This window comes from Alnus glutinosa, chromosome 1 (genome assembly GCF_958979055.1).
Source record: "Alnus glutinosa chromosome 1, dhAlnGlut1.1, whole genome shotgun sequence".
In the NCBI taxonomy this organism is placed as follows: domain Eukaryota; kingdom Viridiplantae; phylum Streptophyta; class Magnoliopsida; order Fagales; family Betulaceae; genus Alnus; species Alnus glutinosa.
In genome coordinates, this window is record NC_084886.1 from 20,612,808 (window position 1) to 20,684,896 (window position 72,089).

General features: G+C 36.8%; 4 protein-coding genes across 12 annotated transcripts; 2 read left to right on the forward strand and 2 right to left on the reverse strand.

The window, feature by feature from the left end:
• The first annotated feature begins 14,139 nt into the window (after positions 1 to 14,139).
• On the forward strand, positions 14,140 to 19,250 carry LOC133876610 (U-box domain-containing protein 11-like). 4 transcript variants are annotated; one of them, XR_009901604.1, is made up of 6 exons: positions 14,141 to 14,625; positions 15,571 to 15,687; positions 15,758 to 16,207; positions 16,334 to 17,416; positions 18,856 to 18,922; positions 19,015 to 19,250. XR_009901604.1 is itself a non-coding variant. In XM_062314879.1 (5 exons), exons 1-5 carry the CDS (start codon positions 14,305 to 14,307, stop codon positions 19,111 to 19,113), a joined length of 2,070 nt encoding a protein of 689 aa, XP_062170863.1. In that variant the 5' UTR covers positions 14,140 to 14,304; the 3' UTR covers positions 19,114 to 19,250. The 4 variants fall into 4 exon arrangements, 3 of the variants coding, with proteins under 3 accessions (XP_062170863.1, XP_062170866.1, XP_062170864.1); XM_062314879.1 differs by lacking the exon at positions 18,856 to 18,922 and having other exon boundaries at positions 14,140 to 14,625; XM_062314882.1 differs by lacking the exons at positions 18,856 to 18,922; positions 19,015 to 19,250 and adding an exon at positions 18,567 to 18,717.
• An 8,004-nt stretch (positions 19,251 to 27,254) lies between these two features.
• On the forward strand, positions 27,255 to 29,365 carry LOC133876644 (uncharacterized protein At1g66480). Its single transcript, XM_062314897.1, has 2 exons — positions 27,255 to 27,983; positions 28,853 to 29,365. Exons 1-2 carry the CDS (start codon positions 27,399 to 27,401, stop codon positions 28,913 to 28,915), a joined length of 648 nt encoding a protein of 215 aa, XP_062170881.1. The 5' UTR covers positions 27,255 to 27,398; the 3' UTR covers positions 28,916 to 29,365.
• Positions 29,366 to 40,398: 11,033 nt separating this feature from the next.
• LOC133876652 (putative 1-phosphatidylinositol-3-phosphate 5-kinase FAB1C) lies at positions 40,399 to 48,825 on the reverse strand. Its single transcript, XM_062314907.1, has 11 exons — positions 47,382 to 48,825; positions 45,967 to 46,764; positions 45,708 to 45,861; positions 45,275 to 45,619; positions 44,321 to 45,079; positions 43,859 to 44,190; positions 43,638 to 43,764; positions 43,342 to 43,506; positions 41,664 to 43,202; positions 41,265 to 41,531; positions 40,399 to 40,723 (listed from the first exon to the last, which is right to left on the reverse strand). The coding sequence occupies exons 1-11, from the start codon at positions 47,963 to 47,965 to the stop codon at positions 40,469 to 40,471; spliced, it is 5,325 nt and encodes a 1,774-aa protein (XP_062170891.1). The 5' UTR covers positions 47,966 to 48,825; the 3' UTR covers positions 40,399 to 40,468.
• A 12,662-nt stretch (positions 48,826 to 61,487) lies between these two features.
• On the reverse strand, positions 61,488 to 69,398 carry LOC133876661 (quinolinate phosphoribosyltransferase [decarboxylating] 1a). 6 transcript variants are annotated; one of them, XR_009901614.1, is made up of 12 exons: positions 69,270 to 69,398; positions 69,016 to 69,127; positions 68,790 to 68,929; positions 68,343 to 68,476; positions 68,199 to 68,262; positions 68,033 to 68,115; positions 67,308 to 67,391; positions 67,058 to 67,210; positions 66,619 to 66,795; positions 65,552 to 65,619; positions 62,341 to 62,490; positions 61,488 to 61,634 (listed from the first exon to the last, which is right to left on the reverse strand). XR_009901614.1 is itself a non-coding variant. In XM_062314920.1 (11 exons), exons 2-11 carry the CDS (start codon positions 69,063 to 69,065, stop codon positions 62,394 to 62,396), a joined length of 1,050 nt encoding a protein of 349 aa, XP_062170904.1. In that variant the 5' UTR covers positions 69,066 to 69,127; positions 69,270 to 69,398; the 3' UTR covers positions 62,196 to 62,393. The 6 variants fall into 6 exon arrangements, 3 of the variants coding, with proteins under 3 accessions (XP_062170904.1, XP_062170914.1, XP_062170927.1); XR_009901613.1 differs by having other exon boundaries at positions 61,488 to 61,677; XR_009901609.1 differs by having other exon boundaries at positions 61,488 to 61,684.
• Positions 69,399 to 72,089: the final 2,691 nt, after the last annotated feature.

Consider the following 72,089-nt stretch of genomic DNA (forward strand, 5'->3'; position numbering starts at 1 on the left):
CACCTAAAATTTTCCAACATTTTGTCAATTCCCACTTTCATCTAACTCACAGATTAAAGAACACAAAATACACATTATAGATTTTGTATCAATCTAAAATACTCAATCCACATTGTCCAAACTATGGACACATAACAAACAACAATTTCCCTTTAATTCTCTTACAAAGGTGTTAACATCAAACACAGCCCGCACAAGTTGTTCCTAGAAAACACAAGAAATCAAGCTACAAATCTCACACCACAGCTCCTCTCAGCAACACCCATAAGAAGCACCTCCCAATCGGTCACCACAAGCATCAAGCACCCAAGTTTCAACCAAAATTTTGAAATTAAGATTAGCCATAAATCCTAGCAACAGATTTCACTACCCAATGAAAAAATCCAGCAACCCAATGAGTCAATGACCCATGTCACCCATCTAGCCTTGTCAGTTGCAACATCAATCTTCAATCTTCACTTCACTAATCCTTCTCAAGCAAAATATTGATGTTCTTCAAAGTTATTTCTACAAAGATTGAAAAATAATAATAATAATAATAATAATAATAATTACATTCTCAATTGAAACCGATAATTAGAATATTTAAATAGCAAAATAAATTAAGAAGTGAATAATAGAAAGCTAAAAGCTTACCTGACTCGAGCCTATAACTTTCAAGATCATCAACTATATCTGTGTCATAATCATTTATGGGTTTTGATCTTAACCAGTTTTGTGCACACACCAATGCTTCAAACATTGTTGGGGCCAATGAACTTCAAAAATGATCCAACACGCGCCCTCCGGTGCTAAATTCTGACTCTGAAGCAACTGTAGTAATGAGAATGGCCAACACAATACGTGCTATTTGGGCAAGTACGGGGAATTCGGTTGAGTTCACCTTCCACTAATTTAAAATATCGAAGATCACATTCAATTTTTCAACCTCCTCCATCAAATACCGATCTAACTCCGATTTGTGTTGAACATCACTTTTAGAAGCTAGGTACTTATAAAACCTATTCATCAAGTGATATGGACATTTCTCAGTTTCTTCTGCTATTGAGGAACCTTAAGGAAACGCACCATTATGTTCATCTTGAGATGAACTCTCTCCAGTGTTGAAGTAATCATATAATTTCTGAAGGTGGTTCTTCAATTTTATTATCATATTAGTGCATTGCTCAACCCTAAGAACATCATTGAACCAATATTCCAATGACCCCAACTTGGTTTGTGGATCAAGTATAACATCAACAAATAACAACACATTAACCTTATCAAGATCCCTCCAATAATTATTATACTTCGACATCATTTTCTCCGCCATAGAACTTAATATATAATCATCACTATCACAATATTCTTGTAAATGCAGTTGAATGGCAGAAACTTCTTCAATATACATATTACATGTCATATACAAAGACCTCGAAAGTCACATTGTGGCTTCATAAAAAAGTCTGAGAAACTTGAGAAAAATCTTAATACGAGCCCAATCTTCATAATTAGGAGGTCCCAAACCTTTTTTACCATCCCACAATGCATAAACATAATATCCATCCATCTCTTCCATAAGGTCAAAAGCACTTTGACATTTTTCTGCACCTTCCAATATCTTAAATGTAGAGTTCCATCTAGTTGGAACATCCAAACACAACAACCCTTTGAAATTAATTTTTTCTCTTTCCATACAAGTCTTAAAACTCTCAAATCTTGCAGGAGAAGACTTCACATATTTAACCGCACTTCTAACCTTCATAATGGATTCATCAACCTCTTTCAACCCCTTAGACACAATAAAATTTAAGATGTGTGCACAACACCTCACATGCATAAACTGATTATCTAATATGGCGCCAGGCTTATGAGCACTTCTCTTCCTCAAGTACTCAAAAGCCGTATCATTGGAATAAGCATTATCAACTGTGATAGTGAAAATGCTATCAATGCCCCACTCATGCCTACACGACTCAATCTTTCCCCTAATGGTCTCACCTTTATGATTAGGAATTAAACAAAAGTTTAAAATTCTTTTTGTGTAAGTTCCATTCACTATCAATAAAATGAGCAGTGATACACATGTAATTAAGGTTCTGTATTGAAGTTCAATAATTAGTGGTAAAATAAACCCGAACACCAGATGTCAAGAAAATAGCCCTCAACTTTTATTTTTCAAACATAAAGAGCCTAACACAATCCCTCATCACAGTAAAATGGGAAGGAATTGAAAACCTAGGTTCAACTGTTTTCATGAAGTCCTGAAACCCTTCACCTTCCACAAACCTAAATAGCAACTCATCCACTATGATCATCTTAAAAACTGCTGCCCTTATTTTTGAAGCATTAAATTTAGCAATCACAAGGCTACCACTAGATCCTTCACCCACTACCGCTTGTCCTTCCCTCTTAGCATCAAAGCTCAACTTCGACTGTGTCTTATCAAACATACCAGAATATTTTTTTACAGTTTTTCTTGATATATTGTAGCATAAATGAAGTACCATGGCTTCTAGGATGACAATTAAACTCCCTCTTACAAGAATTGCACTGTGATTTACGATCATTGGAGTCACTCGCCTCTAACTTCGTAAAATATTCCCAAACCATTGATATTCCCTCAATTTTTTTAGATTTTGGTGGGAGAGCTAAACTAGGATTTTGAGCGCCAATAGTTGAAGAACTAGAACTAATATTAGTATCCAAAAAACTAGGCTTAAATGAAGCAGAACTAGAACCAATAGTACCACTAGTTGAATCATCCATGACTTGATTCTACAATTTAAGTGGGGAAAAAAAAAATCAATAGCAGATAGAGCATACAATGATAAACATAAAATTAAAGAGCAGTTAGGGCATACAATGATAATCATAAATTGCAATTTTTTTACTAATATAATGACAAAAGTGAGTGATTAATATAATATTGTATGTTATAGGTCAAAATTCATAAACTCAAACTTGTAGATAATGTGTTGTCCTAACATATTCTATTAAGACCTCACATGCCCCTTGAACCACAAATTCAAATCTAAATTATAGGCACACATGTATCATCATTCATAAACCAATTAAATTAAATTAAACCTAAGATGATTATTCCAATTGTTGCTAGGGAAATATATTCCTGATTATACAGCAATTATAAAGGGCATTAATTGTCTTCAACTTATTTTGCTATACAATCATATCATATCTCCAATGGTGTACAAAGCAAAAAGAAAGCACTTGGGCCACAAAAGCTACCAAAGCATCACTGGTTCTTTTTTTATTACATATGCTTAGAATATTCTCCCAAACATGTTTTTATATTTCTTAAGCTTCAATCTCACTCTCCCATTTTTGGGTGTTATTATCTCTTTGAAATCTCCATTTTGAAACTCAATTGTTTTTCTCTTCAATTTTTCCTTGTTGTCCCCACTTCTCATCATGACCATATACTGCGGTTACTACCCATCCTAATCATATTCAAAGAACTTTCGGCCTCACAGAGTCACAGGTACACAATCACAGATTCACAAATACAAGAACTTCAATCAATGCTTTTTCACTTACCAAAATTGATACCAATGGTCCAACACAGAGAGAAAACCCTTAGAAAATTCAGTAGGAAGACAAAGAACAAACAATTCCTGCAAAGCCGAAATCCCTTAGAAATTAGAACGAGACCCGCGAACCATGAACGTGATTCCTCCGAAAATACTTGCAAACCCAAACAATAAACACAATGAACCACCAGCAAACAATAAATTACAAGAAATACAAGTATACAACGAATAGTGAAGGGACTGATTTCAATAAGTGAGGATTTTTTTTTACCTAAATGAAGAAAGAAGAAAGAAGGGACTGAGGAGGGAATCCGAACTCAGGGGTTCTCAGGGTGTTGAAGAAGATGAAGATCAGCTGTCGGCGAAGGCTAGTTTGTGGTGATGAAGATCGGCGCTTCCAGGGAGCTGCAGGTGCGTGCAGGTCGTGCGGCGTTGTGCTGAACTGTTGTGCGTCAAAAAGCAACTAGGGTTAGAAACTTAGAAGTTATAACTTAGTTTTAAGTTTTTTTTTTATTATTATTTTAATGATGCGGTGCGGGTCAGGGACCCGAGAATTTTCAAGAGGTCCACCCCGCAGCCCGTACCACACCGTGCGGGGGTGCCAAATACAGGCCCGTGGCCCGCACCAAGGGTGCGGTTTTACTGTTAGATGGGGTGGGGTGGGTACTTCAGGTCGGGGTGGGTATCTACGGGTATTGCTCACTCCTAAACATGATTATTTTATTACAACATATATTAGAGCTATATTGCATTATTATGATATTTTCAAATGATAAACTCTAACATTGCATTTTTGTATGTGATTTATAAATAACTAAGTTCATTGCATGGTAACCTGTCACCATGTGTATTATTACTTACTAAGTCGTGGACTTACACTTATATCTTTTTTACCTATGAAACATATGTTGTTTTATAGTTGGACTACTTTTAGATGTTAGATTTGAGATGGACCTCGAGGCTAATGCGGTCGTTTGGCGTAGTGATATTGATCTAGTTATGCTTGAGGATTGATTGAAGGATTTTCAAGATCATTCATAGTAATTAGTACTTTTGAGTGATGTTGTAAGCTTAGCGTTTGAGGTTTGATTGTATATTAAGGCTTAGTTTTGTTCCTTTGTATCGATGATATGTACAAAGTTACTTCAATTAATATCATGACTCTTGGTAGATGCTCTGCTTATAATTAATACTGATAGAATATCTTATGTGTCTGCTGCGTGTAGTATTCATCTTTTGAGGAGTAGAGATCACTGAGTCTTACTCCTTGTGGAATAAGACTGTAAGACGAACCGTGAAGTTAATTACCAATTAATTAATTTCTCAGAGCGTTACAAAAACATATATTCAAAACACTATAACTTAAGCTAAATAATCAATTAACCACATCTAAATCTCAAGCATAACATTAAGTCCCAAAAGTGGCCGAATGACTATATTATCCCATTTTTTCTCAAATATTTTGTTACTTTAGTATTACACATTTCCATTCTAGTTTTTCCTAAATGCATTTTGCATTCTTCCCATTTTTTATGCTCAAATCCATTTTCTACTCCCTCCCCCTCACTCGGCTTTCATTTTCCCTTACTATCCACATCAGCACTTTTCATTTGTCAACTCAATTTTCCCATTCTTTCTTCCACCCCTTTTCACACGCCTATCCAAGCTCCTCCTTCTATTCTTTTCTTTTTTCTTTTTTTCTTCCCTCGTGTATTGTTTTGCCTTTCTTTGCTTTTACTGTTGTAACGTCCCACATTGCTTGGTTATACGAATGAAGATGTGTTTATATGTATATTCGCATTACACACACACTCTCAACTCTCCAAACCACACTCTAACCAATGCACACTCACATTTTCACGTCACACACACTCATCAAAATCACATTCACAATACACTTATTTAACTTAACCAATATCAATCCCATAACAATTAAGCCTCACCGAAACTAACAATTTCAAAACTAAACTTACAGCCACTAATTCTTAATCGCAGCATCATAATCCAAGCATTTAACTATCCTCTCAATCTTACACCAACACCATTCATGTTCCATATCCAAACATTGCACGTCATTTTTTCAACCCAAAATAGAAACTAAAATTCATCGATAACTTAAAAATTCATCAATCAAAGCTAGCTTCAAGAGCTATCTACAACTAAATAACAAAAATACCTCAATCACTGACCTATCTTATGCATGAATGCTTTATCACACAATTTCTAAAAATCTTATTTTCTTCCTCTTTGGGATGTGTGACTAATCCAACTCTACTATAAACACTTCAGTTGCAATGTATTACATTTCTACATTTTTTTTCTTAGTTCCTCTCTCTTTTTCCTCCCTATTCTCTCTTTCATTTTTGTTCGCCACCATACCTATTGCCTCTTCCCTCGACCACCACCACTAGCCTCCCCTATACCCCTTTAGTCCCTCCACCCTGTGTGTAGTCCTAGGCGTGACTAAGGCTTTGAGCATATGTTCCCCCCCGCCCCAACCCCCCCCCCCCCCCCCCCCTTCAAGCCCATCAAACCTCTTGGCATTTTCCTTCTGGATACGCGCCCACCTAAGCCTCTTAACCCTTAGACCCACCCACCCAAAACCCAACCTCCACCCCTTGCCACGCGCCACCACCACCTCTGCCAACCCATCCCTTGGCACCTCTCCTCACCGTGCCATGAAGCAACCACAGAGGCCCATGTACTCTCTCTCTCTCTCTCTCTCTCTCTCTCTCTCTCTCTACAACATGTGCCCTCTTTAACTTACTGCGAGCTTCGATGTTCTTAGCATGTCAACCATTTCACATTACCCTCAATAGACATTGCCATCGTCTCCTCCTTCAGCCATGTCATCCCAACCAACTACAATGCCCCTTCCCTCACAATGGTTTTTTTAAGTCCTTAATTGGTTTCACTGTAGGATCCACCCTCTATGGCTTAGCCCAGAAAACATTTTCTCTCAACCTGCACCATAACCTTTTTCTTTGCCTGTGCAGCAAGAAATTTTTGGAGCGAGCATAAGCCCATTTTCAAAAGTCTCTTTTCATCCGCACCCTATAAATTAGCCTAGGATGATTGTGGGAGGTAATTATAGAATAGGCTTTCTTTTATTTTTCATTATTTTCCTTGTAATTTTTAATTTTATTTTTTGTGAGGATTTAACCCTCCAAACTTATATCTATTTGGTACTTATACCTTCAAAAGTTCAAATTTTAAAAAGTGACACTCAATCCCACTCAACTACAACTTCATTACCGTTACCACCCTCTGTCAGTATTTTTCATCAAATTGGATGAAAATTGTGTAACGTGACCTACAAGTGAATTTTTTGGAAAAAAGATCCCCAAAATGCCCTCCTTGCTGAAGTTACTTCGTTGAAATTGTCCCTAAAATCTATTAATAAAAAATATGAAGGGGTGGCATTTTGAGAAGATTAAGTCAAAAAAAAATAAAAAATACACATGTGGCACACACGACACATTTTTAATCTAATTTGACGAAAAATGCTAATAGATGGTGTTTAACTATAGTTGAATGGTAATTGGAAGAGGTTAAGTGATACTTTAAGTTTGGAGGTATAAGGGTCAAGGAGTTTAAGTTTAGGAAAACTAAGTGTATTTTCCTCGATTCTTTATAATGAAATTTCATCCCGCACAATTTTTTTTTAAAAGAAAAAAAAAAAAAAAAAAAAAGGATTATTTTGAAGAGAGAAAAAATGACCAATTCCATGTAATATTGTAATGCATTTCATGTCCTAATTACGCAAAAACCTTCTACCATGAAAATTGACCAGTCACCTGGGCGGCTCCGCTCTTCTGGAAAGCCGACAAAGTCCTAAGCCAGATCATTAAGGTGATAATCTTATTCATTACTAATCGAAATCGATCAAATCTTCAGATCTATCTCATCTCTTTATATATATATATATATATATATATATATATATATATATATATATTGCATTTATACGCTATCAGGTTGTCCCAATATTGAATGGTTTAACGATCTAGAAAGTTTGATGCATAATTCGCTGACTCTTAGGAAATAAATATATATATATATATATATATATATATATATATATATATATATAGAAAGGAGGTTTGAATAAAAACAATCTCCATATATATATTGAATATGACGTGGTTGAATATTTTGTAATGGATATCCACAAAGAGGAAAAAAATAAATAAATAAATTAAAAAGTGATCTGAGTAACGTAGCCAATAGCTGTCCAGAGAGGAGACAAACAACTGGTTATTGGAAGCACGTCGGGATATATTAGAGACGTACGTAGCTAGTCTCACAAAAATTAACAACTTTGAAATGTAGACAATTAAGACCAAAAACATAAACCCACTGACATATATAGAAAATCATCAACCTTTTCACTATTTATATCCGAATATTAGAAGTTAATACTTAATACCATTACACGTTGTAAAGCCTAACAAATAGAATTAATGGAATATTATTCTCTCCACTTTTTCTTGCTAATGGATTTTAATATATATTAAAATACTTTTTTGAACCCTGAATTTAAATCATTTTTGGATTTCTGATTTACATTAGATAATTTCCCCTTTATTTTTAGTTGTTAATTTTATCATTTATATTTGTCTTTGGCCTGGTGTCTGTACCTTATGGTAAGGTATAGACACGACAGACTTGAGACCGGAGTCTCAAATCTAACCATTTTGTGACAAAATATATGTGGCAACTAGAAAGATTTTTTTTTTTTTTTTGGTTAATTTATGATGATTAAAAAAAAATACATGATACAAATATTAATTAGCTATATAAAGTCATATCTGGTGTAAGAAATCGTATAGTTACTTAACAATATTACATTTTTCTTGGATTTCATGCACATAATGGTGCACACGTTAACCTCAAAATAAAATAAAACAAAATGCAAATTGAATAAGACTAATGCTCCGTTTCTTTCGACGTAAAATAGTTTCCGTCGTAAAATAATTTAAGAAAAGTCATTTTTCAGGAATTTTTTTTTGCCAAAAGCACTTTTCGGTGTTTAGTGCGTACGAAAAATCACAAATATTTTTTATATTTTCATTCAATCATATTAACCAATAAAAATCAATTTTTATTTAAAACATATAGATATTAATATAAAATAATACAAAAATCACCAGTGATGAGATTTCGTCACTGACCGACAATATTCCGGCCACTTTTTCCAGATTCTAGCTACTATATCTAGAATCCGAGATAAATGCCGAAATTCGGACAGATTCGTTGGAATCTGGGTGGCCGAATTCCAAGAAAAGTAGCCGGATTTTAGTGAAAGTTGCCGAATTCCAGCGAAAGTTGCCGAATTCCAGCAAATGTGGCCGGATTCCGGCAAAAGATGTCTGATTTCGGAAAATTGTTGGAATCTGGCACAGAACGACCAGATCCTGGCCAATTGGCCGAAATCTGGCTGGGATGTTCTAGCCAAATCCGTATCTGGCATATCCGACTAGCCAGCCGGAATCCAACCATTCTGGCTAGATTTCGCGGCTAGGATGTTCTGGCCAGATCCCGGCCAATCAAGATCTGGTCGTTCTGGCCGGGATGATCTAGACAAATCCGTCTAGCCAGCGGCCAAAATCCGGCCATTCTAGCCATATCCGACTAGCTGACTGGGATCCGGCCATTCTGGTAGATTCGGCCAGCCCGCCAGAATCCGGCCGTTCTGGCCAGATTCCGGCCAAATGGCTGCAATACTACCAATTTGGTCGCCGGAATCTGGGCTAACCGAATTCCGGTGAAAGTGGCCGGATTCCAGTAATAGTGATCGGACATTGTCGGATTCTGGCACCGGCCAGATTTCGATGGTGGTCGACTGCTTGAACGTAAAGGTCGACTGCATCATTTAAAAGAGAGTCGAATACGTCTGTCATCTTCAAAAAATGATTTACGCTTTTAAGAAGCGTAAATCATTTTCCGAAATTTACTAAGCAATTTTGGTCAAACGAAAATCATTTTCTGATTGACTATTATTTTCGCCCCCACTAAACACCAGAAAATGCCAAAATCATTTTTCATAAATCATTTTACGCCGAAACAAACAAAGCATAAGAAGAAACCTAAATACTTATGGGGTGCAAGTTAGCTCAATCCTAAGATGTGATTTATTTATTTCTTTATTTTATTTTATTTTTGTAAAACCAATCATCTTTTACCTTAAACTGCATTTGTTTAGGATAATTTTCAGAACGACAGCAAATTTGCCACTATACGAGAGAAGTAACTGTTGGGATTTATCCCACATTGGTTGTGGAAAGGGCTGGTGGTCAATTTATAAGTGTGAGGGAAAGCCTCATCTCATGAGCTAGCTTTTGGGGTTGAGAGAGGCCCAAGACCACCCAACAATAACTTATACCTCTCAAGAGGGTAAACTATTTTTCGAAACTTATCTCCTCTTCTTCCCCTCTCCCTCCCCCAACAAGAAGAAAATAATAATAATAATAGTAATAATAATAATAATAATAATTGTTGATCATGGTAATGGACATTGTTTGACAATTTTGAGTGATTTCTATTATTTTTTTTAGTGATAGTAGAAAAATATTTTTTATATCAACCAAAAAAGAGACAATATTTTTGATATTTTTTCCACGTCTCAACCTAAAAATGAAAAAATCAATGATTTTTTTTTAAAATAAATATTTTCCATAAAAAAACACTATTGAGAAGTATTTGGTGTCATTGTCTTGTACATCTCTTAGAACATCTCCATCAATTTGCCAAAGTTGAAGGTTGGTGGCTGATCATGGAGGTTCTTGGGCTTCCTTTATGTTTTGATTGAAGTTAGAGGCGGTGTTTTAATGGGTGATTTTATGTTGGTTTCATTTGGGAGTATGATCAAAGTAGGTTTTATTTTATTTTATTTTTTATTTTTTGTTTTGGTTTTAGCCAAATTTTAAGGTGTACTAGTTGGGTTGATTTTGGGTTGGCTGTGGCCGATTGGTATAGTGGTTGTGTTTTGATGGCCAAACCCTCACATGGCTAGCTTGTAGGTGGCCGAACCACAGTCAAGACGGTCACCCTCATTTGGCTAGGAGGTGATTTCTACAACCCATTTCAGCCGATTTGGAGGTGGCCAAACCACCCCCAAGGCTACTGAGGATAGTTCGAATATCGCCAGATGGCCACCTCTGTCTGCCTTGAGAGTTGTTTCAATCACATCTGTTTGGCCATACCCTAAAAAATGTTTTTTTTTTTTTAAATAAAAAAAAAAAATTGGCATTTTTAGGGTTTGCTAAACCGCTCATGCTAGCCACCCCCAAATAGGCTGAAGGGGTGGTTTCAACCACGCCCTTGTTTGGCCATGGGAGATGGCTCCAACTCCCCGAGCCTTTATGTAGAGATATATAAGTTTTTAAATTTTTTTTTTTTTATTTGTGTATATAATTTGTAACTGTTTTTAGTTTTTTAAAACACAAATTTAGAGATCGTGTTTTTTTGTTTTCGTTATTTTGAAAATACTACTTTAGAGATAGTGTGATCAAAAAAGTTTTTGGAAAAAGTACACATAACTCCCTTAAACTACTACTTCATTGTCAATGTCCCCCCAAACTACCAATTGTATCAATGTGGGGCCCTAAACGACCAAAACATGTCAATGTCCTCCAAATGACAAAAATTACACTTCATAAAATTATTTTTTTAAAAAAAATTTAAAAAAAAAATAATAAATTATTAAAAAAATAGCTAAAATAACAAAAAGTTATAAAAACAAAAAATAAAAACTGGGTTTTCTTCCTTTTTTTTTTTAAAAAAAAAAAAAAAATGTTTTGATTATTTTTAGTTATTTTTAGTTATTTTTTCTCTTTTTTTTTTTAATTTTTAATTTTTTTTCCTTTTTTTTTTAGTTTTTAGTTTAAGTTTTTTTTTTTCCGAATTTATAAGGACATTTTTGTTTTATTGAAAAAAAAATTATGATTATTTTTGTTTTTTGTTGGTCTTAAGGGAACATTGACTTTTTTTATAGTTTGAATTTGAACAGTGACACAATTGATAGTTTGAATGTGAACATTTACCAAATTTGTGCTGTGGTGGGGCAATCGGTTGCTTCAAGTTTTGAAAAGTATTTGGGCCTCCTAGCCTTGGTAGGAAGATCGAGGAAGAAGACATTTGCTAAAATCTAGGGCCGGGTCTGCAAGAAGTTAGAATAGAGGTTTTGCTTAAAGCGGTGGTGCAAGCTATACCAACCTATAGTATGAGTATATTCAGATTGACCAAGACCTTGTGCAACAATCTGAATTCTCTAATGGGTCGGTTCTGGTGGAGTTCCCAACAGAAGGAGAAGAAGATCTCTTGGTTAAGCTGGTCTAAACAATGATGGAGACTTGTGCAAGGGGGAATGGGATTCCGGAACCTTGAACCTTGAAATCTTCTAGCTAAACAAGCTGGTTAAGGGGGAATGGGATTTCGGAACCTTGAAATTTTTAATCTAGCTTTGTTGGCTAAACAATGATGGAGACTTGTGCAAAATCCACACTCCCTGGCTGCAAAGATTCTCAAGGAGAAAGATTTTCCAAATACTAATTTCTTGGAGGCAGGTTTAGGAAGGAGGCCTTCATACGTTTGGCGGAGCATATATCAAGCACTCAACGTGCTGGAATCGGGTTTGACATGGGAGATAGGGAATGATGAGAAAGTCTCCATTTGGAATGACAAATGGGTTCCAAATCTCCCTTCTTTCACTGTACAGTCCCCAGTGTCAGTCCTGCAAGCAGAAGCTCGGGTGTCAGAACTGATCGATCATCTTACTAGGTGGTGGAATTTTCCTTTTATCCACTCAGTTTTCAGACCAGATGAAGCAAATACCATTACAAGCCTAGCCCTTAGTCCCCTTCGTGAGGATAGGAGGATTTGGATGGGTACTAAAAACAGTTTATTCTCAGTGAGATCTGCCTATCATATGGAAAAGAGTTGTCGAGAAAGAGACAAAGGGGAATGCTCTTTGGTTGCAATTACAAAATCAGTGCGGCGGCAAATTTGGAAATTCCCTTCTCCCCCAGTTCTAAAGCACTTCATTTGGAAGGTATGTCATGAAATTTTGCCTACCAAGGTGAATTTATTTAAGAGATGCATTGGTTAAGACCATTTATGCCTTGTGTGTCTAAGGGAGTCGGAGAACGTTTGCAATGTGCTTTGGAATTGCCAAGCGGCAATTGCAGTGTGGCAGGAGTGTCCCAAACGTTTGCAGAAGCTCTCTTTGGCTGCTAGAGATGGCCTTAGTATGGTACAGGAATTGATGAAGAAGCTGGAGGGTGATAACCTGCAATTGGCTTTAACTGTTGCTAGATTCATTTGGTTGAGGCACAATAGATTCATTTTTGAAGATCTCTTTATAGCACCAGGCCAAATAGCTCGACAAGCAATGGACTCGTGTGAAGGTTTTAATGAGGATACAGTCAGTGGATGCAATGCTCCCTAGCCCTGCCAAATGGATGTTGCCTCCTCCAGGGAGACTGAAAGTTAATTGGGATGCTTTGGTTAATCAACACCGACGATGCATGGGAGTGGGTGTGGTAGTGAGGGACTATAATGGCGGACTCAAAGGGGCTTATTCGAATGTAGTACTCGAAATTACTAACCCGGATGTAGCGGAGGCCATGTCAGCGCGGCAAGCGGCTAAGTTCTGTGTTGCTCAAGGTTTCCAGGAAATCATTTTCGAAGGAGACTCGTTGCATACCGTCTCAGCGTTGAAGACTCTAGGCTCCTGCTAGACACGTTCAAGGCAGTTAATTGAAGATACTAGAGAAAGACTTTCCAGCTTGAGATCAGTGGAGATTCAGCATGTTCATAAGACAACAAACCAGGCTGCTCATTATTTGGCTAAATATGTCTTGTCATCAAATTCTGATATTTCCTGGAGTGAGGATTACCCTCCTCTCCATCAAATTATAATTGCTGAACAAGTTTCAGCTTTTTCTTGAGTTATAATAAAAACTCAGCATTTCAGAAAAAAAAAAAATAATAATAATAATAATAATAATAATTAAGTGATAATTTAAGAGAAATACGTATACTTTTCTTTATATATTTTTTTTAGAAACGGTTGGGGATACTAAACTACGTTGCCCTCACTTGAGATTTTGTGTTAAAAACGAAGCGAGGTACATAACCAAAACAGTTGACATGGGTTCCATCCCATATCACAACGTGGCCTGCAAACTTCGTAATCCAACGGTTCCTAACAATGCTTGATCTACAAATTACATTTTGTTATAATATTTTATTAAGATTATTCAATATTGATTATTATTATTTTCTTTTTTTTGAAAAGAATATTGATTATTGAAGAGCCAGCATTGTTGTCAAAGTTGCTGATTGCGTCTACCACGTTTAAAGTGAAACCCATTAGCACTCTTGAGTGTCAATTCCCAATTATTTATCATTTTCTTTTTGTATAACAAATTTATTTATTATCTTTGGATTCCCACATTACATTGTTAATTATTAATAGATATTGAGAAAAACAAAAAAAAAAGAACCGAAGAATGGAGTTCGTTGGAATACAATTCATAAGATTCCAAAGCCAACTGTATTCCCTTGTTTCCTTCCCCTCGTCAGCCCGAGAATTTCGCTTTCATCGCACATATACACGCGCGCGCGCGCGCGCCCTCTCTCTCTCTCTCCCGGAAATCCATGATTTCCTTTTCTTTTTACTTTAAAAGCCCCAGACGCGAGTAACGTGGCCGAACTTTCAGACGCAAAATAACCGCTATCCAATTAGATCGCCTGTGCCGCTCGTGACGGGATGGCCAGTGGCGTGATCGCCGGCGTCGTACTCCTCGACCTCGTGCGGGACGTCGTGAGTGCCGGGCCTGCCGCCTCCGGCATTTCCGCTGGGGACGCGTCGGTGCCGTTGTTCAGGAAGGACTGCACCGATCTGGTCCGTCGGATCGCGCTGCTCGCGCATTTGCTTGAGGAGATCAGGGACTTCGGCGAAGGCCATTCTCGGCCGTTGGATGCGTCGGCTTCTTCTTCTTCTTCGTCGTCCTCCGATCTGGTGGTGGCCCTCCGGGCCGCCAAGCGCCTCTTATTGCACGCCGGAAACTTCCATTCCAATAGCTCTTCCGTGAGTTTCATCTTCTTACTTAAATGTTCTTTTTTTTTTCTTTTCTGTTCCTTTAATCTGTTTGGTTGCTGGGAAAGTTGGTGAAAGGAAAAGAAAAATGAGTTCCGGAAACTATGGAATGCACCTCAACTGAGGATAAGGATGCGTGTGGTTAATGTGGGATCTGACAATCTGGATTTTCGTTTACTTTCTTTTCCTGCATTTTCTCGGGAACCAAACGTAGCAATCGTGTTGATTTTTGTGGAAATTATTTGCTATTTGGGATAATTAGATCTATGGATACTGCAAAAAGTGTAGCTTGTGATAGTGATAATGTGATGGTTTCCGTACAATCTACTGTGCACATAATTTTGATCGGTAACAGGTTGATTGCACTTAATTGAATACTCTGAGCTCTGCTTCTAAATTTGCTTTGCTATTATTTTTGCGGTGCCTATAATGTTTGGATAAGGTGATGGTTTTTTATTTTATTGATTCTCAATCTGATGAACTAAAGAACATTCCAATCATGACTCATGGTTACAGAGAAGTGACATGGACTAAGAAAAATCTCTAACTTGCGTAATGTTGATTGTGCTTGCACTCGATCAAGAAGAAGTCGCAGTACTTAATTCTCTCTGATTTTGGAAAAATTCTATGTGAAAACGTTTGTCCTGGTAGGGTAAATTGGAAAGCAGAAATTTCTAGCCGGCGACTGAGTCGCTGGATTTGAGTCAACCGAGCAAAGCGGGGATGTATTATTTGTGGTTTTTAGATATATGTATGCTAATTCTATGTCAGTGCAATGAAAATTATGAGAAAGCATGCTTTTCGTTTATGAAAAAGGAGTACTTCATTATCATGAAAATTAGCCCTTACTCATGCTAAGACTTTGTTGTTGTCATGTGCACCCTTAAAAAGAATGTCTAGGTACTTCTCTGAAAATTTGGTATATCATGATTTAAGGATGAAGCTGCTTGGAGAATTGCCTCGCAATTCCAATGGGTGACATGGAAGTTGGAGAAAGCACTAGGCGGCATACCCTATGATCATTTTGACATCTCGGAGGAAGTTCAAGAACAGGTAGGAGTTGCGAAATCTATGGTGCTTTCTTATCAACTGGACTTGCACCTCATATTTTTCTGTTTATTAGGTGGAGTTGGTGAGATCACAGCTGAGAAGAGCCTCAGAGAGATATGGGCCTTTCAATTCAAAAATGTTATCTCATGCCTTAGTCCAGCTGCTGGATGAAGAAATTGATCAGGGGCAATCGGACAACAGGGTAATTGGAAGTTTGCGTGTTCAGAACTGTGGTAGTATTGATGGCGAAAATATGTCGAAGCTGGATGCTGTTCCAGAAAGTGATGGCTCAGAAAGCTGTGGTGCAGATCTGATAAGTTATAAATCTGAGAGGCTTGGAAACTCTTCTGATCCTTCTGAGGCCTGTCTAGCAAATGGCATTGATGTTGATGGACAAGACAATTCAGCCACCAACAGTTTAGAGGAAATCAAGAAGTCTGATCCAATTGTAATTCCTGAAGATTTTCTTTGCCCTATATCCTTGGAACTCATGAGGGATCCCGTTATTGTGGCCACAGGACAGGTATGATTCACTGCAAATGCCATTTTAACATATTTTATTGTAGAAGAAATTTCTTGAAACTATAGAACTCAGTTTTTTTTTTTTTCTATTAACGGTCTTCTGATTATCTTTTTCTTGATTCTGCAGACGTACGAGAGATCTTTCATACAGAGATGGATAGATTCTGGAAATGCAACATGTCCAAAAACACAGCAGAAGCTTGAAAATTTAACACTCACTCCAAATTATGTTATCAGAAGTCTAATTACTCAGTGGTGTGCTCAGCACAATATTGAGCAGCCAACAGGACTTATAAATGGAAAAATAAAAAAGAGTGATGGATCATTTCGTGATGTTACTGGTGACTTAGCAGCCATTCAAGCTCTAGTGCGCAAGCTCTCAAGCCGGTCCATTGAGGAGCATAGAGCGGCTGCAGCTGAAATCCGGTCACTATCCAAAAGAAGCACAGATAACAGAGTACTAATAGCAGAATCTGGAGCCATTCCATTTCTGGTCAACCTTTTAACAACAGAAGATGTGTTGACGCAAGAAAATGCGGTTACTTCCATTCTCAACCTCTCAATATATGAAAACAACAAGGGACTCATAGTGCTTGCCGGAGCAATTCCTTCAATTGTCCAAGTCCTCAGAAATGGAAGCACGGAAGCTAGAGAGAATGCAGCAGCAACCCTCTTTAGCTTGTCACTTGGAGATGAGAACAAAATAATTATAGGTGCATCGGGTGCAATCCCAGCTTTGGTGGAATTGCTCCAACACGGAAGTGCTAGAGGGAAGAAGGATGCTGCAACAGCATTGTTTAATTTGTGCATTTATCAGGGGAACAAGGGCAGGGCGGTGAGGGCAGGGATCATCACAGCATTATTGGTGATGCTTACAGATTCAAGCAATTGCATGGTTGATGAAGCCCTAACTATAATGTCGGTTCTTGCCAGCCACCCGGAGGCAAAAGTTGCTATTGTAAAGGCTAGCACTATTCCTGTTTTGATCGATCTTCTTAGAACGGGACTGCCTCGCAATAAAGAAAACGCAGCTGCAATTTTACTTGCCTTGTGCAAGAGAGATACTGACAATCTTGCCTGCATAAGTAGGCTTGGTGCTCTCATACCCTTGACGGAGCTTGCTAAGAGTGGAACAGAGAGGGCCAAACGGAAGGCTACTTCATTGTTGGAGCATCTTCGGAAGTTGCAGAAGCTACAACAGCCAACAGGGGTAATTGTGCCTTAGAATTTTTTTAATTATTTCATTGCTTCCAATTATTTGACAGCGAATGTTTCATACGCTTATCTCTTTTCGGGTGTGAAAATTGAGAATAGGGGCTTGAGATATTAATGACTGTCTCATTGCTTCTGTGTATTTATTATTCCCTTCTGTAAGAGTGAAAAAAAAAAAATTGGTTTGATATGAAATTATGTTTGTCACGAAACACATCACTGGAAATTTCCTAGTTTTGTGTTGGCTCCTTCGTTGTGATTGAATGACTTGCCATTATGATCAAGTTGTTTTACTGGATACCCCTATTCCTCGAAGAATAAAGAAAAAGGAACCCCTCAAAAAAAAAAATATTAAAGAAACAAAGAAAAAGAACAAGAACAAGAAAAAGTTGTCCTTTCTTCCTCTTCTCTCTTCTATGACAGAAACCCTTCTTCTTCTTCTTCTTCTTCTCTCTCTCTCTCTCGTTATGGCCACTGGGCCCATAGACCCTCAATCCCAAAGGCTCCTTCACCCAGCGCGTGACCTTCATGCATGTCTGAGGCCAAGCTCACGCGTGGCCCCATGTGCCGATGCCACCTTCAGCTAACCTTTCCTCCATAGTAGATCCGTGGCCTATGTGTATTCCTCCCAATTTTCTCTCTTCTTCTCTCTCTCTCTCTCCATAGCAAGTGTCCCCTTTTTTCATTTTATGAAGACTGCAAGATCCAGTATTTCCTCCGCGTTAATTCTCAAGTACGTTTCCTCTAAAGACCTTCGTCCGACCAGTACTAATGCGACCTTCCCCGCTGCGTGGGTCAAGACCCCCTTGCTCGCTGCCACAGGACCCGCCTCCAGCAGCTCAACGAAGGCTCCGTCTGAACGGCTTCTGTTATTGACAATTTCACATGTTGTGCCACCAACCTCAGTGGCCCACTGGCCCCTTTCTAGGCCTATATGCCAAGATACTTTTGGATCGGGCCTAGCCCCATTTGTCAACGCCTTTTTCGTTCCCACCAGCATTGTATCAGCTGGGTTGGAACGTTTGTACGAGGCCTTCAACTTCTTGTATTTATCTTTTAAAGTATTGGAAATCTCATCTTGGCCACCAAAAAAAAAATAAAAAAAAAAAGTATCAACTTATGTTTTATTGGTCGTCGCGCTGTAGCAGTGTTTTATTGACGGGCTCCCAAGGACAAGGATCCTCTCCAGTTCAAAAGAACCGGAGGAGATCCAGTGAGTTATATTAGAGGGGTATAATTGTCCATTTTCATTTGAACCGAAAAGGATCCAGATGAGGCTCCCAAAGTTGCATGGTACTATAGAAGAAGCATCATTATCCTCATAAGTCAGTACGCACTCACCAAAACCTTATCTTGTTTCTATTAAAAGATTATCTCTTTTTTATTAGTAAGCATTATATAAAGTATGAACTAAGTGGTGGAAGATGCCATGTGCAGCCCAATTGTGCTTAAGATCAATAGCAAAAAGCAGATTTTGCCAACACTTTGTTAAAGCAAATAAATCGTAAGTATAGTTAATCACGCTTTGTGTTTATCAAGTGTTGGAAGGTTCAATTTTAATGTAAGCTTTGTGTTTATCAATTAATGGTGTTGTAGATGTACACTTGGGATATTATGACCGAAGCTCGCCGCAACAGTTGTAATTGCGGGACCATGGGCGTCCTCTATTTTATGGATTTTGTTTATAACTTGTGACGCCTGTGTCACTTGTTATTGGATATAGTCATTTATGTTATGTATTTAATTTGAGGAAATACTTAAATAAATAGATGTAATGTTGCCTCTTGATTATGATTAATTTATGATAGATATTTAAGATGTGATTTCTGCTATTAAGTTTATGTTTTCCGTTGCATAGTAGATAGATGTTAGACTCTGATTTACCATGTACATATTATGGGGTATATACTATATGTTGGTTTTGCGACATATTGTCATGCCACTGTAAAGATCCGTTTATATTTTAAGAGATTAATGTTTATGCAAATGTTTTGTATATAATTATAAATTAAAAAAAAAAAAAAAAAAAAAAAAAAAAAAAAAAGGGTCGTCACAGCTACTACCAACAAGCTGATCTTGACTATGGAGAAACATTCAGTCTCATTGTGAAACCAACGACTATCTGAACAGTTATGTCCATAGCTTACTCCGCCAGATGGGTTATAAAGCAAATTGATATTCAAAATGCTTTTCTTCATGGTTTTCTTTCTGAAGAGGTTTTTATGCATCAGCCCCTAGGTTTACTCATCCATCTCTGCCACACCACATCTACAAACTCCACAAAGCACTGTATGAATTAAAGCAAGTTCCTAGAGCATGGTTTTCACGGCTCAGCACCAAATTGATTGATCTTGGTTTTGTTGGATCCAAAGCTGATTCTTCCTTATTTACATTTAAATCTCCTTTGGCTATTGTGTTTATTTTGATCTATGTTCATGCATGACATTATTATTATAGCCTTTGTTCCCTCTGCTATTGATGAACTCCATCAGCTCAAGCTAGAATTTGATGTGAAGGTTCTTGGGGATATAAACTACTTTCATGGTGTCGAAGTACTCCACCTACAGTATGAACCACTACTTTCCCAACGACACTATATCCTTGATATGCTGAAAAGAACAAATATGTTGGACGCCAAACCAATCTCTTCCCCCATGTCCACATCCAGCCCACTCTCGGCATTTGTTGGGGATTTGATAGAAGATCCATCATTATTTCATAGCACAGTGGGCTCTCTTCAGTATCTCTCTCCAACACATTCAGATTTGGCATTTGCAGTCAACTGGGTTTGTCAGTTCATGCATCGTCCAACAAAGGTTCATTGGCAAGCAGTTAAAAGAATCCTTCGGTATCTCAAGCACACTGTCACTCATGGTCTCCTTCTCACATGCATTACTTCTTCCCAACTTGAGACATTTTTCCTGATGCCGATTGGGCGGGATGTCCAAATGATCGCAAATCTACCGGTGCTTACTGTGTATTTCTTGGGTCAAATCTCATCTCTTGGAGCTCGAGAAAACAACCTACTATCTCCAAATCGAGTACTGAAGCAGAATACAAGTCTGTTGCAAACACCACTGCTAAGCTCCTATGGATTTAGGCCCTACTCCGTGATCTTGGTATTCCTCTTTTCTCTCCACCAAAGTTGTGGTGTGATAATACATATAGGTGCTACGTATCTCTCGGTTAACCCGGTTTTTCATGCACGTGGAAATTGATTTCCATTTTGTCCGTGATCGTGTAGCAAATAAATCTCTTCAGGTTCTCTTCACTCCCAATAAAAATCAACTTGCAGGTGTTTTGACTAAACCAATTGTCTCCACCATATTTAAAGACTTCTGCTACAAGCTCTACGTACGATCTCCACCGTTGACCCTACGTGAGGGTGTTAGAGCAGATAAATCATAAGTATAGTTTATCACATTTTGTGTTTATCAAGTGTCTATCATCTTCTAGTTATAGAGTTTGTGTTGAATTATAGTTTTACTCCTGACAATACATATAGGTTATCACAGTTGTAGTGTTCTATGAGGTTACTGTCATCTTGACAGACACGTCTCAAATTGTAGACCTCTTCTCCTATAACAATTGTACTTGTAAATCCTTATATATATATATATATATATATATATATATATATATATATATATATATATATATATATATTATATCAATGTAAACCACATTCAGTGGTAAGCAAGGAAGAATGATTACACAAAGAGTTTTTAAGTTTGTATACACTTCACTTTTGGTCTCGAGGGGTTCAGGGTGACAAGGGAAAAATATCACATTTTTTTTCAAGTTTTCTTTCCTAATATTATGTTGATACATTTTTCTGAACAGTTGAATTAGCGACGGGCCACCTGGAAAATAATGAAAGACTATTGGAGTAACGCTGACTGGAGGGGGGACTAGCGGGAAACCTTCGATGCCTAAGTTAGTTAGGTATCGTAGAGGGAAAAAAAAAATGAATGGAGAAAGAGAGAGTGGGAGAAGAAGAATGTGCCTACATGTAACATGGATTTTCTTGCTTCTATAGTCTCTTTTCCTGCCTTCAATTGGCAAGTGGGCTCAATATGGCAAATGCCTGAGATAAGGGAGAATAAAGAAGTCGTCGCCTCCCAATAAATTACGTTCCTTTTGTGAGACTCACATTGGTATTTGGTAGTCAACTCGACTAAGTGGATTTTAAATTTATAAGTTTTACCACTTCGCAATAGTACGAATCAATTGTACTATAGTAAGGTTTATCGAACCACAGAGATTAATGGTTGTTTTGCGTAACGGGATATCTAAAGAGTATATTTAACTTAACTTTGAAAAATAAAACAAAAGTAAAGGTTGTAGAATTGAAGCTACAACAAGTAAGGTAATAAAGACGGAAAATGAAATAAACTTAAAAGAAACTTAGGGTATTGATCTCATCTAATCCTCAACCAATGAAATGCTTAAAGTCTATATGGATCTTCCTAACATGCATGATATGAGCGCGTAATGGGCATCAACCATTACAACGACCTCGACATGAAAATACTTTTGTTAGAACGTAGTTATAAAGCACCTAGTTTCACATCAAACACTTACCACGTAAAGATTAATCTATAATTGAAAAACGTTTATACTACCAAAGGTGTGGGAGATTAATGCTCCATAGCTTACTACTTTATAAAACATCCTAATAAGCATACACGATACATGAAAACCCTAATTAAGTCACAATGATAAGGTATCTAGTTTCACACCGATCTATTCCATGTAAAGATTAAACTACAATGGAAGTCCTTCTAGGGCTATGAAGCTTTTGTTCTCCTAGTCCTTCTAGGATTATGAAGCTTTGGGTTTCCTAGTCATTTTAGGACTATGGAGCTTTGTGTTTTTTCTTGTTTTTGGTTTCTTCAAGCAAGAAGGCTAACACAAGACTTCTCGTAGGAAGAGGCCTCTCTGTCCGTGTCGCCGGCGAAAGTTTGGATGAGCTTTCTTCTTCTACATCTACTTTTGAGGCCAGATCTATGTTTTTCTGCCAATTCTTGCAAGATACGTGCAATTTCTCTTTCGACATCGGCTTGTATTGGGTGCTTTCCGTAAAAAGGAAATGAAAAACACTAAAATTAACTAAGAAGATAAGTGATACACCTGAGAAAATTTGAAAACCTCAAAAGATGCATGCATATCTTTATCACCCATGTCTCATATATATATAGAGGATGAGATTTACAAAATAATATCTAAAGAAGAGATAAGATAAGAGATAGGATAAGATAAGATAAGATAAGATAAGATAGGATAAGATAAGAAATATCTAAGATATTTGGAAATATCTAAGATATTTTGGAAATATCTAAAAATATCTAAGGAATATCTAAAAAATATCTAAGAAATATCTAAAAATATCTAGGATATTTAAAATATCAAGGAAGAGTGACATGTCAACATTGGTCCAGATTGTTCCGAAAATATCCAAATTCGATCAATCGATTATAAAGTCGATCGATCGCATTTTGCTCGATCGCATTCGTGGTTGCCCTGTCTCGATCGATTGCATCTCGCACAATCGATTTTTCTTCGACTGATGATTCGATCAATCGATTATAAAGTCGATTGATCAATTTGCCTTAGCTGAATCTTCACTTGGCATGAGCAACTTTGAACTCTGGAAATGACCAAATTGCCCTTGAAATATTTTCAGGTCTAATTCGGGTGTTTTGAACTAGATTTCAATTAAGACCTAAAAATAAGACATAACACAAAACTATAACAAAACGTTATATTTACAACATAAACTAGGTATAACAAATATAAATTAAAGGGTCTTGAATAAAATATTTCAAGACTTATCAGTATTTTCCTTATTAAGTTGATTCTTGACAGGTAAGGTAATAAAGAATAGGTAATCTATCCTATCCGGCAATTAACAACAACTTGATTGTATGCGTGGGGAGGAAAGGATATGGTGTACAGTGTGTTTCTTGGGCATCTATTGAGCCTGTTATACAATTTTTGGGTTGGACCCACCAGTTTTCCCCAAGTCCCAGCACCTAGGGGTTCGAATGAAGCAGAAGGCCCAAATGGCTTGAAGGTGGCCAAATATTGAAAGGGCCTTTGACATTTTATTAACACAATGGGCTAGTCAGGTCATAGGTACTGCAGTTCCCCCCCACCCCCCCCCCCCCCCCCCCCCCAACAAAAAAAAATAAAAATAAAAAACTCCCATGGATGACTTAGTAAGTAAGTCTAGAAAATATTAATCTTGGCTCCTGATACAAAATGGTCTTTTGGAGTTTAAGAGCCTAATGGTAAATTTTTTTCGAGAAGGCATGTTTATGGGGGAGGCTCCTTGGTCCAATATGGTAGTTTTTTCCTTGTAGGGTGTGATTTTTATTGTATTAATGGTTGTTTGGGGATTGATGAAAGTATATAGTTTTCATGGAAAAGATTTTAAGAATGATTGATTTGTTTTCATTGTGGAAGAGATTGTTACAGGTGTAGTTGCGTCATTACACTACAAAAAAAGGACTAATTCTTGACTTTTTTTCTAGATGATTTTAAAAACCGTCTAGGATTAAAATTTTAATGTCACTTTTCTAAAAAACATCAAGAATTAAAAAATTTACAGACCGTTTTCTGAAAACCGTCAATAAAAAAAGAATTACGATGGTTTCTTTTAAAACCATCGTGAAATTTTGTTGACGGTTTAGGACAAATCGTCTGTGAATGCAAATTTACAGACAGTTTGGACCAAACCGCCTAGAAAGGTAAATATCCAAACAGTTTCGTCCCAAATCGTCTGTAAATTTCCTTCCTTCTCTGTTCTTTCCTCTTCTCTTCTCCTTTCTTTCTTCCTTTGTCCTTATCCTTTTTCTTTCATTTCTCAAACACGCAAAGGGAAAGAGAACATAGAGGGAGATTGAGAAAGTGAAAGACAGAGATTGAGTGAGAGAAAGAGACACACAGAGAGAGCTCCGGTGATCCGAGACTAGTTTTCGACGGATGGGCAGCAAATCATTCCTTTGATGATTTTCCGAGGAAAATTAGTGGGAATTTCCGATAGATTTCTCAAAAAGAAACTCTCAAAATTTAGTAATTTCATTCGGTTTATTTAACTTATTATCAATGATAAATAACTGGGTGTTTGGATTTATTGTGTATTGACTAGATTGTGTGGAATTTTGGATTTGTTGTGAAGCCAATCCCCTACTCTTCCCTGTTTTGGCCTGTGTGTGTGTGTGTGAGTCAACAATGGGTATTTTCGATTCTCTGTACATATATTACTCTTTGTTCTCTGTTTCAAAAAAATTATGGTTTGGTTTAGGAGTTATACGATAAAATAATTTTTTGTTTTGTCCTTGCAGACTGAGAAGACATTTCTGAAACACAAAGCTGTAACTTTGAGAGGGAAGCAACGATGGCGTGGTTGTGGACCTTGCAAAGACACCTAAGCTGAACCAAAGCCAAAGCATACAAGGAAGAAGATTGGGCATGAACAATTATTAATTACCAAGAAGAACCGCAAGACAAAAACTCACGCATGGATTAAAAAAAAAAAGTAATTATTAATTCTGGACGGTTTGGGCAAAACCGTCTAGAATTAATTCTAAACGGTTTTGCCTAAACTGTCCAGAATTTATTCTTGACGATTTGCCCAAACCGTCTAAAATTAAATGTCCCAACGCTAGATTCCAGATGGTTTCAAACCATCAATTCTTAATGGTTTTTGAAGAAGTTCTAGACGATTCAAAACTGTCCAAAAATATGTAAATTTTTGTAGTGTTATTGTCCTTATATATATCGGCTAATGAAAATGGGCCCATGGCAAGTCTCTATGTCCACTCCAATAGGCCCTATTCCCACGGCCGACCAGTCCAGCTAGTTGGACGTGGAAAGCTTCAAAAATAGCATAAAGCTAGGCCAATATAAGAGGCCATATTGCAACCAAATGGGCTGCCTCGCATAGCCTTTTTGGTTTTGTTCCTAAATCTTGTAATTTATTTTTTGTCTTAAACTCTTTTTGTTTTTTTTTTTTTTTTTTTTGGTAGATATATAGAATTAAACTCTTGTTAATTAGTTGCCCCCTACCCTTTTCCTGTTTTGCTTATAAATAAATAAATTGATTCAAGTTGGCCGGAGATGTAAAAATAGTTAAAAGTTAAACAACAAAATATGTGGAAAGAAATAGTAGCAACATTGATAAAAATATTTACAAAACTAAGAGAGAACTAAAATACAAGAAGTAACATATACATTTCATGACCACAATTAATTGGCCGGACGAATAATATTATACATAGCCCACTCCAATTGAATGGTATGGTATTTAGGTTTCGTACGTCGAGTTGAATTGACCTCCTAATTAATAGCGCTTTAGGAGAGAACGTACGTAACATGTATGCGCACACAATTAGCTCTTTGACTACAGTTTTCCAACGTGCATTTTTCGATTCACGTGTTTTCCGTTTACACATATAATATTGGGACGTAATTTCTGTGTTTCTACGTTGGAAATTAAGTAGAAAGGTTTAATTAATTTCCAGGACCCAGACTTCAATCAGAAAATATCTGGTTATGTTTTGGTCTTCGTGAGCCATTGTCCATCTTTTCCATATTCTTTGAAAATTATGTTACAACAAAGGTGAAAATGCAAAATGAGTATATTATATTAGCAATATCCGTATCCGCATTCTCATAATGATGTTTTCGCATTTAGGTATTCGTATTCGCATTCGTGTGGTTATTGTGACTATTATCCGCTATCTACATATATATATATATGAGGTGATGAGCGTTTTGAATTATTATCTAAATCTATATGCAAGCTTAAATAAATTAAGATTTTACTTGTTATACAGTATTTCACAATTATCGGCAATAAAAGGTCATTGTCTCAAAGAGTAATTGGAATTTAAATTATCAAAAAAAAAAATGAAGGTAAGTGTAGTGAGAGATGATTTTGAGATGATAATTAAAAAAAAAATAATATAATCTAAAGATTTTAAACTTACCAAATTTAAAACGGTATCTTTTTTGTGAATTTAATAAATCTATATTATATATATATATATAAAAAGAGAATGCATATACGAATACTAACTGAACTCACATGTATATAAAAGAAAAATCACAAATTCATATCCGCATTTTCATATATAAATAACGGATAGGTGCGGATTATACCCATCCGCATTTTACATGCAACAGCCGTCCTTCGGTCAGTGCTACTGTTCTGAAGTTTCACTCTTTGTCCGACGTTCGTCATCACGTTGGAAAAAAAAAAACACAATCGGGCAGCGGACCATCATTTTAGACCCGGTCTCTAATGATCATCAATATTCAAAACCTAAAAAGATGTGCACGAACTGGCTTATCCAATCACTAGAATAATCAGAAGAGTGTATGGAGGAAAAAAAAAAAGTTACTTTTAATGAATAATTGAAGTGCTTTTCATGAAAGAGAGAATTAATTAATTCCACGTTGGTGAAATTTGATGCCCAAACTCCCAAGTCAAAATTAGCATGTGCACAGTTGAATATATATGAACAAAACTTTTTGAATCCCCGCCGTGATCATCGTGGGCCATTTGTTAAAGAATTTGAACAGCATTACAAATATGATTATGTAATCATCTTCCCCACAGATCACGGACTCCAAGGGTTTTGTCTTTTGAAAGATGAGACGTTAAGTTACTGTTGACATCAATGACATGCGGATAGCCGGCACCATCTTATTGAACGGGAAGGAAAAAGCCAATGACCGAAAGCGACAGCCTACGTCCAATTTCGTTTTGTCAAGTCTTGGCCGATTTTCAAAACTGGCCTTCTTTGTTGACCAATGACACCGGCCGCCAACCATTAATAAATACCCGTGACACGATGTCGGTATCAAATTCAATCGCACCCACCATTACCACCGATCAAGAAGATCGATCTAGCTAGCTAGCTAGGTATCGCCTTTAATCAATAATCCTGTACTCAGATTAACTGAACTCCATGGGAAATAGTTTGGGAGCTAAGAAGACCGCGAAGGTCATGAAAATTAATGGCGAAACGTTGAAGTTGAAGATACCGGTGGAAGCCGGCGAGGTGGTGAAAGACTACCCAGGTCATGTTTTGCTAGATTCCGAGGCAGTTAAGCATTATGGGGTTCGAGCGAAGGCTTTGGAACCGCACCAACAGCTGGAGCCGAGGAGGCTCTACTTCCTGGTGGAGCTGCCGCAGGATCCAAAAGCGCACGTTCCGAGAAGAGCCCGGTCGGGGATAAACATGAGCGCCAAGGACCGGCTCGAGAGCCTGATGCTGGCTCGGAGGTCGGTGTCTGACCTTTCCAGCATGAAGCCGACAAGCATGTCGCTCGAGGAGTCCGCCACGCGGGTCAGAATGAGGCTCCCGAGGGCAGAGGTGGAGAAGCTGTTGAAGGAAAGCAAAGACGAGGCGGAGGCAGCTGAGAAGATTATGGATCTTTGCCGGGCGAAGACCGGCGGGAATGGTGAGCATGAAACTACAGCAAAGGACCAACAACAAGCGCATTGGAAGGATGGCCATGCAAGAGCTAAAGAGGGTATCAAAGGGCGCGAGGTATGTTTAGATTCTATAAGACACTCATCCGCTTTTCATGCCGTCTTCGATCACCGGGTTTCACATAATATATTAATTCATACTACTACGCACTACTAAAACATTTTCCAAAGTTTTATACATACATGTGCATGGCTTAGATAGCTTCTTCATGCTCATGGAGAAGATAGAAGAATAAGTTCTTGATGAATTAATTAATCTCCGAGCAAATGAGAATTTCGAAATTAATTTCTTTTTTACTGCAGTTTTTCCATAATTTACATCATCGATCATCATGCCCATATCCTGAATTTAAAAAAAATTCATACTTTGTTTTCCTTTTTTACTGCAGTTTTTTTTGTCGATCATGAGTTTGAGGAAGTGTGATATTTTGTTCCATGTGTACGTCTAATAAGTCTACAAAACGGACTCACAGTTTTTTTTAGTTTGTCATGTCTCTAGAAGTTAATTAAAGTTTGCTCCTTGACCTAGAGGCTAAAGGAACAAAATCAAACTTGCATTCTTCTCAATTTTTAAATATTTATTGGCTTTACATTCACATACACTTTTCAAGCATGGCAACTGAATCCGGCCCCAAAAAAGAAGGAAACATAGCCCACACGTGACGAGCGTTCACACGTATATGTTCAGCAATATATATTAGGGACCGTGATATATAGTTATCACATGCATTATATATATTCTGATTTCCGTGAACAACTGACCAATTTAATTAGTAATTTTCTTCGGTTTCTTTATATATATATATATATTAAGAATCCTATGACGTCATATATATTCTTGAAAATATAATTATATAATTTTATATGAAAATATATGGCCGAAGCAGTGACTAATTAATTCTTTGTTTATAATGGGAAAACTTGCAGAAGCGAGTGAGTTTCATGCCAATCAATGAAGGAGAGAATCAAATAGCCGTGGCTTCCAGATGAAATTAATGGAGCGTTCGAGGCAAAGAAATATAGATGACGATGCGCGTGGATCAGGATTTTTCTCAAATTATTTACTCGAATTTAAAAAAATTTAAACATGTGATTGTCAGAAACTACTTATCTGGTTGATCAGGTGAATTTCATACGTAGTTTTTAACAATCATCTGTCCGAAATTTTTTTAAATTCAAACAAATAATTTGAAAGGATTTCTAATTTCTTTTTCTTCTTATTCTTTTTTTCTTTCGTTTTTTTTTTTTTAGTAAAAATATAGAGAATCCTAATCCGCATATGTGGTCCACGCTCGAGAATTGAAGCTTTTTTTCATTCTCTCTTATTGAGAGGGATACCTAATAAGCCAAATACTTGGGTGGTGCGTACGTCTTAGTTTTGTACATGGAACAAGAAAAGCTGTTGGACGCTGATATAATATATACCATCTTTATGTGATCTCTCTCTCTCTCTCTCTCTCTCTCTCTCTCTCTATATATATATATATATATATAGTTCAAGATTATATATACACATTGAGGATATATGGTTAAGAATTAATGCCATCTTTGGATAACCTTTTTGTTTCTTTAATTTATAATTAATTCTTATTCATATGAAGAAGCTAAGCTTAATCATGTCTCACCGTACATATCTCACGAAGCAGACAAATTAAGTGGAAGAGAGATGAAGATTTCAAATCTGCATAATATTCGTTAAATCACCACTCCTATCAAAATCTTAAGCCGATAAGAAGAGATAAATTTAATCATATATTACTTGACTTTTCAAAAAATTAAACTAATTACTTGTGCAATGTACTAATAATCAGAATCGCTTAGAAACATGTTTCAAACACACACACACACATATATATATATATACTTTATTGATTGCTACAGTACTGTTACAGTTCTGTCGCATGTTGATCTACAGTCTTGTTTATTTACTATTATACCCCTTGTAATTGGCTTATTTAAAGGACCAAAGCCTTCGGGGTAAGGCAGAAGCTTTTAGACAAGAAAATTTTGTTTTTCTGATCTGCTATCTCCTGCTCTCTCATTCTCCTATTGTGATCTTTCGATCTCCTCATTTGTATTATCCCCTGTTAATCCTGTAAGTATTTCACTTTGAAATAAATTACAGTTTGATAATTCTGTTAATTTTGATAAAATTTATTTTATCATTTTACTATCATTATCTGCATCCCCAGTTGACAGGTTCATATCGCCTTCCCTTTCTCCCTCATACACACACAGAGCAACTTTCTCAGGTCTCTCTCGACCTCTTTTATCCCTCGCTCTTCCGCCCCCTTTTGGATATATATATATATATAATATGGAAAGTGGAAAGCACGCGCGTTTAGAATGAAAATTCATCTGAAAAAGTCATTTATGATTTTCACGATATCTTGACAATGGAGCTCAAAATTATTCATCTGTGTGCGAAAAAAAAAAAAAAAACTGCTCCTGCCAGCTGCCAATAAGCCCGTGTCGGAGACTTGGGGGACGTACTGCGGCGGGGGCCGTGGTCCCTCAAAATTCTTGGAAAAGAGAATAAATCTGTTTTCTATTAGGAAGCCAACACAATGAAGGGGAAAGATTTCGGATCAATATTTTTTATAATTATTTATATGAATTTAAATTTGAGAGAATTAAGATGGACAGATAATTGTAAAAAATTACTTATGAGACTCACCTGACCAGATAAGTGGTTGAGTAACTCAATTTTTATTTCGTAAGGTGAGTTTCATAAGTGATTTCTTACGATCACCTGTTCGAATTCTCTCAAATTCGAACAAATAATTATAAAGGATCTTAATCTAAAGATTTCTGCTCTAAAGTGAACCATGTGAAGATGACTTTAATTAGCACATAAAAAGGGGAAAAAGAAGTGCAAAGAACTCTGACAGGATTTTCTGTACGTTCTTCGTATAATAAGGAATCCAGAGTATGTGCACATGTGAATGAAAAAATTTGATGTATATTTGGAGTTCTTGATGCTTGTGCATGCTTTTGGCTCTCGAGGAAGGGGCTGTTTAAGGGGGGAGACAGAACAGGGCCATATTGCAAGAGTAACTTTGCAAAAGTTGCCTATAGTTTAGTCCCTTCAATCTCTAGATTTGATTAAATTTAGACAGAACAGTGCTCAATTATGCGGCCAGCAAATTTGATTAAATTTCTAAGACTGAGAAAGAGAAAAAATTAAAATTAGTCTCGAGAGAGAGAAAACTGACTACGATTATTACAGAGCCGACATAGTGAGCTCTATTTGCGGATAAGCACTGGGAACGGTAGTTAATGTTGTCGTCTTCGTCGAACTCGAACCCACAAAACCCTCCACTTTCGTCGCAAATGCTGCAGTTGGCCGGCGGCCTTCCATTTCAGCCAAAACCCATTTTCCTGGACCCCTCTAATCCCATCACTCTCACCCCCATAAGCAGATTTAGATTGCTTTGTTTTGGCACTAGCTCAAATCGGACAAGAGAAGAGGATATGTTTTTTTATTAAAGGAAAACAACCGGTACTAGTGTTTGAATTTCGAATTAATTAGAAAAGGCAGCGTTTGAGACGCGGAGGGTCTGGTTTTGGTAGAATTGAATTTTTTTCACAGGCTAGCCCTTTATGTGGACAAAGAGGAGTATCGTTACAATTAATTTCAACGCGGTCAAATTACACTAGCTTTGCGATACCGAGAATGGTTTTAATAATAGGGAAAATTACTTATTTAATTTGCAATTATACCTAATTGATCATTGAATTATAAAAATAAAAAAAAAATTATCATAAAAATTCATGGGCCAAACTATCTATCCAAAATGGTTTGTCACCTATCAAGGAGCAATTTGTCTAGGGTGGCTGACCACTACTCATCCATCTGTCAATCAGCAACCTCTCCTCACCATACGAGAGGCGATTGCTGCCCCACTCTAATAGAAGATTGCCACTCTAACGTGAATTCACTTATTCATCTAACAGTTTCTGTCAAATATTAGCTGAACTTTTGATCAAGGATTAGGTTACTACAACCGCAAAAATTAAATAATTTTAATTTTCTCTTAATAATATGTAGTTAGCATTGTAGTGCACAGAGGCAGACCTACAACCATACTTGATACTACCTCCCCCCACCCAATTTTTTTTTTTTTTTAAAAAAAAAAAAAATCCTTAAAATTATAGATTTTTATGGAATAAACCCTTTAAAACTATATATATATATATATATATATATATATATATTACCCCCTAAAAAGTTTTTATTTTAGTTTTGCAACCCTTCTGATATTCTGGTTCCGCTCCTGGTCATGCATCAATCTTTCAAATGGGCACGACAGGGGGAAGATTAAAATGTATATTACTCTGGTGCAAATTAAAGGAACGCAACATTAATTTCTTGTTCCAAATGGAAAATAACATCATAAAAACAATACAATGAATGCAACTTGCATCGCCTTTATACAATTTGGCAACAGGGATCTCCCATGACATCTGGTCCGTACATGTGCAGATCTTGAATATATAGGTCGTAAGCCATGGCCCGCCAATTTTGGCTAACCAAATGAGTGAATTGAGCTCTCCCCACGAGTCCAAAATTGAAAGCATCTAATGTAAAATCTTCACCGGCATTTGCTTCATGAAAGTCGTGGTTGATTGGACCTGCCTTTGCCTCACAGCTGCTACATCAATAAACTACGCTCTTTAATATTATGAAACCATGAGGGTGAAGTTTCTCTTATTCTTTTCCCATGCCTCAAACCACCCTCCATATACATACGTAATGTTTTGCAGTGTCCTCAAGCTCTTGCTAACCTTTTGTCGTTTAACCAATTTTGTAAGGATAATAATTGTTTTTCTATTCTTACTCACTCTCACTATTTTATCAAGGACAATCAAATGGGACGGGTCTAATACTACTGGAAGGCAAGAGTGAAGGTGGACTCTACCCGATTAGCACACCAATTTGGCTTCTCGATCTCAATAAAGCTCGAATTCACACTGCAATGTTAGGTGTCAAGGCTCCTGTTAGTGTGTGGCATTCCAAATTTGGGCATCCTTCATCGTCTGTTGTTCATCAAATTCTTCGCGATCACACCTTACCTGCATGTTATTGATCCTATTCAAAATAAGGAGTTTTGTGAGCCTTGTCAACATGGCAAAAGCAAGCAATTCCCTTTTGCTTCGTCTACTATAGTCTCTACTACACATCTTCAGTTGATTCACACTGATGTTTGGTGCATGTTCTCTTGTCATGTCTTTTAAGTCATTTAAGATATTATGTAATCTTCATCGGGGATTACTCGATCTAGATTTTCTTGGTTGTATCCCCTCCATAATAAATCTGATATATTTGTCTCTTTTAGTAAATTTAAAAAGTTAGTGGAGTATCAATTTTCTTGTCATATTAAACATTTGGAATCCGATGGAGGTGGTGAATTCCTCTCAAATCAATTTAAATCTCTTCTTTGAATCTAGTGGGATTGTTCATATATCGTATTAGTTGCCCATATACGACCGAACAAAATGGGCTAGCCAAGCAGAAACATCGTCACGTACGTTGTGGAAAATGGAAATGGGACTTGCAATGCTAGCTCAATCCGATCTTCCCGAATCATTTTGGGTCAAGTCCTTTCTCACTGCCATTTTTTTTATTAACAGGCTTCCCAGTTCCCACTCCTTTATTGAAGCAGTGTTTTCTTTTCTCTTTGTTGTTTGAGGAAGAACTGGATTACACCTCCCTTAGGACTTTTGGTGCTCATGTTTTCCTCTCTTATGACCATATGCATCTCATAAATTAATGTTCCACAGTAAACGGTGTATTTTCTTAGGATATGGTTCCAACTCTAAAGGATATCTTTGTATGGATCCACTGACTAACAAGGTTTTTATCAGTCGACCGGTTGTGTTTGATGAAGAGCATTTTCCAGCCATTGTGGAGGCTACTTCAATTCCTACTGGCTCAACCGTAGCATCTGTTAGCCTTGTGCCCATTGTTATAGTCACGGGTAATATCCCTCCTACTCATTCTCTAACTTTTCAAATTATTGATGCTTATAAATTGTCCAATGCGCATATTCTCATACCTGACGTGCCTATTGCATTTGCTGCCACTACATCTTTGAGTATTCCTCCTGCTAGTGAATTTTCTTCTCAGATTTCTTCTCAATTACCGGCCTGTTGCCTCACCTTCTAGTTCACTCTCGACATCTGCCCCTACTTCCCCATCTATCCATGGTATGATCACTCAATCAAGAACTGGGAGTACTCTTCGTCCTAAAAAATTTCCTGACTTCAAAACCTTTTACTCAACCCGACACCCTCTTTAAGGCTTTATCCAATTTTTGTGTTGCTGTAGAATCAACGTGTTATTCCTCCCAAGCAGTAACGTCAGCTGAGTGGAGGGCTGTCATTAGCTTGGAATTTGATGCTCTTGTATCCAATGGCACGGTCCTTATGCTTTCTTCCTCTGCACCACAATATTGCTTGCAATAAGTGGGTATACAAAATCAAGCACAAGCAAGATGGCACCATTGAGCGATTTAAAGCTCAGTTGGTGCATGGTAAGGGCTTTGATCAAAAAAGTAGTGTGATTTCATTTAAACGTTCAGCCCAGTGACTAAACCCTTCACAATCCGTGTGGTTCTAGCTCTTGCCATTCATTTTGACTAGTGCATTCGATAATTAGATGTCTTGAATGTGTTTCTACATGGGTATCTTGTTGAAGATGTCTACATGGAACAATCAAGAGGCTTTGTTGATACTTCTCATCCCAACTTTGTGTACGTGTCGGTTGCACAAGTTTCTTTACGGTCTTAAGCAGGCACCTCAAGCCTGGTTTCACCGATTGTAACAAGCATTACTTGTTATTGGCCGGCTTTCACTCCTAGATGTGGATACTTGTAGCGACTTGGGTTTCTTCTTAGGCATATATGCAAGCTCACCGTGATTCCTCTAGCTTGCAAATTCATCAATCGAAGTACATACTTGACTTATTACATAAGTCTTCCGTGGTTGGTGCAAAACCGTATGCTACCACCTACGACATCAAGCTCCAACCTCTCATCTACAGCTGGTGACCCACTTTCGGCGGATGACACTACCACTTACAGCCAAAGTTTTAAGAACTTTACAATATTGCACCATCACTAGGCCCAACATTTCTTACTCCGCCAACCAATTGTGCGAGTTCATGCATTTACCGAAGTGTATACATTGGGTTGTTGCAAAGCGAGTGCTACGCTACCTTCAAAGCAGTATTGATCATGTACTGCTTTACAGAAAAGGTTCTCTTATCTTGGAAGCATTTTGTGATTCTGATTAGGTTGGAGATCCAAAGTCAACTCTTGATGAAGGGTGGCATAGTGGGTTCGCAATAACAAACAACAATAGAATCAGAACTCTTCTCAAACCAAAATTCTATCAAGGAATCGAGACAAAAGGGATAGAAAATCACTCATCGAGTGTTTCATATTGATAAACTGATAAAAATACATAAGCTGGAGGTAGAGGTGAGCCTGGGGAGGGAGGGCGGTTTTCCCCCCTTTTTGACCCCACCCCGCACTCTTGCGGGTTGCGAAAATCGCACCCGCGAACCGCACAAAATGGGGAGAACCCGTGCGGTGCGGGACCGGGGGTGCGAGTTGTGCGGGGAGGAGCGGGTTTTTAACAAAAACCAAATCTGGGGTTCATAAAGTCACAAACACATACACAACGAGAGAAAGTCTCACAAATCACAGATTCAAACCAAAGTCAAACAAAGCCAGATTTAAACCAAAGCCAAACAAATCACAAACAGGTTACAGGATGAGAGGGGAATCATTCAATGCCGGTCTTGAAGTGAGCGTTGACGATCTTCCCGCCATTCCCAATCTCCTCGTCAACCTTGATCTAGAGCTTCATGATGTCCCCACAGGACCAGCGACTAGAAGATTAAGCCACTACAACCCTACCAGTAAGACGACGCCATTTGGGAGGCAGAAAAATGAGAGAAATGTACTGTAAATGCGCATGAAGTGAAAGAAGAAGAAGAAGAGGAGGAGGAGAGATGGAGAGGTGGTAACTGCAAGGAGGTGAAGAGCTGCTGGTGTTGGTACTCATGGAAGAGTCTAGAAGTTAGAAGGAGTGCGGCGAAGAATAGAAAAAAAAATGAAAAAGGGTGCTAGGGTAAATGGACCTGGGTTATATTTTTTTCCTTATTTTTTCTTCCTAAGGGGCTCGTCCATGAGGTTTTTTAAAACTCCAACCCGCCCCGCACGAGCTGGAAAAAATCCAACCCGTACCCGCATATTTTATGCTTAATTACCGCTGAAATAGGGGTGGGGCGGCGCGGGTACTGCAGGTTGGTGCAAGATATGCTCACTCCTAATTGGAGGCTAAAGCCATCTTAATATGCTTATATAGGGCCTAAATTTGAAACACTAAAAAATAAAAAATAAAAATAAAAAACAAAATAAAAACACTTTGTAGTACAAATAATACAAAATGACAACTTTTGTCTAGTAAACGTTGGAATTACGAAATATTTGTGAAATACAAAATTATATCTCTCTGAATAAGCTTTCCAACGCCGTCAAGTTTGTCTCAATCCAATGTCAGAATCAAAATATATGATTTTTTTTAAGTAAAATGGGTCTAAACAAAAACAGATAAAACTTGCCTGGATCATTGCAAGGTGGCGAAGTAGGTTTGCAATAGCAAACAACAATATAATCACAACTAAGGCTGTAAGCGAGCCTGCCGGGCTCGAGGTCTCGTTCGGTATCCGTCCGGTTTAACCCGATCCGAGCTCGAACTCAGCACTGTTGAAACCCGCTTGTTACTGTTGAAACCTGCTCGATTAGGTAGTGATACATACCCGACTCGCCCGATATAGCTCGAGGAGGACTCGCGAGCTTGACCCGAACCCGACTCGCCCGACTTGCTCGGCTCGATTGCCCGACTCATTAGCTCGATATATATATATATATATATATATATATATAGAAAATAGGTTATAGAGAGATATAAGTAGGTATTTATATAGGTTATTTAATATTTATATCTATATTATCATATTTCATTACTTCTTATTTATTATAAATAATCTCATATCATATAATATTATTTTTTTTTAATTCATAAGTTATAAGTATAATATTATAACTATATAATGTCACACAGGCATATATACTTTATATATATAGTTAGTTAGTTAGTTTCTTTATGTATGTATGAATATATGCAAGTACAATGACAATGTGATTCATATATTATTAAATTAAGTGATTAATATTGAAGTAACCAATGATTTAGCATTGAATCATATGATCATATGATTCATATAAATATTACACGATCATATGATATAACATTTAATCATTTGATCATTATATTATATCATATGCATATATTAATATAATCACATATATGGTCCGAGATTTCTCATTGGACTCTTTGAAATTGTTGGATCACATAATTCATAAGTACTATAAAATTATATGTGGATAATGTAATGTAAGTATAATGTACGTATACAAATTCATGCTAATACCATATTTAGTTTTTTAATGTATGTATGAATGTATGCAAGTGCAACAATGATATTGTGATTTATATAATATAAAAAAGGTGAATATAATACAACTTAATCATTAATGATTATCATAAGTATTAATATATCAAATAAATACATGATAATAACTTAGTAAATATATACTAGATTAGATAACATAGAATGTCATTAATAAGAGAGTTAGTTAATATGTAATTATGTTGCTAGCTTGTTATTGTGTGACATTATATACAAACTATTATAGTTTAACATTAACATTAACGTATATAATATTAATTAATATTACTAGACTATTAGTTACTGTATTATATATACACTAACTAGTTGTGTAGTTCATAAACTAATATATTATCAAGTTAATTAATGTATACTAAGTAAATATAGTTAACTATAGGTTACTCAATATTTATATGTATATTATTTATATTATTATATATGTGTGTGTTATACATTACTATTAACATACTAACATATTAACTAAATTAATATATATTAAGTTATTAACTATTAAGGCTTATTAATTTACTAAGTATAGGTTTTTTTTTTTTTTTGTATGGTAAGTTGTTACCAAGGCTCATTAAGTTAACTATAGCCTATAGGTTATTTTGATATATATATATATATATATATATATATATATATATATATATATATATATATATATATATAGTTTATAGTTATAACTTATTAGTTAATATATTACTAGTTATTAGTTAATACTAAATATTTTTGCATTAGTTAAAAATTGTAATATGTTAGATTTATATGTTACTAGTGAATATGTTACGGTTACTAATTTATATGTTACTATTTATTAGTTGACCTGTTTACTAATTAATATTTATAACATGTTAGACTTATATGTTACTAGTTACTAATTATAATATGTTAAATTTACATGTTACGAGTTATCATGTATACCATTTATATGTTAGTACTATACTACTAGTTATTTTTTTACTAGCCAATATGTGACACTTTATTAGATAATATGTTATTAGTTAATTAATAGGGAAAAATTTTATTTAGGCCTTAAATTTTTATTTGATTTGGATTTAGTCCTTCCTTGGCTCGTGTCTTATTTCTTAGTGTACCAAGAAATAATATGTAGTTGCTCGCTCAGGCACAGAGGCCGAGTATTGGACTATGGCCATTGCAACAACTAAAATTTATTGGCTACGTATGTTACTTATGCTCCGTTTGTTTCGACGTAAAATGGTTTCCGTCGTAAAATATTTTCGACGAAATCAATTTCAAAAGAAATTATTTTCTCGAAAATATTTTTCGGCGTTTGGTTCGCACGAAAAAATTACGAAAAGTGAAAATGCAACTGTCTCCGGAATCCGGCAACGACCGGTCGCCGTCGCCGGAATCCGGCAAACATGTTTGGCCGGATCCGGCCAAAATTGCCGGATTCCGGCAGGAAACCTCCGGGCCCGGCCGGATCCGGTCATTTTGGCCGAATCTCGGCAGGATCAAAGGCCGGATCCGGCCAGATCCGGCCGGGTCAGTGTCCGGATCCGGCCAAAATTGCCGGATTCCGGCAGGAAACCTCCGGGCCGGTCAGATCCGATCATTTTGGCCGGATCCGGCCAGATCCGGCCGGGTCAGTGTCCGGATCCGGTCATATCCGGCCGGATTCCGGCCATTTTGGCCAGATCCGGCCGGGTCAGTGTCCGGATCCAATCATATCCGACCGGATCCCGGCCATTTTGGCCAGATCCGGCCGGATCAGTGGCCGGATCTGGTCATATCCGGCCGGATTCCGGCCGGTTTCTGTCCATGGCCGGATTCCGGCCAGATTCCGCCGGCATTCGGCGCAGTTGCCGGATGTCGCCGGATTCCGGCGGCCGGCGGTATTCCGGTGGTCGGATTCCGACGCCGGCATTATTCCAGTGACTTGATGATGCCGGATTCCGGTGCTGCCTATTTTCGAACGACCGACTATTGTCGGATTCGGACAGTCAGATATCAAACGTGCGTGTAAAGACGAAGAATATAATTTTGGAAAACGATTTACGGTTTTAAAAACCGTAAATCGTTTTCCAAAAATTAAAGAAGGTTTTACGGTCAAACCGAAAATGATTTTCGTTGACCATTATTTTCGCCCCTACCAAACACCGTAAAATACCGAAATCATTTTCTGGAAATCATTTTACGCCGAAACAAACGGAGCATTAAAGACCTACAAATTTCTCTTCCGGTCCCTCCTACACTGACAACATTGCTGCTCTTGCCCTTACTTCAAATCCGATCTATCATGCTTGCACCAAACATATCGATGTGAATTTTCCCTTCATTCGCGAAAAGGTGGTAAACAAAGACATTGTTGTCAAATTCATATCTACACATGACCAATTGGCGCATGTGTTTAATAAAGGTCCCACTTCAAACCACTTTTGCATGTTGCATGTTGCATGTTGCATGACAAGCTACAGGTAGTTGAACATTCGTGAATCAAATATTCAAGTTCAAGAGTTTGAATTATCAGCCCAACTGGCAACTGCATAATTCAAACTCAAACATTTGTTGATGTTATCTTTCATTTCAAATTTAAGTGGTAAGTATCATACTGTATCTATCAAGATAGATTTATTGTGACTGTATAGCATTATATATACAAAATCACATCTTCCTGCTTTGGTAATTCAAGCCAAAACATTTTATAATCTTTCAGTTTTGCTCACAAGCCAATAGTTACAGAGGAGAGGTCAAAAAGATTTACGGGGAAAAGGGACAGCATTTTCAAGACACGGAAGTGGAGAACTTTTTTTGTGTTATAAATCTCTCGTTTGGGCTATTTCTGCCCATATACAAAATATTTAAAAAAAAAAAAAAAAAAAAAAAAAAAAAAAAAAAAAAAATTATATAGAGGGATCTTCCTATTTCATTTATCTGCAATTTAAATCCCCCTTCCCTTTTATTAAGGAAAAGATGCCTTCTGGAGATAAAAATTTTTTTAAAAAAAAAAAAAAAAAAAAAAAAGGAAGAAGAAAAAGAAGAATAAGAGAGAAACCTCATGAAGACCATTGATCAGGTACTGTGAGAAAATAGGTATTCATTGCCTTCCGGAATCTTTTCTTGTATTGCTTGGGAGAAATAATTGTTGGGGAAGCATTTTTTGGACCACCAAGTATCCCAGATGCCTTCACCCATGTCTCCAAATGCTTATCCCAGGTATACTGCCTCATGAAATCAATGATCCCTAAAACCAGCTCTTTGCGCTCATCATCCACCCCAACCAGCAGCGAGTAGTCCATAACATCCACAGACTGGAGAAACAAGAAACAAGGTATTAAAAGGGGTTTCAGTGACAACAGTATCTCAAATCCATTTTGTGATCTTTAGGAATCCTAGTCAATTTCGAATGTCACCTCCCCAGAACCTAAATTGACAATAACCTCACCATGGATTTCATACTGGATCACTAGAGTCATGAATGATATAATAATTTTAAAGGAAGATTAAGATTATGTATTATCTGGTGATTGGTGCAGAATTGTCTATAAGATGTTTCAGTTGGAGGAAAAGTAACATTGTACAAACTATGTACACGTAATGTCACTTGTCAGCGTGAAGGTGACTATTTGTACAAAATGCATGGGAGGTCAGCACAATTTCTACAACCTCAAGCAAATTTCAGAAACCTAGAGGACGTCAGCATACATTAAATCCACAACAATATCACAAATCAAACCTTAAAATTTTGTTCTGATATCAGCTGGGTCAGATTTGATGTTGAAGTATTTCAAAGCTGAGTTTAGAACCTTGATGCATTCATATCAATGAGAAGATGGACAAAAAAAAAATTACCGCCAAAAAGGATGTGTCATTCCAGACAGCTCTTTCTAGGCTTCTCTTTGCCCTACTTCCAAGAAATATGGGTTTCGTACGCAATGTTTCCAACAAATTCATATCCAGCAGTACTTTGTTTGTCCCTGTCGTATCTGGATTATAACGGGATCTTGAAGAGCCCTTAAGATCATAGACCCTTGAGATACTTCTCCTGAAAAAAAGGTTCTCCATCACCATCAAATCCATTTTTGTTTCCTTGCCACCTTTAAGGTGTTTAACAGAGACCTGCAATCACATTAACAAGATGAGAATCACAAGAAGAAACTGTGGGCCTTTGCATCATACACCAAGACATTTACATGCATGCATGCACACACACGGGACACCCCAACCAACAAGCAAAAAGTGAGGCCTAACCTGATAAATACCAAGAATTTTGGCAAGACAAGTTGGACTTCCTGAGCTAAGAGAATCTGTCAAATATTTAAAATATTCTGGCGCAAAATCCTCAAAGGAATCCAACTCTATCTTTGTAACTTGTTTGATGATGAACCTTTCATCCAATGACTTGGCAAAATATACATTGCTTTTTCCCCCTTGTGCACTCCAACTCCGGCAGCGGCTCAAGGATCGCACAAAATCCACTTCACTAGGGCAGCATTTTTTTCTAAGAGAGTCAAACTGCTTGGCAAAGTAACAAGTGACTGAAAACTTTAATTTGCTTCCACCAGTCGATGACTCATCCCCAAAAGAAATTGTTAAATGTGGAGATCTTTTGGGATCCTTAAAAAGGGTACCCACAGATGACGAAGCATCTTCAGATCCATAACTACCATGGTGGATATAATCAAACTCCACCGAGCCAAAAGACTGCCAGGCAGAAATGGTGGAAGCAGCAGAATCTTCTTTATTGCTCTCATGGGGACTCCAGCTTCCTTCATGCTCATTCAACTTATTAGTCACCCAGTCAACGTACTCCTTGGAACTAAGGGCATATGAAATTATGCTAGTAGGTTCATTGTCATAAACCGCAATAACTATATCGCTGTAGCCAGTTTGGGGAAGGAGCAACCGAGCCCCTTCAGCTATATGAGATGCGGAGGAGAGAAACGAGGTCGTGGAACCAGGTATTAAATTTAAATTTTGTATCTCCTGTGGCAGTATGTGGGAGTAAGTCCTCGTCATATTGGAAACAGGATCTCTCACCATATTCCTGTAAGCTCCAGAAGCATGGAAAGATCTAAGTGTCGACAAATGCAATGAAGAGGGAGGCAACCCTTTCCGAATTCTCTCTTGGAATCTTAACACCGAATCAAAGGAATTAACTCTCATCGGCGTCATAAGCCTTCTAAAAGGACTGCCATTTTGACTAACCTGCCTGTCACATCCAGCTTGGAGTCCATCTGCATGTGATGTATGAAGAGATTGAGCATTCATTACTAGTTGATTAGTACCTGTCCAAGCAGAATCTATTCTCTCAGACAGATTAGAAACATGGGAAGACAAGCTTTTAGATAGTGTCTTATTTTCAGTAACTTCCCCATCTGAATGTATTTCCTCCTCTCTGTTACAATGACTAGCGGTTAATATGGAGTCTTCAGCAATATAAGGTTCATCGGGTGGTAAATTAGGCATATCATTCTCTGACTGCAAATCATTTCCAGGAGGTTCCTGTAATTTTGATGATTTGGAGTTATTCTCTTCATGCACGAAGTCAAGATTGCCATCCTTATAAGATGAATCACTTTTCAGCTCTTTCAGCTGGGCATAAGATGCATTCCCTTGTGAAGTCTTTGCAATAGAACTCTTTTTAAGAAGCGAGTCCAATGAATAAAGCTGCCGATCCCAAACATGTGAACCAACTAAAAGAGAGCGTCTCAAGCGATTTAATTCCAGAATGTCAACAGCCATCCGGCCTGGTTGTGAAGTCCCCATAATGGCCAGTTGTAGCAAACCCTATTAAAAAAGCAGACTAATTAGAAGCCAAGAGATTTACACCTGAAAATCAAATTAAGAAATAACTCCACAGGCATTTTATGAGGTTTTATGAACCAGAAACCCTGTGATAAGAATAATACATGAAGTGGGTACGTACGTTGTAATCATTTCTTTCCTTTTTAAGCAGGTCTTTCAGCCCCATGATGTGGTCCTGTAACTCATTTGTGTCTGACCATTCATGTCTAAAAGATTTACATTTTTCTTCCAGGCTATCAAGTACATCAGATATCTCCGCATACAAGGTTTCCATTTTTCTAACAAGCTGTAGCAAAAGCCACCATAGGTTACTAAAACAGTGATCCCAAAAACTATCAAAAGATTTTAGCTCTACATTTACTAATTTAGATCAGTTAAACTAATAATGTAGGTAGCAATTTATATTCTTAAAAGCACCTCCACTGCCTCTTTTCTCGTAAACTCATGTTGCAAATTGCCACTGAAGTCTAGCACTGATGGCGGCAAATGAACAGAAAGAATATCAATAGGGGAATAGCGGAAAAATGCAACCATGCTCCCAAACCTGTTAAATGAAAATTTCTAATTTTCAACAATCACCAAACATCACATTCAACAATTGAAAAGTCAACAAGGAATCAAAATCTGAGAAAATTTACCCATAGTAACGAAGACAGTCCCTTTGCAATGAATGACCACAAGGGGCAACACGATTAGCAGTTGCATGGTTTGAGAAGCTAAGTTCCAAGAACTTTCCAAAAGAAAGTCCCCAGGCAGCATCCGACATAACCACTCTACGAGTCGCTGGTGGAACTCCATCTACATGGGCACACCTTAGACATCGGTGCCACATCCATATCTTCCCATCCTGCTCCCCAGGTAGCTTTAAAGAGGGAAGGCATCTCACATTGATTGTAAGATTTCCCTGCTGATGGGTGTAACATACGACATGGGCCTCAGCTGGCTCTTTACATGATCGACAGAAAGATGTCTAGCAATGACAGGTTGCATCAACTACTAAAATTCCACTTATAACCAAGAATTTTTTTATTTTTTAAAAAAAGTTATGAAGTGTAGAAATATAAAAGAAAGTAAGACCAAATAAAACCCCTTAGAGTTACCTGATCAAACAGATCATCACGAAGATATCTCCCCAGAGGCTTATCAAAACAGCCATAGAACTTTATGCGCAGTAGCCGAGAGCGTTCACATACAGTTCCTTTCAGTACACAATGGCTTGAAAATGACACCAATATGCTTTGATGAGTTTCCGTGGCTGAAAAGTATTCACTGGAGATTTCTTTGTCATCCACCCTTTCAGATTTTCTCAATTCATTCATCTCTCCAGTTTGCCCCTCCTCTTGGGCCACAGATTCCTGTGGTTCTGGTTGGGAAAGATTTCTGATAATAGAAGGAAGTGGAGTGGGCCCTTTTAAATCCATGCACAGATCTGAAAAGCAGGACTCCAAACCCACACTAGAAGCTAAATCATCATAGCATGCATTAGCTGGTGCATTTCCAACCCTACAGTTCATGGAACCAGTTGACAAAGGATGAACAGTATCAAGATGCCTAGACAATAATTTCAATCCTTCAAGTTCCAGGTTGAAACCCACAACTTCTTCATCTTGGACAGAGCCATCAGCCACTGCTTGGCAACAGGTTGAAGCAAGAGAATTGGAGATTGCAGAAATAACAAGATCACCCGTTGTTCTCTCTGGCACAGAAATAGAGTGTTTCAGAGTCATCTTAGGCAGACTAGCACCCTCATCAGCAAGAAAGGATGTCTCAAGAGATAAATGATAGGCTGCAAACACTGCATATAGAACAACGTGTTTAACTTTCTTTAGTTCTTGACGACATATGCCCTTCAGCAAGACCTAGAAATGAACCACAACAATCTCATCAGAGACAGAACCAAGTATATTCATAATTTAGACTGAAGCAGCTTATGGAAATCAAGGTCATGAGGTAATACCAACAGAAGTTAGGCAACTAGATATACTGGCAGACAATCCCAATCCATTTAACAAAGATAAAAGGAACCATGATATTTTCTAAATAGAAAACATTACCGTGCAACCTAAACGCCTTGGACAACCTTCAAAAAACATCAAGGTTTTAGAAGGTTTTTTGTTGAACTGATTTGTAGACTCGTGTTCTTCAGAAACTCTCTCCAAACGGAACAGTTCACAATGTCCCAACCGTGCCGTAGAAATATTATCTACTGAGGGAGTAATATGAGCACCAGTGCAGCGGGCTATACGCTCCAGTAATGACCTCTTTACATTCAGCACTAATGAGATTTCCTTCGCTAGCAGCTGATCCTGGGCATATGAAGATACACTTTTTTCTACCAACAGAACATTTGGTCGCAGAGCCTCAATCTTTGAAATAATCACCTTGAGATGATAATTTTCCTGTCCAAAAAATAAAATCTCAGAAGTTTATTCCTATAACTTTTTGTTTCACTGCATGAATTAAAAATTTTGGGAATTAAAAGGGAACCTGCTGTAGTAATGTATCAAATGATGCTAACTGGTTAGGAACTTTCTGATATTCGAGTGCTCCTCCTAAAAGGAGTAACCTAGGACTTTTGTATTGTGAGGTCATGCGCTTATGCTTTATATTTTTGGTACAAACGACTCCCTTTATGAGGGTGCTGCACACAACAAATCCACAACTTAAAGATTAATGACAGACCTACACAAGAAAGAATCTGGACTATTTATAGAAAATCTGCAAAACCTTAAATACATCATCATACCTCTCACTTGGGCTTCCTGATGCTATACATTTAACCTTTACATAAGCAACAGGATCCATGCTGCCTCCTCTGCTAGTATCTGGTTTAACAAAGTTTGCTGCTTGCCATGCTATTGATGTAACAATGTCAAGCCAGTCCTCAGCACCATTCTCTTTGCCCACTTTAATACCTTCCCCCTGTAAGAGCTGTGACACCAGAGCCCTAAAATGCCCCTGTACTACAGCCCTAAGAGGTTCCTTATTACCCTCGTTCTGCTTTTCCTTTGCTGGAAACATACTAGGAAGGCTGCTACTAGATGAGAACATTGCACCTGAATCCCCAATATCATCATCTTCATCGTCGTATGCAAAGAAATTACTCTCCGCCTCATCATTTTCATCATCAGGCGGTGGCGGAAACCAGATGTGACCATTGTTTTCAAAATCCAATGGCCTTTGAGACTTCTCATACTGGCTTCGAAAAATTGACAAGTCATCCGAGCAATCATCATTGTTATCTGGATCCTCAGACCCTAAATCAGGCTTTCTCAAAACAGCCATGGCTTCTTGATTAAAGGGACCATCATTCTGAGAAATAGGGCTTCCCTCTTGCCCCTGCTGTACAGAATGCCCAACTCTTCTAGAAGTAAAATTAATCCTAGAGGGGCTGTCTGAAGGACTTGATCCCACCGACCTAAAACTGTAAAAATCACGTCCAGCACTAAGACTACTTGACTCTATATCTGAGTTGTCACGACAGTACTCACTTGATGGGCTGAAAAATTGCTTCCCAGAATCCTCTGCCTCATCTTCATCGCTCCTACATTAGTAAATAGATATTTACAAACACGTGGACAGATTGACTACTGGAGAAAGCAAAAAACAGAGAGAACAAATAATAATAGATTATGGGATTGTTTTGGGGACACAAGACAAAAAAAAAAAAAACACACTATTATTTGAGTTCGAAAGTATCAACACATACGTTAGTCATATACACAAAATAATAATAGAAGATAACAATGAGGGTACTCGAAAAGAGTAATGTTGTGCCTACAACCTTTTTACATCTTGCTGACACAAGTTAGAGCAACACGAGCCACCAAAAAATATTTAGCAACCCTAATCATATGCTGACTCGTTTCAAAAAGTTGTAAAAAAGTTATAGATGTAGAATTTTTCCCTCCAAAAAAAAAAAAAAACATATATCTTTGTCAGTACTAATTTACAAAGAAAGCAACAAAGAGAACTCATTTCAACTGAAAGTAAAACTTCATAGAACGGTTCATCTCCAGGCAGTTGGTCAATACTTTGAAATAAAACATATGAGAAAATCCAATAACCGTTAACTTCATCCAACAAAGGAAAAACTAATTCAGAAGAACACATAGACATGCAATATAGATATGAAAAAATAAATAAATAAATCAATATTACCTGCAGGGAGAGTGACGAACGGATACAGGAGATGGGTGATCACTAAAAGAGGTCATGCTCCTGCTGGTCATTGCATGGGGAGAATACCCATACTCCCTGGTTTCAAGATAGTGGGCGAGGTGATCACTGTGAATCGATTCGCTATTCATGGAACAACTGATTCCTTCACTAAAATAAGGGGATGGTGGTTCGGGGCTTTCTCGGGGGCTCTCTTGGGGAGAGGCAGAAGGATGTACTTTCTCACTACACTTCCTCCCACCTTCACGCCTCGCACCATTAGAACAAGACTTGCAGGACTTGATAGTCCCCCCACCACCCTCAGCCTTGCTCTTCACACTATCCGATTCCTCAACCACAATTTCATAGCCCCGAATACATTTACCACACAACCACCCGCCACAGCTTTGGCAGTGGTATCTATGAGAAATCTCAGCAAGACTTGCTTTGCACTCACAACACATCTTGCAACCCTTATCAGACATGTTAAAGTTCCTGGACAAACACCGCTGTTCACTTGCTACCCAAGAAATCCAAGACCTAACTTTCTGTATGAGATCTAATGGTGAACTCTCAGTTATTCCCATAAAACAACAATGACCCTATCAGATTCGTATACCTCCTCCCCCTCCTCCTCTTCTAAATTTAGTATCTTACTCTCTTTTTTTCACAAAATTAGACGAAACAAAATATCTCCAACCTCAGACCCGAATTACCCAAATACTTGAGTGTAAAACAAATCAAAAAAGAAAATCAATACAAGTGAAAAATCGATAAACCCCACAATAAAAATGGTGGGTGATTCGGATGTGTTTTCAAAACTCTTTTACGCCCTCGCACACTGACTCTGGTTATTGTTTTCCCTTTTAAGCCTCCAAGAATCACAAAATATATGGGAGGAGGAAATCCACAACACCTACCACCAAAAAAGCCCTAAGATTGATTGCACAAATCTCATACACTATTTACAACAACGAAAAACAAGAATTCCACTTTTAGATTTAATCACAGAACTCCACAAGAAGAACAAGAACGAGCAAAACCCTAGATAATCCTCAGTAGTTAACCGATTCCGGAGTCGTCAAGAATGCATCCGGCGACCGATTCGAGCATCACAACAGGGGCACACTCCGAGAACACCCCACCACAACCATCCAAAACGACAACGAATCGCACATATCAAGAAACAGAGAAGAAGAAGAAGAAGAAGAAGAAGAAGATTATATGCGGAAAAGTATGAGAATCAAAAGAAGGAAACGGAGGAGTACGGAGAAGGTTCCCTCCCCCTTTCCCTTCGCAGCGGAGGAAACGGCTCGCATCTCGATGAACATTATTAACAACAACAGCTTATTGCTTCTCCTTGTTAACACCCCAATACCATCTTTTTGCTTCCTTCTCTTTCTCTTTCTCTTTCTCTCCTCCCACCTTATTATTAAAATCTACACTTGTGTACCTAGTTTTGAAAAAGCACTACTTTGCTTTCTCTAATTTTCCTAATATTCTAATTTATTAGTCCATTAATTACTGTGTCTCGCACTCCTCCTGCTGATTGGTCAGCGTGATGCTTGATTAGGGTTTTAATGGCCTTAATGAATTTTAAATCTCTTTTTTTCTCTTTTTCTTTAGTGTTTTTCTTGTCTTATACGCTATCTTCAACCGATACCTCTCTCTCTCTCTCTCTCTCTGTAGATATCTGACTGTATGTATGAGCGTACATTAGAAAAAGTATTGCCTGCTTTGTCAGCACTAATACATGGATTTTACCGGCGAATTGGAATTGGAATGGGATTGGAAGAGGGGTATTCCGTCGTTGTCCTCGTCTAACTCGCTTGTTTGGGGTGCGTGTACTGCACGCTCCGTTGACAACACCTACAACCTGGTCTTTCTGGCGGGTCAGGTTTACCGGGTTTGATTACTACCCGAATTGTGCACAAGTCTAGTCTTGGTCTAGTCTTAGCCACCGTATCTTCGGATGTTTCTAGTCATAGATTTCGTCCGCTTGAATACGGATAAACCAAACGCCAAATATCATACGCCCAGAAAATAAATGCGAAATATCTGCTGACACCTTTACCTTTTTCTTTTTCTTTTTCTTTTTCTTTTTTCCTTTTTTTCTACCAAAAATTAAAAACATTATCAAATAACTTTAAATTAGGTTATTGTTTTTTTAAGGGTCTAAAAAAATTTAATTTTACTCTCTTTTTTTTTTTTTTTTAATGGAATACTTGAAATTAAATCAGGACCCTTTTGAAAGAGCTACACAAAGGTTATAGCAATTAAGCCAAATCCATAACTTTAAACACCAAGCACTCACAAAAAATTCTAAATTATTTTCATATTTATGACACATCAAAACATATTTTTTAACCATAACAAAAAATAAAATAATAAAAATAATAAAAATAAATCTTTTAAAAAATGTTATCAAACCAACCCGTTACTTGGTGACTTTTAACCATATAATAAATTGTTTCTTAAGTTTTTAATCTTTTTAGTTAATTATTTTGAGTTCTAGCAATATAACAAACTGCTCGTTCAATCCAAAATTACGTCATGTTTTTTTAGGGGAGTGATACCACATAACGCAATTTTATAGGTGAAATTAGTTCATCATAAGTCAAAAAGTTTAAAACCTTTTCTAAAATTTAAATAAATAAAAAAACCAAATTAATTTGCAAACGAGTCAACCCACCCCTTCTTGATCAGAATGTGAATAATGGATAATTGCACTATTGGTCCATGTGGTATGCCATAGTTATTTTTCACTCCCTATGGTTTAAAAAGTTTATAGAAGGTCCTTGTGGTAAGCAATAATTACAAATCGATCCCTAGCGTCAAATTCTGTTAAAATTTTTGACAGATTCTGTTAAATGTCACGTCAGCTCCACGTCAAACCAATAAGAATGAGACACGTGTCCATCTTAATAAATAAATAAATTTATTACAAAATAAATAAATAAACTTATTTTTTTAAAAATTCAAATTCAAATTCAAATTCAAAAAAACAAAAAAGCAAGGGGTGGCCGCGCGCCACCCCCGGCCACCTCTGGGGGTGGTCGCGGCCTCTCCAAAGGCTGGGGGTGGCCATCGAGCCAACCCTAGAAGGTTCAGGGGTGGCCCAGCCACCCCTTGCTTTTTTGTTTTTTTTTTTAATTTTAATTTTAATTTTTTTAAAAAAATAAGTATATTTTTTTTTTAATAAATTTATTTATTTTTATTAAGATGGACACGTGTCGCATTCTTATTGGTTTGATGTTGCGCTAACGTGGCATTTAACAGAATCTGTCAAAAAATTTAACGAAATTTGACACCAAGGATCGATTTGTAATTATTGCTTACCACAATGAACTCTTATGAACTTTTTGAATCATAGGGAGTGAAAAATAATTATGGCATACCACAGGGACCAATAGTGCAATTATCCCTGTGAACAAAGGGCAATAAGGGTTGTCACGACTAAAAAAATATTAATTATATTTGTATTATTATCTCAAAATAATTACTTAAAGTTATCATTAGATCATTGGAGTTTCATAAAGTCATTATTTAGTCTTTCTTAATAAAAAATCAATGTTAGACTTAATACTTATGCAATATATTCATAATTCACATACTTAATGTGATACTTAGCTTTTCTTTTTTTCTTTTTTTTTTGATATATACATGGAAAAGAACTACAGACAACAGAAAAGAAAATTACAACAAAGTAGGGATGGGCACCCAGCACCCCAACAAGGAAAACTTAAGAAACCAAGTACGCGGAGGCAATGTGTGATGACGCAGGCCTATTGATTCATGGCACGGATGCTAAAAACCTGGGTCATTAGTAAAGGTAGTTAAAAGTGTGTAAAGAATTCATAGGACTCAAACACAGTTACATGAGAAACAAAGAAGATGCAAAAAACACAAAGCCTAGAAATACATAAGTGGAAAAATAACCACAACACAGCACCAATTGGTTGGGAGTCACCAGTGTCGGCGCGTGCAGATCACGCTCCAGCATTGGTTGACCTCTCTCTGGTTGATATCGCCACAAACAACCACGTTTTGCCAACAGCAAAGGCGGGGGAAGGCAATGGGGATGGGCGGAGCTGTCACATGCCGGCGAGTGGGAAGCACTCTCTGGCGCGTGCAAACCACGTACCTTGGCGGGGAGGTCCGGAAGGAGAGCGGCTGGCATCAACGAAGCCTGAGGGCAACGGGGAGCACAGTAGAGAGGCACATGTTGTACCAAATCTGGAGCGAAAGTGTAGATCTTGGTTTGAAAACTTTGGTCCAAAAACCAAACTAAATCCGGCAAATGACCCATGGGAGTAGTGTTGTAGAGATGAGAAGCATGAAAAGCAAATAATTTGCTTACGATGAGGTGGATAGGGCTAGAAAGAGTTTTAGCATGATAGGGGTCTTATAAGAGGTGTAAGTAGCAGGGAAGGGGAGGGAAAGAGGAGAAAATTGGAAGAAAAAAATGGGGGAGAGGGGGAAGCTTTGGGCTTCCCTCCCGTGATGATGTGCGCAAAGAGGCTATCAAAGGTTTTAAAGAGAATTGAGACGTTCTCTCTCTAGAATCTTTTAGGTTGCCCTTAATGCCCCTTAGCTTTTTGAAAATTCACAATTTCTCCCATCCAAATATCCTGACATCTTAGTCAGACCACATCTCACTGTAATGTACTGCCATCACTTAGTATTATTAACTTGACTATGATACCAATTTTTACAACTCTTTTTTTAAGGAGGAAATATCAAGTATTAATCAAAGAGAATCATCTTGCTTAGCAACTATATTATTTTGAATAAAAATAGGATTATCCTCCATCCACACCTGATCTAGAGACTCGGAAAGAGTTGCTTTCACCAAACAATTGGCGGTTTCATTTACTTTCCTTCTAATATGTCATACAAACCATGATTGCAAACCATTAGCTTGGCTCGGATATTCTCGATCGATTGACCATACTATCTCCAAAAGGAGTCGCCTTGTCGCAAAGCATATACAATTTCTAACTCATCTCCCTCTATAATGACTCATTGAAGCCCCACGTCTTTGCAAAATTTGGTTGCCTTCCAAGCTACTACTACCAATGCTTCTCTTACTTTTGAATCAATAATAAAGGCATTGTGGTACATATAGTTACTAAAACAAAACATCTATGACTATCACCTCCACACCCATCTTCTTGTTTAGGTTGTCAAGGTCTGCATCCCAATTTATTTTAGCCACCCCCTCAGGAGGCTTCTTCCATCTCTACCTCTATTGCCTATTATTTTTCCTCTGTATTATTTTCATAGAGGTTGCTTGATAGAACTCCTCCACTGAATCTTTGGCACTTTTCACTAATTAAAAGGGGTGTGTCAGATCCTCTCCATAGGCCACATATTTTTGTGGAACAAGATCCTTCTAGCTAATGTTACCATCAATATAGTTTTTCTTCATCTATTTTTTCCATAAGATTCTTGAATAAGCACAAAACACCACTCTCCTCATTGGTTATTTATTTATTTTTATTTTTTTCTATTGCATTCTATCCATACATTTGTTGACGATGAACATCTCCAAATAATATGGCCATTAGTCTTGGGAATAAACCGCAAATAAGGCAAAGGGATCTTGAACTATTCGCTTTTTGAAAATGTTTTATTTTGTGGATTGTAAGTTATTACAAGCCCTCTATAAAATTATTTACCGCTCCTCATACTCTCATCTTCGAAATTTTTCTCCATACCCTACTATAATTTAAGACATTGGAGCATTCTCCTTTCAAATGCGTACTTCTTTCCTTTTCAAGATGGTATGCACTTTTAACCGATAAATTACCATTAGAATCAATTGATCTTTGTTGCCATAAGGGACTAATAGCCAAACTGTAGATTCTCACTGCATCATCGGCATTGAAAATTTCTTGTATCAGATTTATATTCTACCACCTTGTGTCTTCGTCAATTAATTCGTTGACTCTTGCTCTTTTTATTGTTATTCTAAAAGGACTAGAAAAAATTACAATTAGAGCTTCACCAAGTTACTTATATAATTTGTTAGAATATATATTTCATATTTCATTGGTTTATTTTTTAATAATAATATTTCTCATTTAGATCTGATTGGATTTTATATTCTCTTTTATTCTATTTCTTTGTAGGGTTTATTCCCTTCCTTAATTAGTTTAGCTCTACTTTAACTTTATTTGTTCATCACTCCTAGTCTCTCTATAAATTGAGAGCATTATAATACAATTCAGTATAATATACTTCAGTCAAGATGTAGCCCATCTGTCTCTTTTCGCTTTTGCTCTCTCTCTCTCTCATATTATTTTATTTTATATTTTATATATATTTCTACATGGTATCAGAGCCACTATTTTCTTGGTGCCTCTTTTAAGCTTTTGTTCTCCGATGCGCAGTTTTCTTTTCTCCATTTGACCCTTTCTTCGGTGTTTTCTTCACTGTGATAATAGTATACCAAACAGCAAATGCTTCGTTAAGGTTTTTGCATGTGATGGAAATTTTGAGTTCATTTTGGCCTAGTCATCCAGCTCATTTAGTGTTTTTCTGCTCAATTTTGTTGTGATTCATGGCCCAGTTCACCAGTGAACTTTGGCACAATGCGGCTTGGCCTTTCACTGGATTTTTAATGGCCAGTTTCCGTTCTCTTGCATTTCTCCAGTCATCATAGTTAGTTGTGGCTTGGCCCTTTACCATATTTTTTAGCAGCTTGTCTATGTTCTCCGACTGCCACTACTAGCCTTTCTTGTGTGGCACCGCCTTGATCCAACCACCGACTTCGGCAACTTTCAATTTCATCTCTTTCCAAACTCAAGTTTTTAGAAACTTCTACATTGAGTTTGAGAAGAAATGTTAGAATACATATTTCATATTACGTTAGTTTATTTTCTTATAATAATATTTCTCATTTAGGTTTGATTGTAATACCATTTTATATTCTCATTTATTTTATTTCCTTGTAGGGTTTATTCTATTCTTTAGGTTTGCTCAGAGACAGAGCTACATGGTAACTTGAGAGGGGGGCGGGCCCCCCAAGGCCCAAGCCACCCTGTTTTCCCCAATTTTTTTTTTTTTAAAAAAAATATTATAATAATTTTTTGAAAATGAAAATTTTACTCCCTAATTGTTTTTGTTTTTTAGTTTGGCCCTCGTAAATTTCAAATGCTAGCTCCGATCCGCCCCTGGATTTACTTGTTCATCACTCTTATTCTCTTTATAAATTGAGAGCATTGTAATACATTTTAATATAATACAATTCACTTAAGATGTAGCTCATATATACCTCTTTTTCCGTTTCGGCTCTCTCTCTCTCTCCTCTTTCATATTATTCTTATATTTTTATATATTTTATATGTATTTCTACGTAACTAAATTTCACATTGTAAACATCTCCATTATTCCTAAAAGAGCAAGTTAATATTAGAATTAGATATCTTTAGATTAATTATAATAAATTATATTTGTTACAATAAAATTCTTCGGTTTGTTGTCACCGTCGGTCTTAAATAACGGTTCTATCTCCATGCTTTGTACATTATTTTATTTTATTTTTATTTTGAGGTCATGCATTGAACATGTTTTATATATTAATTGCCTGCACGTACGGATGAAATAATATTTGATTAATGAAAATTTATTTAGAAAAGAGACATTTTTAGCATCCACCATCCCCTATTTGGTGCATGAAAGTTGTGGAAGGAGTAGGTGGTGAAGAGTAGATGGTCACCCCCGCCCCCCCCCCCCCCCCCCCCCCCCCCCCCCCCCATGTTGTTTGCAATTGCTGCCCTCCAATAATTTTCTGGTTGTGTGATGTTTTGGGAGTGACAGCAGGTGGGTGAGAGAAAAATAAATGTTATATTTTTTTTTTTAATTTTTTTAATTTTTTTAATGAGAGGAATAAAAGAAAATCAAGAAAAAAAAAGAAGAAAATATGCTTATTATTTAGCTGATGTGTCGCCCTTCATATAGGTTACAAATTATTTTCTAAGATAATTGTAGTAAAAGTTTCAGTGCATTTAATACTTCTTTTAATGAGAGATGTATATTTTATACTCATTGTATCTCAAAATAGGTGAAAGTTTATAAACAATACATATTTCGAAGAAACAAAATAATCATAACAATATTATTGCAATTAATGGGGTAAATGGAATGCAGTTATTTGTAATATTGGCATTCGTATCTACAAAATGTGGATATCACTTTTAAATATTCGCATTCGTGTCATTTTTTATTATCTTCGTTGGTGCGGTTATTAAGTACAGTTATTATCGGTTTTCTGCAAATAGGTAATGAGCATATTTTAAACGCTTTTAAAAATAATTTTGATTTTTTTTGATTTTTTTGATTTTTTTTTTTTTTTTTTTTTTTTGTTCTTTTGGGCTTGTTTTGAAAATATAATGCAATACGAAAAATGTATAAAACCAAAAAAAAAAGAAAAAAAAAGAAAAAGAAAAAGAAAAAGATGATTGATATAACATCAAAATATTCATAGTGATCAATGCTCACAAGAAATACTTTTATGTTTTTTTATTTATGATTTAATGAACATAACAATTAAGCTAATAAACATTAAAAAAAAACATAAATTACAAATCTAACATAAAAAAAATTACAAATTCATTACATAAAAAGTATAAATTGTCTAAATATAACACATTCATAAGTGGATGTTGATGGCGTTATGTTGTATTTAATATATTAACTATAATATATATAAAATATATATTATATACAAAGGGTATGCGGATGCGGTTATTAACCGTATCCGTATACCATAAAACCGTTAGCCGCATCCGCATATGCAGATAGTGGTTTTTGCTAACCGCATCTACATCCACATGTGCTGATAGCAAATAGTAGATAACGGATGTGAGTGGTTAGTATCCGCCTGCATGTACAACCTTAATTGCAATGTGCATACGTATACACCCAAAAAAAAAAAAAAAAAGATTTAAACATTCGAACAATTTTTGTTTTAAAATTTTATATATATATAAAGAGAAATTATATAAATACATCTTTTACATATCTCATTTTCAAATTCAGAATTGAATTTATGGGATCCACAAATTCAATAGTAGATTTGAAACTTGGTTGTATGAAGATGTGTAAGAGATGTGCAAAGAATATATGTATATCATTTCTCATTTTAAAAAACACGTGAGTTCAAAATTTCTAGTTAGAATGAATTAATGTTTGCATTTTTGGAATAACCAAGGTCAAAAACCACGTTTTTATCTTACAATTATTTCGCAACAATGACGCGATAGTCCCCATCAACCTCTACGATCGTCTTCTTCCCAAAGCGATATCCCACCTTTTTGGTTTCCATTAAGTTTACTTAAATTTTGAACTCACATATTTATCTCACAATTATTCTACAATGCTAACGTATATATATAGTATTGTAAAACTGCCACGTCAGCTCCCCGGATGCCATGCCCCCACCCATATTTACAGGTCAGGAGGGTTTGGTAGAATTATTTTTGGCATTTGGTTTGGTGGGAAGACAACATCTGCGAGGCGTGGTGGTGCGGCTGCATAGTTGTGCCGAAAGATGGGGCTTTTTTTATTTCTTTATGTTATTTTTCTCCCATTGTTTATGCTTTTATCTTCTTGGCTTTTTTTCTCGGAGATGGACATAATTTTCCAACGTGCCTAAAATCTTAGCGGCGTAGTCCTACGTAGATGCATCCGACTGTGTACAAAAGGTTGCACCAATCCTACGCACAACCAGTCAGCAGGGTATAAAAGAGTAGGCTGACAGCCGCCCCTCCAAAATTTCCTCGTCATCGTCATGATCATTCATGACTCATCTCCCATGTGATGGATAATCTTATTTTGTTTAATTACCTTTGGATGGTATTGGGAGATTCCATACCCCTGCCTTTTCTTTTTTATTTGTTTATTTATTTATTTATTTTTTCTTTAATTGTACATCCCTAATGCGTTTAATACCTCAAGTCAATTTCTGATAATTATAATTAAAAACTTTAGGGCATCTATAAAAATATTTATTGACTTACTGGGTGAGGATAGTTTTCATCCTACGTACTTAATTAGGCGTGAAGTTGTGGTGTCAACGTCCACTTTATTAAAGAATTAATTAGATAATTAAATTTGTTCTTTTTTGTTGTCTTAAATTTTTGGGTTTGAGTAATAATTTAATATGACATTAAAGTTAAGATTTGAAGTTTGAATCTTGTCTCCGTTATTCTTTCATTTCAATTAAAATGATTCCACATGTTAGGATTGCACTTGCGGGCAAATATTTGCTATCCACAACTAATCTAATACCCGCATATGCTGATACAGATAGCAGTTTTACGGTATACGAATGCGGATATATATATATATATATATATAATAAATTTATTAAAATGATGTCGTTTTGAATTTGGTATAGGGTTATGTTTAGGGGTTAAAAAACACTAAAATCATATTAAAAATGTTTTCAAAATCGTTTAAAATATGTCCTAATAGAAATCCAAAAAAAGTCAAAAAGACTAAAATAGGCCCGAACGGTCCATTACCTGACATGCAAATAGCGCATAATAACCGCACAGATGTGAATACTTAAAAATGATAACTGCATTATGCGAACATGAATATGGCTAACAACTTTACTCGTATCCACATGTGCAGTCCTACAACACGTAAAGAAGAGTAATTTATACTTTTGAGATAAATAATGATTTAACTGTCAAAAAAAGATGGGCGGAAGAGTCTTCGATCTAATTAGAGTTTGTAATTACATATATTATCCTTGCAAGCAATTGGACGGCCGATGAGGAAATGTTGTTGCGCGCACTAGAATCTTCAATCTAAGCTTCTAACATTAACCTTGGAAGGCTGATGATGGAGGAAATGTTGTTGTTGATCCCTTTTAATGATTAATTAATTAATGAATTCCAAGAAATTACAGACGTGTAGTAGTACTGTGGATGCATATCCTTTTAGGTGTGGTCGGCTAGAACATCCGATCCCCATGACATGATGGACATGAACTCCCACTAGCTTTTGTGGGTCATGTCGCATTCAAAAAATTCAATCGACCAGTCGGTAAATATCTCAATCGTGGTGATGAAAGTGCTAAGTATCTCAATTGATTAGCAATGCAATGCGCATTATATTCATCGTTGAACAATTTGTCGGTTAATGACAAAAGAAAAGTGATAATGGAAGATGAGTTAAATAGAAGATGCTTTTTCAAAAGATTCAACGCCTCCTTTATAACTACCAGTCATCAATAGTTGCTTAATTCCATGGGTCTCATGCTCGTTTGCCTTTCTGTTTTTTCTTTTGTTGTTGGGGGGGGGGAGGGGGAGGGGTGTTGTAAATTTCAATAAAAGGTTGCTTCCTGTAAGCACACATCTCTGTCGTGAGAAGGAGTACAATTTTGCTACAACTCTGCTATATTTGACGGTGGAATTAAGGAGAATTGAATTTTTGGTACCCACAAAGAGGATCGGGATCCCTGCAATCTTCTTTATATATTTGAGTATTCATAGTAAATAAATGGATGAGATTTAATCGTATTGGTAAAACAAAGTTTTGCCATATCCTTTCTTCTTCTTTTACGGTTAGTTCGGTCACTCAAAAAACACATAGTGAAATATATATCAATGGGTTGACTGCATTATCCTATTAGTATTCTTTAGGGTACCGACCACTTTTAAAACAACTTATGGAGGTGACTGATTGCTCTAAAATCAATGAATAGAAGTACGTAGTAAATCATTCCTACGATGTTTTTTTCTTCTGTTTTGTTGGTTTAGTGGTTTGACTATTTCTCTCAGTTTTTTTAAATGTTGTTGGGTGGTCGGTCATTCCAAAACCCTTTTTAGGTGACCGACCACATCCATCCAATAAAAATGGCCAATTACCTTTATCCTTATCTCTTTTTATTTTTTTTTTCCCAATTAACCGATGATGTGGTACATTTCTAACCGTTCATCTACAAAGGACGGTTGGGATTTGAGGAATTGCAGGGAATCTGATCCCATAAAGAATGGGAGCATTAAGAAGTTTCTTCACTCGTTAGTTATTCCTCTCACTATACTACTTTCTTCCCTTCATAATAAAAGTTATTATTATTTTTTGCCTTAACGGAATGTGCTCTGTAGTCTGCACACGTACAGATGATTAATTTGGGACCCTCCAATTCCCCTGGTGAAGGGGTAAAGTGGACGTAAATGAAAACATTAATGTAGCCAAATGGTAGGTAGGTCTTACACTTTGCATGTGCACTGCTTTATGACAATACACCATCTGAGCACTGTTTTTGCTTTAACAAATTTGTAGAAATCGCGAATAAATTTATCTAAAGAAGAAAAACTTTGAAGATCTATGCTCTCCATTTGTCTAATTAAAGAACATTTTGGCAGCCTTTACTTGCATGCTTTTTTCCCACCATTTTACACTGTTCCAACGGTTGATCACCACCATTAAAGCCCCAAATGAACAGCAACAGTTGATCACCATTAAGGCCCCAAAACCCAATGAAGAGCAATACACGTACATCTTGGAGGCGGTGCACGGTAGAGTTGTCATAATTCGAGGTTTTCAGCAGGTAATTAATCATAGGTAGATGAGAGAGGAGATGGTAGGGTCATACATATGGCATGCCAAGGTAGCAGGACTGGGGATTGGCCGGCCCCCAGGAGCAGCTGGTAGCTCTTTCAGGGTTACGTGATTGACCTGACCTATCTCTCATCATGCAATTAGGCCGGCGCTGATGGTACGACTGAGGGATGATGTATTAGCGTAGGTTTTGGACCCCATGTTTGTCCTCAAAACGAAAAATAAGAAAACGGGTCTATTGAATTGTCTAGCAAACAGTTCTAGGCGAGAAATGACCAGAGAATCGAATTTCCTTTTTTCCTGTCAAAATCTCCATCAACCGTCTCACCAATGAGGGGAGACCTTCCTGACTAGGCATTGGTGAGGGACTTCTAACGGCTTTCATCCCCACTTTTTAATAAATAAATTAATTTTATTCAAAAATAAATAATAAAACAATAAAAAAATTACTTTTTAAATAAAAGTTATTTATTTATTAAAAAGTGAGGGATGAGAGGAATGAGAGTCGGTTGGAAGTCTCTCACCAATCACTACTCTCCTAGAAAATGATATCTTAGGGGACGGTAAAACCGTCCATCAAGCAGCCTTTTTTAATAAAAAAATAATTTTTTTTTTATGAAAAAGTAATTTTTGATGTGACATCAGAAGTTTTTTTATTAAAAAAATTCATTTTTAATGAAAAGGGACCGACAGAGGTGGCTGGTTTGCCCCTGCCTATCACTACTCCTACTCTCCCTCCTCCCCTCTTCTTTCTTTCTTGTCTGCACACACTTTTTTTTTCTTCTTCTAATTGCTGCTTAATTGTTGATGTTTCTTAAAACTTTTCATTTAAACAATGTTACTCACAAATTACAATGTACTAATAAAAAAAACAAAAAAAAAATACATAAAACTCAAGGGTGGCGAAATTTAAAACCGAAAAGAATTTTTTTTTTTCTATCTTTTTAATTAAATTTTTTGTTTTTTTAATAAATTAAAAATTGTCGTATTATTTTTAAAAAAAATTAAAATTCGTTTTTTCTTTTAAATAAAATTTTTCGTTTTTATTAAAATAATAAAAATTAATTTTTTCTTTCTTTCTTCGAATTTGTAGGGATATTTTTGTTTTATTGAAAAAAAATTCTAAGGTTATTTTTATCTTTTTGCTGGCCTTGACAGACATTAACAATTTCTTAATAGTTTTGAAAGTCATTGTCAATTAAGTGATAATTTAAAGGGAGTGTAATCTCTTTCTTCTTTTCTCTGTTTGAAACCTTGGCCATATATTTTTACATATACCAAAACGGCATCGTTTTTGGGGACACGAAACAACGCCATTTTGAAAGAATTCCATTTAACTTTTTATATTGTCGGTTTGGAAAACCAGTAATTTTAATCTTCTTCCGCCTATCGATCCGACTTTGTCAAAAAATCAAATATTTTCACTGCCTAGCCCCCCGTCGAAATCCAACCAATTGGGTCGAAAGGTCAGAGGCAGGTCACGGGTCAAATGCCCACCCGTAAGAGAGAGAGAGAGAGAGAGAGAGGTGTTATAAACATTATACTAAAATATATTTTCCATCAATTTTGTCAAATCTGTCAGGCATAAAAATTGATTGAGGTACATCCATACGGTCCATCCCTTGTAGCTGATTAGCACCTCTCCCATTTTACTGACGGTAGAGGTCTTTGGATCTGGAGAGAGCTCAGACAAGCCCCGGCCGGCATGCACCCATTACTATTTACTAATCAACAAATAAAAAGGAGAAAAATTAACCAAAGTCAAATTTGAAGCTATCCTTCTCTCTCTCTCTCTCTCTTGGGATCAAGCTTGCTTCCAGGATTTCAGTTTTATATTTCCTTAATCAAGCATGCTTCTTTTAGTTTACTACAGTTACCAAAAAAGGGCATATTCTACTGTTATGCTATTTCACTGTTATAGTAGAGTTTGAATCAGAACTTCATAGTATAATATATCCAACTATAATATAACTTGAAATTAAAATTAGACTTCTTCAAAAGGCATGCCGGTTTAGGGGTATGAGCTCACATATACATACAGCAAGCATACTGCTGTCCCTATACAGCAACATTCACACAAAAAGGCATGGCATAATTCCCTGACTTCTTAGAGGTTTATCCTTAGAATCATTATGCGCCTTATGTTGAACAAATTTCACTCTTGAAATGCATGGGGATTGGGGACTCCGAGATATTGACAAACATTTAGTTTTAAAAGAAGAAATAGTTTAAAGATTTTCTTGGGAAAAAGAACTTCAAAATTTTATTTGAGCAGTATGCTTTGCATGACGTTTATACATACCAGTACCAAATTTCGTGTCCAATACACAAAAAGAGTGAAGCAATCTCATATTAATAAAGACAGAATGGCAAAAATTACCAGCAGTTGATTGGTTGCATCAACGAGAGGAAAAAATGTGATCAGATGGACAGTCATGCTCGTTTCGTTCGCCTTCCAACTAGAAGGGCCAACTCTGTATCAATCTTGAGGGAGATGTCAAGTGCTTTTACAGAATGTGTTAGTGCACCACTGCAAACAAGAAGAAGATGAATAGTGTAAGTACTAAAAATGTTAATATTATTAGTTGCTTGTAATTTAGTGATTACTACATTATTTAAACAAGAAGCAAAAGGTGCAAATATCAAATTATTTCTTAAAGATTGCTTTGTCCGAATCCTTCAGGCTAAAATATTGGGCATTCTCTACACCACCTCCATATGGGTTCCAATACCATGTCCTCAACCATCTAGACTACTAACCTATACAAAGTGAAACAGGTTGCAAGTTCTGTTCATAAAGAAAAGGAAACAGGTTGCAACTTAAACACCCTTTTAAATTCCAAGTACATTCTAGATTTTGTGATTTTGTTGAACAAATGACGCAAAAGATTGTGAATGAAACTGGAGACATAAGTTAGTTTAACTCCCGCTCCACAATCTTCATGATATATGTTGTCAATCCAGGACACTAGTAACTGGACCAGCCTAGTGCATGCATTTCTCTAGTAGTCATCATGGACTAAATTCAGGATCAAAGGCAGAGTTGCAAACCTATCCCAATTTCATCATTCTAGAAACACAGTACATAACCAATTTAAGTTTTAAAATCTTGTCTTCTAAGGCAGTTCAAAATAGCCGACTACCCGATCCAACTAAAATCGACCAAAGTCAGAGTCAAGGGTCGTAAGAAAATCTCATCTCCGAAGAGGTATTGGTTTGGGGGTCGGTTTTATAGGATAAACTGACCCATACTGAACCCACCGACACGTCTTAGACCTCTCTGGAATTTTTTTGTGGGTGGTACATGAAGAAGATGAAGAAGCATTCAGATTTCAGCCGAATAAGCCATTCATGAACTCAAATTGTTTTTGAGGCTTGCTGGTAGGCGTGTGGGGCTCATGCAGGAACACTGCAGATGCATGAACTCCAGGTTTCGATTTTTCAGTCCAATCATTGATTGATGCGAGCCACATGACGAAGATAGTGAGAATGTGAGTCTCGCAGTGGGAAACCTTCGTTTCTTTTCTTTTTCTTTTTCTTTTTATTTTTATTTATTTGTGTTGGGAGACCTGGACGAAGGTCACTAGGAAAGAAAAGCACACCTAGTGAGCTTTGTTCTTTCTCCAACACAAGTAGAACAAAGCTATCCGATCATTTTCATTTTCATTCAAAACAAAGCTCACTGAGAGATCTTCGTTCCTTTTTTTCTTTCCCTTCCTTAGGTGTGAAACCTTCAAATCGAGTGCTCTCAGTGATAGATCCTTTTGAAAACTGCGCCACCATTGCCTCCCCACCATGATGCAGCCGTGTGCCTCACCATTATCACACACCTTCTCCAAAAGTAAATTCCCTCTACGGTTTCTTTCTCTTTCTCTTCGGCTCCTCTCGGCTCTCACTCCCCTTCAATTTTCTCTCACTTTGTCTCTTATTTTCCGTCAATCTTTCTTTCCATGCTCTGAATTAAATACTTTTCTTACCATCCAAATAGATCTTTAACTACATCTTCCCTGTATTGTTCTTTTTGCTCTGTATTGCAAAAAAAGAAAAAAAAAAAAAAAAAAGACCTACCCCAACCAACCTAGCTGACTGACTACTGACGGAAGCTGTAAACATCGAGGTTGACTTGATTCGGCCTGGGATTTGCGTCCATTTTCTTATCAGAGAAGGAAAGTAATAACAAAAATCATTAACCCAATAGCAGATTCCACAACTGCCACCGTTGCATCCAATGTAGTTCATGCATTTCTTTAGTAGTCATCATGGACCCATTGTATCATCCAAAGAAATGGAAAATACCAAAAAGTTTGAATTCACAGCTAATAACATTCATTCAATTGGCATTGACATAACTACCTGGACTATAAGGTTCAGTTTCTCATCTTGAACCAAATTTAAAAGAAAAGCATTACATATGCGATTTTTAACAGACAAAAGGATTACACAGTAGCTGCAGTATTTTTGGATTCTCCCTTCTTGTTCTGTTTAACATAAGATAACAGAATAAGGAATAAAAAAGTTATTTTTTAATAGGCTGAATTGTAATTCTCGTTGCAATCAGCTGGAAACTACCAAAGTATCTTAACCTCCTTTCGGTATGGGATCTAGAGAACTTATTGAGTTGGGATGCACATTCTAAATCTACCCATAAATTCAGATATATGATTATCCTGTGCTGCGGCATGAAGCAGCAGCACACCTACTTATCAGCAGTTGGTGCTGCGCCTGTCTCAAGTGCACTTAGCTCGCACAAAGTAAGACATCCTAAATTATAAGTGATACTTCCACAACCAAAGCAGTGGTACATCTCCATTACCAATGGAACTAGGTACTCCTTGAACAGCAACAAGAAAATTTAAGGAATCTGTTACGGACCTATGTGAGACGTAGGAAACGTGGGCAGGAAGCAAAAGAAAACCTAACTAAAGAAGACTTCGCTAGGGTTCAAGGAGAGGATACAAGTGGCGGCTGAGGTGGAGAAGGCTAAGAATGGAAAAGTCGGTGCTCTTCCAGCAGGACTTTTTGGTAGGAAGGAAATCATCCTGTAAGGACAGTATTTCCTAGTAATAAGGGATATTGGTTTCCACTAGAATAGGGTATTACTAAATAAGAGAATTCTTTTATAGAAAGAATTCCTAGGAATAAGGGATTTGATGTAATTCCATAATTTCTATTCTGCTCTGTAACCTCTATTTATAAAGGTCTTGATTCATAATAAAGGTAGACAACATATTTACCACAAAATTCTCAACTCTCATAGTTGAATTAGGAGGCAGAGGTACCTCGAATACCTCGTATCAGTTCATCACCCTTCACCATAGGTAAATCCAAGAAGTCCAATCCTGCTGATTTGCCCATCCATAGGCCAATTACCCGATCACAAACCCAGGCACATAACAGAATCACTATAGCTCACTTCAGAAGCAGTAACTCACCCTTAACGAGCTGTGACTTCTATACACAACCTAATCCTTTTACTAAGAGAAAGTACAAAGTTGAACCGCATCAATCATACCAAAATAACTTTATGGTCTGTTTCTATTCATTCAAACTATAATCTTTGATGATTAAGATATTAAGTGTTGCAATATTACCTGGAAATGTAGGTCACTCCAGTCTGTCCAATTTTGTGTATCGTTTCAAGAGTAACATTGCCTGATGCCTGTCACCATGAAACAAGCAAAACAACTAATTAACTTCTAAAGGCGCACAATAATCAATACATCTAACGGTAATTCTCATTCAATTATGTTATAATATTAATTAAATGATTAAAGTCAACATTTTTTTCAGCTTAACCTTTTGAAACAATCGGTAATTTAACATGGTACCAAAGTAGAGATTTTGAGTTCAAACTCTTGATTCTATAGCTTACTTTACATTTCAGTTAAATATTCCATATGTTGGGCTTCACTTGTTGAGGGAAAGTTTGAGCTCACATATGAGAATGAGTGCTAAAATATGAATTAAATGATTAAATCACCATTTTCTATTAGATTAATCTTTTAGGACAATCAATGATTTAACAAATTACAAGATAGAAGCTTCTTTAAAATTCCTTATAAAGCATAGTTTCACTTAATAACTAGGTAATGTGAAACTTAACACTCATGATTATCTTTATAAACCACTCATTCTATGTAGGCAACTCCTCATTTTCCCAATGTAGGACATGAGTGTTACAAACTTCCCCCTTAAAACCCTGACGTTTTTGTCAGGGCCACGTCATGCAGTGCTCCAGTACTATATAGCCTGGCGTTACTAGGTGGCACTAGACTTTATAAGGGATTCTATGGAAGATCTAAATTGACTAGTCCTTTTGGGGTGACAGCGCATATGTGACTAGTGTTTTTTCCTGGGTCGTTACAGAAGTACTAGTCCTGCCGCTTTAAGTATGTTTTACTCAAAGATTTCACCATATAAAATATCGCAAAACTGAATAGACAAAGCACCTATCTTTCATTGGCTAGACGGATTGTTTAGACCCATGGATGAAAGTGGAATAAATTGGACCATATGGGGATACATTTTTTCTTTTTTGAAAAGGAAAAAAAGTTAAATTGTAAGGTATACATCAATGACAGCTCTTGTAAAGTCTATAGCTACCAATGCTCCAGATATTCAGATGAAGTGTAAATGAATAACATAGAATATTAGATACCTCAGTCTCAAATCTCCCATTAATCACATCCACAGCTTCTTTAAGCATAGATACGTCTACATCTCCATTTTGTAGTGGCACAACCATGTTATCCAACATTATCCGAGTCAAGGACGTCTTTGTTTGAGATGCGTAACGTAATACCTCGTGTACTTCCTCGAGTGTCCTGGTTTCAACCTAGGAAAAGATAAATAGAGGTTCATACTGTAACAATTATAGTTCCTGCAAAAATAAAAGGGAAGGAGAGAAGGGGGGGGGGGGGGGGGGGGGGGGGGGGGGGGGAAGCATTCTGGAATATGGGAAGATACATCAACCAAAAGTTTGAAGCAAACCAATACAAGAAAAATATTGGATAAAGATACTCGACAGTTTCTGCCTCTTCTCATAGATACTTGACAGAATTTGAAGACAGTTAAATTCTAAAAGTAGTGACTACTACCTCAACCTCCATTTGAAGTTTCTTTTGCTCCAAATACATGTCAACAGATTTAATGGCACTCGTGACACCTCCAGCTATGGATATGTGATTATCTTTTATCAAGACCATATCAAATAAACCCATTCTATGGTTCCGCCCTCCACCAATAAGTACCTATAATGAGAGAGTACTATAAGGTCAACCAAAAAATATATATACAAAATGAAGGAGCATTATTACTATCAAGTAAAAGCAAGGTAGTGAACTAGACCGCCCACTTATCCACCAAACGTAAACCCGGAGAAGTTTTCCTCGTCTCTAAAATACACGCAGGATATGCAGCATCTGCCATTTCCTGCAGAAAACAAGAACATCCTCTTAAATCTCTCCTTCAGGCATCACACATCTGTCAGAGATATTTTACTGGTAGCATTTTAGTGCAGTGTAGTGTTCCTTAAATCATTCTACTGCACGTCTACAATCTAATAATAAATATCACCAGTTTAAACAATTAGAGGATATCTTGTTCAGTTTTAGTCCCTCAACAAACATTACATATTGACCACTTGTTTCAATCACATATGCAGGTGTTTGAGGTCCATATTATCTTATTAACAAACTTAAAACCTATAACTTGATAGATGAAGCAGTGAGGAAAACTTTTACATTTAAAAAAAAAAAGGAGTGATACAATGAAGTTATTCTTCTCAAATAATTTTTTTCATATATTAGTTTGGTCAAACAACAACAGCAGGCTGCACAAATGGGCAACTCCTCACCCCCACCCCCCCTTCTCTTTATATGTTTATGGGGGAAGGTACTACTGGGCTACGAAAGGCTGGCCATTTCCCCCAAGTTATCATGATTCAAGTTTAGGTGCTCTAGTAAGGAATTTATTTTCAACATAACTAAAACTGAAGGTCAAGAATTATAACAACCTCCTTTCTGAGTTTATTTTGAAAGGAAAAAAAAAAGGGTTGAAGGAAAAAACAATACCTTTGTTAGAGTTGCTATTCCACTCATCCTCTGCATAAAGTTTAGCACTACCCTTTCAGCTACAACGATGTTGTGTGCCCGTCCTGCACATGAAGTTGTAAGGATTAAAAACATCTCTTTGATGAATTTCTAAAATGTTACTGATAATTCCTTTTTTCTGGCTTACCATAAACTTTTCCAAACTGTAGTCCTTTATGAACATTATCTCCATCTTTTTGAGACCAATCCACCTGAAATTAAAATATACATTCTTAATGACCAAGCACGCAAGCCACTCAAACAAACTGCATACACAGTGCAGTGCTGGTACCTTCAGAGAAGGATCAACCTCTTCAAATACCATCTCTGCAAGTGCAATTCCGGCTATGATACCATCTTCCTTTGCCAAGAAATTAGCTTCCACTTCCATGTCAATAGGAATGGTGGCCATGCTTGTAACATCACCTACAAGTAACAGGATCAAAGTTTTTTAAAAAATTATTAAATATTGAGAAATGCTACACAAACTTCCGCTCCCACACTCCCCCCACGTCAAAATCACCATCGGATCACTGCCACGTCAAGAGTGTGCACTGGTGTATGGGAGTGAGAGTACTGTGTGTAACATTTCTCTTAAATAGTTAACACTGCTTATAGCATAAAATTTATTACCAAAAAACTCTGCCCCAAGTCAGCAGAACAAATAAAACCAAATAATAGAATCATTGAAATTGGTGTGAGGGGGGAATTGGAGAAAAACGAAACAAGACAAGATAACCTTGACCCCCAGCATCTTCAGCAAGGGCTAATTTGATGATTCCCTTGAGATCATAGGTAGGGTGCAAAGGAGGCTTTAAAGCGATGGATTCAAACGATTTGCTCGGATTTCTGGCCGTTGCAGCCATCCTAACAATTCGCCTGAAATGGTCCACATAATTAAAACAGTATATGAACAAACAAATTTACAAAATGCACACTTTTTTCACAAATATGTACAAACAAACCTTGAGGTCGTAAATAAGCAAGGCGCAACTACTGGATAAATAGACAGCATCCCAAGATAACATCAAGACAGAGGCACGGGAGATGCCTATTTGGTGTCTGTCAGAGTGTTGGCTTCAAGAAATTAATAATAACATATCACAACAGGAACATAAAATAGCATTTACGAAGAGCGTTTTAACATTCTTGCACAATAGGCACAAAAAGAAAGTAAGAAAAATCAATAAAATTGAGGAAATTGTCTTCACAGTTTCACCTGAATGAAGATGGCAACAAGAGGTCGCCGAGACTGAGAGTTGCAGGTAAATCGACTTTGAACACTGAGCGTCACAAAAGGGCGCTGGTCTTGTGAGAGAAAGAGAGGCCCAAGTCCAGCGGCATAAAGTGTGAAAGCCTGAACAGGACGCTGAGATATTAGCGGCCCACCCCGTTTTTTCCTGCCGCCTCACAAAATTTCGCTTCATTTTGTAACGAAAAATGATTTTTTTTTTTTTTTTTTTTTTTTTTTTTTTTTTTTTTTTTAAAGTAACCAAAAAGGAAATTATTTGTGACATAGATCGTTCTTTTTTTCTTTTTTTATTCACTTATTTTTAAAAAGCACTATTAAATCTGTGGGGTCCATATAAGTAAGATTTATGATTTAATTTATTTTCCTTTTCTTTATAGTAAGATTTATGATTTAATTATGTATTTTATTTAATAACCCATACATCGCACATACATATTTTTAATTTTAAATGAAAAGTTAAAAGATATTTCGGAATGGGAAATACAAGAAAAGAACATGGTCCAATACAGTTTCTCTCCAAAATAAATACAATTTGAAAAAGAAAAAAAAGGCTTAAAGTAGAAAAAAGGCCTAAAATTCTTTATATTATTTTCTCTTTTACTATATCACTTACAAATTTACAATCATATAAAGGAAAATGGTATTAGCTTTTTCTTATTTGTGTTCGGTTTTTTTTTTTTTTTTTTTTTTTTAAAAAAATAAAATAAATTTATTTCTACTTTATCTTCTTTATTGAATATGAATCAATAGTACGAAAAAAATCCACCTATGACTCAAAAAGTTTTTTTTTTTTTCTTTCCTTTTTGTCTTTTCCTTTTTCGGTTTGTGCAGACTGCAGAGAAAGCAAGAGATTGGACTCGGCTGCCAAAGGTCCACTTTCATGCTGAAGACCAAGATACAATGGGCCTCAACTAGTCAGCTCCAGTTTGCCTCCAATGGGCCTCGACTTTTCAATACGGAAAGGTTGTGGGCCTTGCGGCCCATCTTTCATTTGTAAGATTCTATCATTTTAAAAAAAGGAATCTATTTTCAGCCGATTGTGAGGTGGAGTATATGATGCATGGCCAATAAAGATTGGATAACATGAAATGAAGTCAATCTTGAGACACAGCTCCGAAAGACCTTTCTATCCTGCTGATAAGTATGTGGACGTCCACGGCTTTAAATACAATTTTCATTTTATCACGTTTCATATCCTGCTGATAAGAGCCTATTCTCTAAGCCATCAACTTTGAATAGTAGAAGAGCTACTTAATTATGACTTTTACCAAGATATTACAAATTATAGGAATGTTTTCCAATGATGTGTACGTCAAGGGGATTGATATTTTGGAATATATTTTAGATCGGACGTTTGATCATCTCATCTAAAAATTAGTTGGTGTCTAGTGAGGAAAGCCAAAACTTTTTATAGTTTCAAATCGCAACACATTAGGCATGTTCTAAGAGCTGTCAACATGAGCAGAGCGGTAGTGTTGCGCCCCAACAATCCATTCCTTAATGTGAAGCGCTCTCGCGACTCGAACTGATGACTGGCTCTGATACCATTTGTTGGATTGAGCCTTTGACCATCCTATCTAAAAACCAATTGGTGGCAAGTGAGAGAAGCCAAATTCTTTTATGGCATTTGAAATCACAATCCGCAAAACATGTTCTAAGAGTTGTTCACGTAAAGAGAGCGACACTGTTGCATCCTAACAAAATCTTTCCATGAGACCATCAATATTAACTACTCACACTTATGACATTGAACCAATATAGATTTTTGATCGTTTTCTCTTCACACGTGTATTCTCAATGATTGAAATTATTCAAATTCTCCTATTGCATCTTATATATTATGGATAATCTTCGAATGATATGATTTCCTTTGAAAGAAAATGTCAGAATGGAAGACAAATTGGAGGTGGTAGAAGAGATCAAAATTGTCAGAATTTCAACATTAATTATTTAGTTATTCACATGTGTGTCCAAATTGGCTGCTGTTGGCCTGTTGCATAGTCAACATAGTGGCATGAACTTCAAACTACTCACAAGAATGATCAACAAAATTCCACTTTGAAGCACCCAATGTTTGGTGGTGTTCAAACTCACAAAACATTCTCTAGTAATATTCCTTTCAGTTTTAGTCCAATACAAACGGCCTTCAAATTCAACTTCTTTTTCCTCTCTCTCTCCCTCCCATATTTGTGTATATATGTATATAAAACTTTCTCCTTTCTCCCTTCTTCTAACACAAGAAATTTAATTTGCTATCGATCTATATATATATATACAATTTGGAGGGGAAGAAAGAGAAGTAACCATGTCAGGTTCGGAAAGATCGTTGATGGGTTTAAGGTTTGTTCTTTTTCTGTTCTTTCTACTTCTGGCAACAGCTTCAATGGTGCAGTGCATCCGAGCTATGAACAATAAGAACTTCAAGAGCGCGTTCGAAGGTCAGCTTCCTAGAGGGCCAGTTCCTCCTTCAGGACCATCTCCATGCCACAATAAGCTCGGCCCTCTCAATTACAGTGACTTCTCTTTTCCTAATGATTATATTATTTGCCCATAACATTAATAGATTGTTGATTTTTTTTTTTTGGGTATTTTCTCGACTTTGATGAGTAATTAATTTAGAGTTATCTGCCTCATTAATAGCTCATTTGAGTGATTGAGGAATTTGATTGATTGAAGCATTATACTAATTCCACTGAAATCAGTCGTGGGACTCCGGAATAAATATAGGAAGATAGTAGGAAACTTTTATGTCTTTGTTCTGGAACCACATGAACTGTAAAACCGTAC

Bases quoted from the DNA above. Each gene is read 5' to 3' on its own strand.
- LOC133876652 (XM_062314907.1), bottom strand. From the start codon at position 47,965: ATGGGAATAACTGAGAGTTCACCATTAGATCTCATACAGAAAGTTAGG. The intron at 46,765-47,381 runs GTAATATTGATT...TTACTAATGTAG, and splicing joins GTTCGTCACTCTCCCTGCAG to GAGCGATGAAGATGAGGCAG. The intron at 44,191-44,320 runs GTAACTCTAAGG...TGTCATTGCTAG, and splicing joins GTGATGATCTGTTTGATCAG to ACATCTTTCTGTCGATCATG.
- LOC133876610 (XM_062314879.1), top strand. From the start codon at position 14,305: ATGGCCAGTGGCGTGATCGCCGGCGTCGTACTCCTCGACCTCGTGCGG. The intron at 14,626-15,570 runs GTGAGTTTCATC...TCATGATTTAAG, and splicing joins TCCATTCCAATAGCTCTTCC to GATGAAGCTGCTTGGAGAAT. The intron at 16,208-16,333 runs GTATGATTCACT...TTGATTCTGCAG, and splicing joins TTATTGTGGCCACAGGACAG to ACGTACGAGAGATCTTTCAT.
- LOC133876661 (XM_062314920.1), bottom strand. From the start codon at position 69,065: ATGCTGTCTATTTATCCAGTAGTTGCGCCTTGCTTATTTACGACCTCA. The intron at 68,477-68,789 runs GTTATCTTGTCT...TGTTACTTGTAG, and splicing joins TGAAGATGCTGGGGGTCAAG to GTGATGTTACAAGCATGGCC. The intron at 68,263-68,342 runs GTACCAGCACTG...TTTTAATTTCAG, and splicing joins AGGTTGATCCTTCTCTGAAG to GTGGATTGGTCTCAAAAAGA.
- LOC133876644 (XM_062314897.1), top strand. From the start codon at position 27,399: ATGGGAAATAGTTTGGGAGCTAAGAAGACCGCGAAGGTCATGAAAATT. The intron at 27,984-28,852 runs GTATGTTTAGAT...GAAAACTTGCAG, and splicing joins AGGGTATCAAAGGGCGCGAG to AAGCGAGTGAGTTTCATGCC.